Source organism: Ipomoea triloba, chromosome 5 (assembly GCF_003576645.1).
Source record: "Ipomoea triloba cultivar NCNSP0323 chromosome 5, ASM357664v1".
NCBI lineage: Eukaryota > Viridiplantae > Streptophyta > Magnoliopsida > Solanales > Convolvulaceae > Ipomoea > Ipomoea triloba.
Window position 1 is genome coordinate 3,263,226 of NC_044920.1, and position 66,425 is coordinate 3,329,650.

Sequence of the window (66,425 nt, forward strand, 5' to 3'; positions counted from 1 at the left end):
GGGTTGTGGGAAGAAGCTTCAAGACTAAATACAATCGATGATATATGTTTTTTTTTTCCAAAATGATAAAATTGTTATATATCGAGACAAAAAAAATATATCATGTATGCAAATGAAGTATGATAGCAATGATGAGTGAATATGAAAGGAATATATTATAACAAATCAATTATGTGCATTGTACGAGTGAAAATACTAGTTTACATTAAAAAAAAATAAAAGTAATAATTTACATTTTTTGTAGTAGGATAGAATTAGAATTATTATCAATATTGTTGTTGGATATATAACCTTATAATCGGAATAACGGTTTTAAAAAAATCAAGACAATTGATCATGATATGTTGACATCCAAAACACAGAAAAGTTCAAAGCACTCTGCTAAAAACACAAGGAGTGAGGGTGTGTTGATGAAGTGAGGAGAGGATAAGGTTGAATAATGAGAATGATACCTTAATTTAATTAGGAAATGAATATTTTTAGTTAACGGAGTATTCAAATTCTATACCTGTGTTTTTAAAAAATGTCAACCAAACACTTACTATGTATAACTTTAATTCTCATTTCTTGTGTCTAAACCTATGAACCAAACAAACCCTTAGATATTTTTATTCTTAGTTATTGTTTTACTAGAAACTTTAATCTTAGTAAGGATCCAATGGAAACAAATATAAATTTGAAGACTAACTCTTGTGAGACGTGTACTATTTTTAGTTAAAATGTAATACTTTATATAAGTATATGGAAAAGTCTTACATTTTAATTTAAAAGTATTACACATTCCATGTGAGACGATCTTACATAATACTTGTTCCAATTTGAAAAGCAACCAAAAAAAGAACAAAACAAAAAGGAAAAAACTTTGCCCAAATGTTGTACTAATTCCACTTATATTGTGCATGTGTTAAAATGTAAAGCAGGTTTAACTCGTCAAAAGTTGTATATTATTATTATTATCATTTTGAATACAACTGACCCTATTACATTGTAGTATCTGTCAGGGCCGTTCCAATAAAAATTGGGGTCCTATGCAATATTTTCATTTCGGCCCCCTTTTCAAGTAATTTCTATATATAAATAATAGTTGTTCAAAAAGTTGTGTCAAAAATTTAAAATATAAATATTGTATAGAAAATGCATCTAAAATTTCGTTTAAAACCTTCATTGACCAAAACACATTTTTCTTTACTTTAAAAAAAAAAATCTTGCAACAAAAATCTTATCATTTAAATTTCTTTCCCACGTTCGCTCCGGGAGGCACAAGAGCTGGCCGAGGGGGAATCGTCACTTATGGGAATCGAACCTGGGTTCTCCCAAAATTCTACCCACAAAGAAAGCTCACTTACCACTTGAGCTACCCCAATCCTGATCTAATTAACATCTAACAATTTTTTCATGGCATATCTTTTTGCTCATCTATTTGAATTTTTTTTTGTAATGAATTTTTAAGAGACCCCTTTTGAGATTGAGTTAGTTGCTCAATTCTTATTTTCTTTTTTTTTTTACGCTTCTCAAACTCAGATGAATATTTTCTATAAGACATAATTGACATAATTATAAAATCATAAGGAAAAAAATAAAAATTTATTTAAAACTCTATGAATAAATAATTAATCAAGAAACTAATTCTTGAATATATTATTTTGAAATCAAAATTATTAAGTCAAGAAAATAAAACAATAAACAAGAATTGTGAAATAATACGTAATTTTAATTACCTATAAAGAGAATCGAAGAACTTGAGAGTTTGTATGATAAAAAAAAGAATTGAAGAATCAGCTACGAGTTGAATTTGTCGTCTTTGCGTCAATTCACTAAATTGCTTTGCGTCAATTCATTAAATTGCGTGGTGCCTGCTAAATTGCATTTAAATTACTCTCCGCAAATTAATTGTTGTTGTCTTTGCAAAGAATACAATTGAGATTTTCCTCATGTAATTTGATTTACCTAATCTCAATTCTCACAAAGAGTAGTATGCCACTACAATCTACAATAGAAGACATCAAAGTAAATATTTAAATTAATTCAAATTACCTAGTAAATTTGTTGAATTACATATATAGAGTTAGGATCATATGAGATCACCTGTTTAGGTAAGATCGTGAGATCATATCTTGTACATTCATGTAATAATTTAATGGTCTAGATTGATTTAAGATTCTAAGTTGAAGTGTCTGCGAACGGTGATAAAATGTGTGCAAATGGTGATTAAATGTATGTAAACGGTGATTAAGTGTGTGCCAACGGTGATTAAATGTGTGCAAACGGAGTGGTGTGGCAGACAATCTAGACCATTAAAATTTTTTAGATTGATGTACAAGATTTGATCTCAAAATATTTTAATGGCCTAGATTGATTAAGATTCCAAGTTGAACTGTGTGCGAATGGTGATTAAATGTGTGCTAACGGAGTGTGTGTGTCAATCAATCTAATCCATTAAAAAAATATTACATGAATGCACAAAATCTGATCTCACGATCTTACCTAAACAAGTGATCTCACTGGAACCCTACCCTATATATATATGTGTGTGTGTGTGTGTGTATGTGTGTGTGTGTGTGTGTGTGTGTGTATATATATACACACACATATACACACACACACACACACACACATATATATATATGTATATGTATACATATATATGTATATGTACATATATACATATACATATATAGCATTGTATATATGTACATATACATATATGTTGTTAGAACTTATGAAATTATTAGCTATTTCAATGCTATTATTGCCTCAATTATGTCCTAGAATTGGGGTGTTACAAGACTGTTATGATTTCATCACTTCGACCCTCGACTCTCCAAAATGATCACCAAATCCACAATAAACTTACATTTTAGGTTAACATTTGCATAGTTGAGAACTAAATTGAGCAACTTTAGTAGTCGAGAACCAAAGTGATGAAATTTTAATAGTTGAGGGACCATTATAGCTAAAAATTGCATAGTTTGGGACTATTTTGAGCAATTTTGGTTGGGAAGACTAAAGTGGTGAAATCTTAATAGTCGAGGGACCATTTTAGGTAAAAATTACATAGTTAGGGATTATTTTGAACAATTTTGGTAGGCGAGACTAAAGTGTTGAAATCCTAATAGTCAAGGGACCATTTTAGATAAAAATTGCATATTTAAGGATTAAATTGAGCAACTTTGGTAATCAAGGATTAAAGTGGTGAAATCCTAACAGTCGAGAGACCAAATTGCGTATTAACTCGTAGATTATACATTAATTTAACTCATAAAATACATTATTTTAACACATAAAGACATTATTCTAACTCATAACATACATTATCTTACCCTAGAAATTTTATTATTTTAACACATAAAGTACATTATATATTATTCTAACTCATAAACTACATTATTTTAACACATAAGAACATTATTCTAACTTATAAAATACATTATCTTATCCCAAAAAATTCATTATATTATTTTAACAAATAAAGTATATTATTTAACTCATAAAATAAACTATCTTATCTCAAAATGATCATTATTCTAACACGCACGCGGTGCAAGATTCTTTTTTTAATATCAAAACGACGTCACTTTGGATCATGATCCAGACAATAATTTATAAATAAAACCCATAAATGTGAAAGAAAATGCAACATTGTATAGGCCCACTAAAATCCATTGTAAGCCCATTGCAGAAACCCTAAAACAGTCCATAATTAAACGCGCTTCCTTTCCTTTATACTATCAAGCTCTACTCAAAGAAACGCCTCTTCCGCACTGATTTGATTTCTTCCTCTTCTCCGAGTCAGTGTTCGGGTAAGTTGTCCCTGGGATTTGTCTTATAATTTTTCCGATTTTCGACGTGGTATGCGCCCAGCATTTTTGTGAATCTTTTGTTTGATTGTTTCTTCAATTGCTTTCGTGAATCATATCGGTGCCCTTTCTTTAGAGAGTTGATTTTTAGCTGCTATAACATATGCATTCTGTTTGTGCGGGTCATAGATCGTTAGTATATCACTTTGTCCCTTGTAGTTTTGAGAAATATGTTGCTATCTACTGTGTAATCCAACTTTTTTGTCTGAATTTCAGTTTGTTTACAGTTATTGAGAAAAAAAAATCTTTTTTTTTTTGGTTTTGATATAGAATTTTTGCTAAAAAATGGTGAGAGTTAGCGTGTTGAATGATGCTCTGAAGAGCATGTACAATGCTGAGAAGAGGGGAAAGAGACAGGTCATGATTAGGCCTTCCTCAAAAGTGATTGTCAAGTTTCTTCTGGTGATGCAGAAGCATGGTATGTTTGTTTCATTGTGTGAACAATTGCTGTTATGGGGTTGTTAGTCTTGGTTTGCTTACTCTTGGATGTGTTGCAGGATACATTGGGGAGTTTGAGTATGTGGATGATCACAGAGCAGGTAAAATTGTCGTTGAGTTGAACGGGAGGTTAAACAAGTGTGGTGTAATTAGTCCTCGTTTCGACATTGGTGTCAAGGACATCGAAGGATGGACTGCAAGGTTGCTTCCATCAAGACAGGTACCATACACTATTCAAATTAATATTTTCCACTTAGAGATGCTTACTATTGGTCTTTCTTTATTCATACTGTTAATCTTTTTTGGCTATGATGAGCATTGTGTTGTGGTAATGTACTTGTCAGAGGATTAATGTTGGTACACATTTTTTGGCACTCATCTGAAAGTAATAGATCTCAAAATTGTTTATCTCATAAAGGTTTATATTGTTGGTGTGGTTTTTATGTTCTGAAAAAAGAACATTCCAGTTTCCTTGATTTTGAGCTCATGTCTAAGTTTCTTGATTTGTATTTTACACAAGCTCATATCTCAAAATTTATTGTTTGTTTTTAAGTATATTTGATCTGATTGTCTAGACTGTATAAATCAATTTGTACCTCTATCATGTTTGATTAAACATTAAGAGTGACAATCCACGTTGAATTTGGGGCAAATCACTGAATATTTGCAAGACCCAAGTGGTAGCAATTGTCACAAAATAAAGATTTCTTTGTTGATGAGCAGTTGAGGCCCTCCTGCAAAGGAGGGAATCCTGTATATCTCCAAAGGGTCAATCTCATATCCTATCACCTTGGGGAGCAGAACTCTGCAATTACCGCTTGGGTTTGGCCATGAGAAGTACATTACTTTTGTGTGTAATTATAATGATATTAAAGCTATTTTCGATTTTGGCGTGTTAGTTTACACATTCTATTTGATGAATTTTCAGTTTGGATACATTGTGCTGACTACATCTGCCGGCATCATGGACCACGAGGAAGCCAGGAGAAAGAATGCAGGAGGAAAAGTTCTTGGTTTCTTTTACTAAGTTTCTTGTTCACGAGAATGAAAGGTGTCACTTTTTGTCATGTATTTCTGCTTTATACCTTCTGCTTGGAGATCTATATGTTTGATTTTAACTTTGTTTTCCCTAAGATTTGAGTAGAGCTTGTTGCCTTTATTTCATTTTGGAACAATGTTATTGACTAATACATTTAGCGGAATGTAGTGACCATTTCTATGTTACTGATGCAATTTCACACACCATTTACCATCTCTACACATACCCGCTTGAATGCAAGCTCCATTTACACGAGTATACCCGTTGTGTGCTTCTCTTTAATGATATTTGCATACAAGGCTTTTGTTTATAGCGTTGAATGAGTATTGTGTTTGCGTGATTGGCCAATAGCCCAAAATGAGGCATGACCGAGGCTAATCAGCGCGATTGAACTACATATGATTAGAATGAGACAGAACTATGAACTAGGCAAATGATCAAAGGACTCACTTTGTATGAAGAAGCCATGAACTTTCTTATTATTGTTAGGTAGAAGAAAAAAGCATCAACTTTGCATTTCTGCAAACTTGGGTAAGGTACAATGCCAAAGGTTCTTAGGTTGCCCTAGTGGTAAGATTACCACTATGACTTAAGCTCCATCGCGTTCTTCTTCAATCTTCATCCTCTTCGTTTTCTCCATCGCCATTACCCTCGGGTTCCATCAGATCGCCATCACCCTCGGGATCCATCGGGCTGAGAAGCGTGTGGACTTCTTCGATCATCACCCTCTCGTCGGGTCCATTGCCATCACCCTTGGCGTCCATTAGATCGAGAAGTGTGTGGACGGGAGCCCGAGCTAGCTGCTGGGCCTTACCAGTGGTTTAGCAGAGATAGAGATGGAGTGAAAGTTGTGGAAAGAGGGAGAGAGTTTGAGCTATGGAATGGGTTTTGTAGTCGTCATGGTGGGAATAAGGGTATCTTCTTGAGCATATACTTATGGAAGGAAGTGACTTTTTGGTTCCATTATATACTTCAATTTGGAATCCACTCAAAGATCTCTCTTTCTTTTGTGTATATTTAGTGCATTTTATCTTGTCCAATTGCCAACAGAAATGCCATAACCTCGTTGGCCATTTACATCTCATCATCAAAGATGTACGAGGAAGTTTTAAGACCTTTAAATCATCCCAGACATATATTTACGAGTTTAAAGTATGAATATGTTTATTATAAAACATAGAAAATTTTTATGAGATCAGCGATAACTATGAGATTTAAAAAGCACATACAAGTTTCTTAAACTAAATAAACTGACAGGTCAAAACTAGGGGTGGCCATATAAGTTTTTGGTTCGTTTTTTTGTTTTTGTTTTTGTTCGGTTTGATTTCGGTTTTTTTTTTTGGGTTTCAAATTTTAGTTTGGTTTCGGTTTGATTTTGGCTCACATTTGATTCTGATCAGTTTGAAGACTCAAACATTGTCTAGTTCTGATCTCTTGCACATATAACTATTTACTTATTTTCACTAATAATTTAAATTTGAAAAAGCTAAACAACAAGTCCACAATGCATATTTCAAATTTCTTAAACTAAATTAAGTCTAAACCGAACCGACATCTTCACCTGCGTCTGTCGTCTTTACAGCAACGTCATAGACTCGCAGAGAAAAATTGGGAACAAAGAATAATTGTGAAAATTTGAGTTAGAAAATTGAGAATTTAGTATATATATATTTAGGTAAATTTGTAAATAATTAAATATACAAAATTTGGGTATTAATTAATTTATTTTTTCTTTTGTTAGTTAGTTTGTTTGTTTGTTTGTCGGACTCTAATAGAAATCTCTTGAATTTCTCCATGCAGAGAAACCTAGGAGACTGCCAGCTCACATTCGGCAAATTATATTGTGGATCATGATCTGGATTTAATTAGTTATATACAAAGTGTCTAATAAAATATTATGTGTTTTGTTTTAGTATTACTGACTCTGTTACAATATAGTATATGTTCATATATACTTTTTCAACATATTGAAGTACAAAGAGTCACTATCGCCACAACTAAGACTCAAACCAAGTAACAAATGTAAATGCATGCCAAAAATCTTAAGAATATTGACATCATTAGTATAGTCCTGAGTGGTGTTGGAATAATATTTTATATTATTTTTAATAAATATTAATATATAGCACCGAAAAAAATATTAATATATAATATTTATTATAATAATAAAGTTATTACATTTAAAATTAATAACCAATATTAATATTAATACATATGGTGTGTACACATCTATCTCGTGATAATTATTAAAAATTCTATCTATTGTGTGTTGGCCGTTAAAAATCATAGGAAATTAAAAGATTTCACTTATATTCGTCCCAAACTTTTTAATACATTTAATCTTCTTCTTCTCCCAAACTTTATTACCCTAGGTGGCTCATATTGATCTTAAAATTTCACTTGTATGTTTACACATTTCCCTCAACTTTTTTTTTTTTCTAATATACTTTCATATAATAAAGTAAGATTTTGTAGGAGTATTCAAGATCGTTCATAATGATGAATTAGATGAACATTCTTGTTGACTGTTAACCTTTCTTATATGTCAAAATTTCATTACTTTACAACATTCTATTTACAGTGTGTTTGAAAATCCGAAAAATGATTTCTGGAAATCATTTTTCGAGTTTTCAGTATTTGGCAAAGAAGAAAAATTAAAGTCAAAAGAAAATCATGTGTTAGTCAATGAAAAATACATCAAATTTTCAGGAAAATTATTTCTCTTTTTTTGGGAAGTCATTTTTCAAGTTCTCTACCTCACGCCTAATCTGCTGACCATCTCTTCCTCACGTCTGGGCGAAAACTGCATTTTACACTAGTCCGACCGACTGGTTTCGCAAACCAGTCGGCCAACCAGTTTGGCCGACTGGTTCTGGCCAGATTGGTTCCGAAACCAATTGATCAATGTGATTTTGCAGTGAGATTTTGCTATAATTTTTTGATTTTGATGTGATTTTGCTGAAAATTGTTATTATAAATGTTGTTATATCTAAACAACATAATTAAAATGTTTAATTATACATTTTTGTTCATTTTTCAAAAAATGAATTAAAACACATCAAGACAGTTTTCTGGAATGCAACCAAACACTAGAAAGGAAAATGTTTTATGTAAAAGAATTAATATCACTTTTGGTCCCTCGACTTTTGAGTTTTATCAATTTTGGTGCACAACTTTAAATTTTTTCAAATTTGGTGCCTAACTTTGTTATTTTTATTAGTACAGTTTTGGTTCTTCCGACCAAATTGATGGTGAAATGTTGCCGGGTTTTATATTTCAAGGGCAAAATCATTATCCCAAAGAAAGATCTTCAATAGCTAGACAAAAGAAAAATCATATTAAGAGAAAAAGAAGGGTTTGTCAATTATCGATGATTTAATCTCATAGAACTCTGTATAGTTTCTGCTTGTCTTTCCCATTATTTGCATCGATCAAACACCTATAAATATGATTTTACAGTGGTTTTGTTTAGATATTGAAGATTTTTTTTTGGGATAATGATTGTGCCATTAAAATATAAAATTCGGCAACATTTCACCGTCAATTCGGTCGGAAGGACCAAAATTGATAAAAATAACAAAGTTAGGCACCAAAATTGAAAACATTTAAAGTTATGCACCAAATTAAAATTGATAAAACTCAAAAGTTGAGGGACCAAAAGTGATATTAATTCTATGTAAAATGACTCATTTTTCAAAAAAGTGTTTTCTAGAAGTCATTTTCCTGTTTTCCAAACGGACCCTTAATTCAAACCAAGAGAATTCAAAAAATATCTTCTATAAATGATCATCCTCCAATATTTTGTTTGATGGAATCATATCTCCCCAAAATCTAAGAATTTAAAAAATAAAAAATACATATGATAATTAAATAAAAAAAATGTTATTTAAAATATAATTTGAATTAAATACATAATGTCAAATATATTGGTAATAATAAACACTATTAAAATATAAATAAGGCTTGTGTTAGATTAGATGCAATTTTCTTAAAATTAGCACAAAAGAGAGATTTCTATCAACATACTTCACAATTCCGAAATTTAAAAAAAATATATATTTGTGAAGGACCTTGTGGTCTAGTGGCATCAAACCCTTTTCTTTATACGGGAGGTGGTGGGTTCGAACTTCAGTGGAGGCAATACTGAAGGTTTGTTGTGCTTCAATAGGTTGAGAAAATAGTTGTAGTTATAAACAGATACTGCATTGTAATAAAGTCAAATATATAGTTTTTTTAACGAGAGACAAAGGTTCTTTCATATTAAAGTCTTACTAAGCTTCATTTTCCTAACTTCATTCATATATACACTTTGACAATCAATTTTCCATTCATCCTAATTATCTATTTTGAGCATATATTGGAAAAATCATATTTTCACTTTAGGAGAATCTAAATAATATACATAAACTTGATCTAAATCAATAGTGACCATACTCAAAATAGTGTATCAAAAAAAGCCACTTATATGCCAAATTTTCAACAATCCCCAACATAAATGAAAATTTGATTTTCAAGATTAAAGGACACAATAATGTTCAATGGGTGATCCTTGCATAGTAAAAAGTAGTAGACGTGTATCAATCTTTGAACGCTCATACCTTTGATTGTAAAGATATTTTATTTACTTGTTGTCTAATAAACGTATGTGATGCTTTTGCACTATCATGTTATTGATGTGGCAATAATATATCTTACATAAGAAGTAAGGAACCTTCAAACTTTTGTGTATTTTTTATGAGTGTTGACATTTTAGCCATGGAATATACATGGTTCTACAAAAGTTTCTAAAGAATTGAGACTTTGTTAATTTACTTTTGAAGGGGCCCTTTCTCTCTCACATAGATGATTTTTTAACGAGCATTTTGCATATTTCACTTGTTAATTTACTTTTGAAATGGTCATTTTTCTCATACATAGATAATTTTTTAACGAGCATTTTGCATATTTCACTTAGAACAACTAATGCTTGAGAATAACTAAAGCACGTATGTGCCAACTTCTCACATGTAGGTGTCACTATTTCAACAAAGGACTTAAGAGTTCAAGACCCCACAGTGAACCACATTTAGTTTTATAATTTAGTTATCATTTTTTAACTTAATTAGTTGCCAACTAAATTAGGTATCCACTAAAGACTTATCCCTTTCAAGGGTTTTAGTCCCCTTTTTCATCACAACTAACTTTTCCATCAAGTTTAACCCTTTAGTTAGTGGATCTGAAATATTTTCTATGATTTCATGTTATCAAAAGAGATAATTAAGAAAAGTTGGTTAATGGTTTTATATGTACAATATATATGTCTAAACTTACCATATTATACATATTACGTTGGACCATACGAATTATCAATTGACTATCAAAATGTATACAAAGTGGACGTATAGATTTTTTGCACCTTGAAATATCCTCTAGAGAATTGCGTATCCATGTAGCCTTTTTTACTACACTTGTCCAAAACTATCATATCAATCAGGTTCCATTGTGAGTCTAGGTATCATGGTTTATTTCAAGGATTTCTATATTACAACTACACCGACTGACGTAAATATGTAGAAACTCGTAGACATACAATAAAATTGGGCGTCTTATATACTACAGTCCAATGTCAAAGCATGCCTTAAGTATCTTATATGATATCTTATTACTCTTAATATAACATTCTAGATAGTAGTAATTTAAAGACCGAGATTGTTTGCATATGTACTTAGTCTATTGACTGCATATGCAATATCTAGTCTAGTCCAATTCGATCATTAGATATATTAAACTTCAAATAATCATAATTTATTAATACACTAGTCTTCTCGATTATTTTAGATAAATGCATATTAGTACTTAATGGCATTCTAGCCAATTAATTAATTATCTGTTAAATTTTTCAATAATTTTATCAATATAATGAATTTTTTTTTTGAGTTCTACCGACTCGGTTACAGTGTAGTATCTATTCATAGAATCATTTATGCTCTATACCTTCAATGGGAAGATCTGCTCGTATATGTTTGATTTTTATTATTTTTATTTTCCTAGCATCGATTTGAGTAGAGCTTGTTGCCTTCATTCGTTTTGGAATGCTGCTATTGATGACGACTGATAAGTTTAGCATAATAATGTAGTGAACATTTCTCTGGTATTGATGCAATTTCAGACACCATATACCTGCTCAGCGTATACCACTTGCATGAGATGTTGACAAAATTAGCATAAATTGACGTTTAAGTAGTTATTTTCAAGTATTAATACGAGTTTGAATTAAAAAATTGATGTTTTCTGACTGCAGGGTGCAAATTAAATCCCAGAATAAGTTTGAACACGATTTAAGACTACTTAGAGCAATTCAACTACATATAGTTGGAATGAGGCAAAATTATAAACTAGTGAAAAGATCAAGGGCTCACTTTGTATGAAGAGACCATGAGCTTTCTTATTATTGTTAGGTAGGAGAAAAAAAAATCAACTTGGATCCTACTTTGTGACCCTAGTCGATAAAGATCACAATAAGATAAACCAGCCAAGGTCACTCCTATTACTCTATTAGGAATCAAATTTAAAATCTTGTGTAAAAAAAAAAAAAAAAAAAAAAAAAAACTTTGCATTTCTGCAAACTTGGGTAGGGTACAATATATTGCCAAAGGTTCTTGGGTTGCCCTGGTGGTAAGATTACCACCATGACTTAAGCTCCATCGCGTTCTACTTCAATCTTCATCCTCGTTGTTGTTGCTGCTCCCACTGCCTCCATCGCTATCGTCATCACTATCACCATCACCATCACCATCACCACCACCCTCGAGTTCCATTAGGCCGAGAAGCGCATGCATGGACGGAGCCCTAGCTAGATGCTGGACCTGGTTTGGCAGGGAAAGAGATAGCTAGAGTGAAAGTGTGAAAGTTAGGGGGAATGCTTTTGTAGTCGTCATGGTGGGAATAAGGGTATCTTATGAGCATATACTTGTGGAAGGCAATATATCACTTTTTGCTTCCATTATATTACATCTACTCCCCCATTTACTACAATTCAATTTGGAATCCACTTAAGATCTCTCTTTCCTTTTAGTGCATTTTATCTTCCTTGTCCTATCCCCACTACAAATGACATAACCTCATTAACGTTGTCCATTTCATGTTTCCTACTTTACATCATCGAAAATTTGCACACTTAATGAGTATGTTTTAAGACCATTATTAAATCATTCTTCCACACATGTAATCACTTAAATGAGGTTTTTCTGAAGTCATTTTTAATTCAATTTTGCATAATATTAAGTGCTGCCGGTCTCATTTACCTGTCTTACTTTTCCTTTTTTGTTTGTCCCAAAATAGTGTTCTCTTTATAAAAGTAAGCATAACTATCATTCTACATTTCTCAATTACCCTTTTGACATTTTTTTTCAAATTTGTAGACAATTAATGAAGTAAGTACAATGGTACTTTGTACAAATGACACCTCCTTTTTAGGGGCAAAAATTGAAATAATTAATACTAACATTTATTTTGTTGCATTAAAAACGGTACAAAAAGCAAATATGACAAGCAATTAAGGAGGGAGAGAGTATTATTATATAAATTCATATATTTAGTACTATTGAATTTAAAAAATAATTAAAAATTACGCATGAAAATCATCAAAGAAAAAAGAGTTTATTTGACAAATAAATAGTAAATATTACAAGTAAAATGTGACAAAGGGAGTAACATATTTTCGAATTAAGCAAACTTGTTCATAAAAAAATATGGGATAAGGGTCAAATAGACCGTCAAACTATACTCATTTGTTCAATTAGGTCTTTCAACTCCAAAAAGCTCCAATTAGGCACTCAAACTTGTTATTTTGGAACAAATAAGCCCTCTAACCTATTTGTGACTTGTTATTGCAGGTCAACTAGACTTCTGGCCAACTCCGACAAACCTTCGACCAATTTCCGGCGACTAAATAACATTGAAAACTTTGCATTTTGCCGGAGAAAGCTTCAGAGTGACCGACAACTATGAAGATGTCACCTTTTTTTATTTTTTAAAATTTTTTTGTCAATTTCTTTTCTTCCTTTTTTTTTTTTTTCTCCCTCCACTCTCTCTTATTTACTCCATCAAAAACAACAAAAAATTAAGATTATTAGAGATGTCCTTAGTGGACTTGGAGTCTTAGTTTGAATGAAACTAGGATAGAAAGGGTTCGAAATTAAATGCGATAAACTTGCCACAACCTAACTGTTATGCATAATTATATATCATGATTATCATCCTCGAACTATAGAAAGACTAGACAGAAATCTAAGATGCAAGTAGAAGAAAAGATGGGGCAATTCCCTCAATTCGACGTCGTATCAGACATCTCCGATCACAAATATTTCAATGCCTCGTCCTATATGCAACTGCCCGCAATCAGAGCCGTGATGAGAGAGTGGAAAATCCTGGAGAAAAATCTCCCCGGGGGCTCGATCTTCGTTCGGGCCTACGAGGGCCGGGTGGATCTCCTCCGGGCTGCAATCGTGGGCCCCCAGAAAACCCCATACCACGACGGCCTCTTCTTCTTCGACTTCCAATTCCCAAACAACTACCCCCACGCGCCTCCCAAAGCCCACTACTGGTCCTTCGGGCGCTGTTTGAACCCCAACTTATACGAAAACGGGTGGGTTTGTCTCAGCCTCCTGAACACGTGGCGCGGCCCGAAAGAGACCCGGTGGCAGCCCGGAGTGTCCACAATGCTCCAAGTCCTCGTCTCCCTTCAGGCTTTGGTCCTCAACCAATCCCCGCTCCACAACGAGCCCATGATCCTCACCAAACTAATGACAACCTCGTACACCTACAACGACACCGCCTTCGTGCTGACGTGTCGGACCATGTTGTCCCTTATCCGCACCCCGCCCAGGGGCTTCGAGACGCTCGTGAAGAATCACTTCGGGACCCGGGCCCACGCCATCCTGGCGGCGTGCCAGGTCTACCTTAACGGCTTCGCGCGTGTCGGGGATTACGCGTACGGCGGCGGCCTCTCTCCGCGTCGTCTCTTCGCCGCGTCGTCGGAGGAGCAACGGAGAGTTGTTTTTAGCGTAAATTCGGATTTCAAACGCTCGTTAAAAGTTGAGTACAAGGCGCTGGTTGTCGCCCTCTCCAAACACGACCCTTCCTTGAAAGGGTTCTCCCAGGAGCTTGAACGAATGGTGAATGATGCAGTGAAGAACTCTGTTCCTCCTCCGAGCTTTTGCAATTTGAATTTGCTTTTCCGAAGATTTTGGGAATGGATATGGATGGGTTCCATTGAGTAGCATTGTTTGAGGAAGAGATGTTTTTTTTATTTAATTTATTATTGATATTAAGACGGTAGACTATTAGAGATGTTTGGTTGGGAGGAAGGAATTAGGAAATAAATGAATTGCAATTTGATGGAAAAAAGAATAAGGTAGGAATTTAAATTACATTGTATGGTAGGAACTAGGAAGGATGGTTAGGAATGAGAAAGAAAAAAAAAATGATATAAAGACTAAAATGTCATTGTGTAGTAATAAAAATAACAATCATCACGAATACTTTTGTCATTTCTTTTATTTTTTTTCCATTCCACAAGTGTTGAATTGTAATTCAAGGGTACGTACTCCATACCCCAGATCCTTTATTGAATCACAACTCAATTAAATTCCAAGCGGTGCCTAGCGGTGCATGCATGAGTTGAGTTGGACAAATTTTACTGTGGATCATAGTTCATGTAGTGATGTTGTCCATGAAGTATCATTCTAATTACATTTCAATTTCATTTGACAATATTATTCTGTTTTTCAGTTGTATTTTTTCACACACACACACTAATTTGATAGTTTCATTGTAGTAATACCAGAGTATCATTTTAATTTTACTAGTTTCATTTGATTATATTATTTCATGAAATCTATTTTGTAGTTTCATTTTCCATACACTAATTTAAGTATGGTAATATTAAAGTATTATTTTAATTACACTTTAAGGGGGTGTTTGGTTGGATGGAAAATCTTTTCCATGGAAAATCTGGAAAAGATTTTCCATGAAGTGGAGGAAAATGTGTTTTCCCGTTGTTTGGTTGGATGGAAAATGTTTTCCATTGGAACTTGAGTTCCTAAAAGTTAAGGAAGACAAATTCTTAGTTGGAAGGTGGTATTTTGTTTTCCATGGAGTTTGGGAAGAAAGTTTGAGCAAGTAGACTATTTTACCCTCATCAATAATAATATAATATATTATCACTATTAATTGTTAAGGGCATATTGATCTTTATATTCATAATTCCTTACTATTCCAAATCCAACCAAACAATGGAATTCATATTCCCAGTAATTTCTTTTCCACCAACCAAACAATGGAATCTATTTTCCTGGTAATTTGTTTTCCATGAAATTTGAATTCCATTTCCTTCAAAGATTTTCCAGCGAACCAAACGGGCTGTAAGTTCATTTGACAATATATGTTATTGTATGACTATGATTTTAATTACTTTCATTTTTCACATACACTAGTTTTATTATAATAACATTAAAATATCATCATTTTAATTATACTACAATTTCATTTGACCAATTACGTTGTTGAATGAGCGAGCTCCATTTTTTTAATTTCATTTAAATATATAGCATATGGTTCACATAGCACTATACTGTATAACAATTAGCATGTAGGGTGGAGACTGGAGAGCATGAAGTGCGGGGCCAGTGTAAGAGTTTATTCCACTTTTGGTCCTATGACTTTAGTGTTTCCGTCAATTTAGGTACACGACTTTCATTTTGCCACTTTTAGTCCTTGACTTTAATTTTTTTGCCACTTTTAGTCCTTGACTTTGATTTTTTTTTCCACTTTTAGTCCTTTCGGCCATCCGAGCGACAACTTTTAATCGAAATCAACAAATTGTTGTGCCATTAAGGGTAAATAACGTTTAATGTATTTAGAGATTTATCAATAGACAATTTTACACTTAATGACACAACATTTTATTGATTCCGATTAAAAGTTGTTGCTTAAAAAGCGTAACAGAACAAACAAATAACGTTTCTTTTTCCTATTTTTTATCTGATTTTATTTATAAATATATTTAGAACTTTATCAAAATACACTTTTACCCTTAATGGCATAACAATTTGTTGATTTCGATTAAAAGTTGTCGCTCGGATGGCCGAAAGGACTAAAAGTGGAAAAAAAATCAAAGTCAAGGACTAAAAGTGGCAAAAAAATTAAAGTCAATGACTAAAAGTGACAAAATGAAAGTCGTGTACCTAAATTGACGGAAACACTAAAGTCATAGGACCAAAAGTGGAAAAAACTCCCAGTGTAATTGTGCATCTATTGGGTATTTATTGTACGTTAGCAAACACTGTTGTTGTTTTGTTTTGTTTTGTTTTTTTTTTCATGAAATCTATTTTGTAGTTAGAAGAAATCAACATCTGTCTTTTCGCACATCAACTTTTCTTTTATTGGTAAAAATCAAACCCCCGCCCCTATTAACCTTACTCTTATACGCAAGAGTTTCAAAGTTAATAGTTTCATATATTATATATATAGTGAAATTTAAAATTTTGGTTCAATTTTAATGAACTTTTAACTTACTTCCAAAAGAATAAATCCATTCAACTTGAATTAGTAGTTAACAAATAATGATTCATATTTTTATCATATTACAATGTTGAAATATTGCATATAATGATATAAATGATGTTAAAATGTCCATCCAACCTATGGAGGAGGCCCCTCCTCTTTAGAGTTTAAAAAACGTAAGAAAACATGGGGAAGGGCCATCCAAACCTAAGGTTTTTTTTTTTTCTTCAATTGATGGAGCTTAGAACCCTCGATGAGTGTTTGGAAATAGTCTACGTATATTCAATATTGCATTAACATACATAGAGAGAATACACGAAAGATAAATAAGTGTAGAGCTAGAGTCCTATACAAACACAACAGACCTAACTAGAGTCCACAAGTAAACACTATACTAATACACCCCCTCAAGCAGACGGTGGGCAAGGAACAACGCCAAGCTTGACACGCAGATCTGCAAAACGCGGGCCAGGAAGAGGCTTAGTGAAGATATCAGCCACCTGGTCCTTAGTAGAAAGAAAATTGACCTTGAGATCACCTGCAGCAACACGCTCACGGACAAAATGATAATCTATCTCAACATGCTTCGTCCGAGCATGAAAGACAGGATTGGCGCACAAGTATGTAGCACCAAGATTGTCACACCAGAGCACAGGGGTAGAGGTGAGAGAAAGCCCAAGCTCACGAAGCAAGGATTGAATCTAGACAACCTCAGCAGCAACATCCGCGAGAGCCTTGTATTCAGCTTCAGTGGAGGAACGAGCAATGGTACGCTGCTTCTTAGACACCCATGAAACCAAGCTAGAACCAAGAAAGATCGCAAAACCCGCAGTCGAACGCCTATCAACCTGACAGCCAGCCCAATCCGAGTCAGAGAAAGCATGAACAGTGGGAGCCAACGAGCCTGAAAGACGCAGACCAAGATCTAAAGATCCTTTAACATAACGAAGAACCCTTTTCAAAGCAGACCAGTGCTGCTGAGTCGGACTGTGCATGAACTGACACAGGCGAGTCACAGCAAAAGAAAGATCAGGGCGAGTAACAAGCATATACATTAAGGAGCCAACCAACCGCCTGTATGACGTAGGATCATCTAGGAAAGAATCATCAGCAGAACCACCTGACAAAGAGACAGACATAGGCGTAGCCAAAGGCTTGCAGGCCTCCATTCCGGCTTGACGCAAGACCTCAAGCATATACTGACGCTGAGAGAGGACAACATCCGCACCAGTATAAACAACCTCCACACCAAGAAAGAACCGCGGTTTGCCAAGATCACGAATTTTAAACTCAGAAGATAACTTAGCCAGCAGACTATCAACCAATACAGAGCAACTGCCCATCAACATAATGTCATCAACGTAGACAAGAACATAGGCACGTAACTCCCCAGAGATGTAAACAAACAATGAAACATCAGTTCTCCAGTCAGGCGATTTCACCGCCTGAGAATAACAGGTAGGAACCTCATCATCAACGGAGGCCACCAAAGCAGCAGGAGACTGTCGTTGAGCTGACGTTGAGGAACGCATTACCATCCGATGGGACCGTGGTAGAATAACACGGCGACGGGCACGCGACTGACGCGGACGCGCCACACGAGGACACTGAACATCAACAGCAGTGGGTGAGGCAATAGGCTGAACGCTGGAGGATGGAGCCACTGACTGAACAACACCCCCTGCACCAGTAGAGGAAGAACCACCCGCAACAGCAGAATCACCTGTAACGACAGAAACAGGCAGAACAGCGGGAGACACCACGGAGCTAGAAACAGTAGCCCAAGGCAACCCCGATCTACGAGATGATGATGATACAGAACGAGGAGAACCTGCAGAACTAAGAAAGGGAAAGACAGACTCATTAAAACGAACATGACGAGCAATATAAACACGCCCAGAGACCCGATCTAGGCACCTGTACCCACTGAAGGAGGAAGGATAACCCAGAAAAACACACGGAACAGACCTGAAATCCATCTTATGCTTATTATAAGGACGGAGACACGGAAAGCACTCACAACCAAAGACACGCAGCAGAGAATAATCCGGTGGCTTATGGAAAAGAAGACTGTATAGACTAACCTTTTGAGAAACAGACGAAGGTAAGCGATTAATCAAATAAACCGCAGACTCAAACGCATACGACCAGTAACACTGAGGGACTCGACTGTGAGCTAGTAACGTAAGACCCGTCTCAACAATATGACGATGTCGACGCTCAACCCTGCCATTCTGCTCATGGGTATGAGGACAGGATTGCCGGTGAACAATCCCAGCAGAAGTGAAAACCGCATGTAATTTGCGATACTCACCCCCGAGGTCCGACTGAATGGACTTAATAGAACACGAAAAGAATTTCTCAACATAAGCACGAAAAGAAGCAAAGATAGAGTATATATCTGATTTCAATTTCATTGGATAAAACCAAACAAACCTAGAATAATCGTCAACAAAAATCACGAAATAACGAAATCCATCAATAGAAAGCACAGGGGCCGGACCCCAAATGTCTGTATATACAAGGTCTAAAACCGACCGACTAGAATGACTAACACGAGAGAGCGGGAATCGTGCAAATTTCCCTAACTGACAGGCAGTACATAAATTATTGAGTGAACTAAAAGACCCACTAACTGGGCAACTAGAAAGTACTTGACGCAGAACGCGAAGGTGGGGATGACCAAGACGATTATGCCACGTCTGAGGAGATGCACGAGAAGACAAGAATGCAACAGGCGACGAAACTGGAAGCTGATACATTCCCCCAGAGCTAGGACCACTAAGCAGAACCCTGCCGGTGCGACGGTCCTTCACAACAAAGTAAGACGGGTGAAACTCAAAATAGACATCATTGTCAGAAGTAAATTTATGCACAGACAATAAAGAAGCTCGTAAGCCAGGAACATGTAAAATTTGATTAAGAGACAGTGACCGTAACGAAGACGGAATAGAAAAAGAACCAGTATTAGAAATTGACAAACCAGTACCATCACCAACTCGAAGAGACTCGTCACCATTATAGGGCTCAACATCATGGAGATTATTCAACTGAGGTGTAGCATGAGCATTAGCACCCGTGTCAGGGTACCACACATTCGAGAATGGCGCAGAATTAAAATCCTCAAGAGAAGTCTGATTCACCATGTTAGCACGTGGAGCATACTGCTGTTGTCCAGAATTAAAATCAAACTGCTGATTAGGAGATGGACTATTATTATAACCATACTGCCCATACCTCTGCTGTTGACCGAAACCAGAAGACTGCCGCCCAAACTGCACCGATCCAGGCGAGCCTCCAAACGCGACAGCCGACATCGCCGGATCAATAAATCGGCGATAACACGTCGGAGCCGAATGGCCGGGTGCGTCGCACAGCTGGCAGCGAACACCACCGCGACCTCCTCGCTGGCCACGACCTCTCTGCCCACGCTGACGACCTCGACCGCGACCACCGTCCGGGAATGAGCGACCGGAGACAGAGGATTGAGCAAGCATGGCTGCCGGCTGTGGAGCCACCATTGTTACCGGTGCACCATCCTCCTGAAAAACATACTAGTGAGCATTTAGCAAGTCAGCAACCTGCGGAATCGTAAGCGGCACATCTTTGGTGGTTAAGGAAGACACCAAAGCCCGATACTCCGGCCGCAGCCCCCGGTAAATATGAAGGTTTTGCTCGTCAAGATCAACTGGCCGGCCGGCCTGAGCCAACTGTTCGACCAAGACCTGGGCACGGCTGAGGTAGTCCACCGGCGACGACTCTCCTTGACGAAGACTTTGGAGTTGAGACAACAAGCTGAGAGTCCGAGAACGCGAACAGGAGCCAAGAGCTGTCTCAACCGCACACCAAACGACCCTGGAAGTTTCGTGACCGATTGCAAGGTAAAGAACCTCTTCTGCCATGGAAGAGATGAGCATGCTCAAAATGGATTGATCCTGTTGAATCCATTGAGCATATGCGGGATTGGAAACAGGAGGCAAGGAAGGAGCCGATGAAGTGGCTGGAAGTGCGGAAGTAGTCGACGCAAGAAACGGCTGCGGGCATGGGTGCGATCCATCAACAAACCCAAACAAACACTGCCTGCGCAAAAAAGGGACAAGCTGAGCCTTCCAAAACAAGAAATTAGTGGAGGTGAGCTTGATGGAGACGTAGTGGTGAGCTTGTTGCAACATATTAGGAGTATGCAATGGCTGAGCAGAAGAAACCTCAGTCACGGTGCGGCTGGATGAAACAGCCTGACCATCGGCGGCAACAGAAACAGTAGCGTCGGCCATAGGAACGAACCTAAACTGATACCAGATGAGTGTTTGGAAATAGTCTACGTATATTCAATATTGCATTAACATACATAGAGAGAATACACGAAAGATAAATAAGTGTAGAGCTAGAGTCCTATACAAACACAACAGACCTAACTAGAGTCCACAAGTAAACACTATACTAATACCCTCTGATTCGTTACAAACCAACTAATACGAGTTATTAAAAAGCAAATGATATAAGTCATTAGTCAAAACTATTAACTACTAATTGTTAACAAAGTCAAAGTCTGATTGTATTATTATTATTATTTTTATCAAAACGAGAGGGGTACACCCAAGAAACAAATTACACTAAATTAACAACCCCTAATAGGGACCTTCCGATGAAATCTAGCACCAATTTGATGCTAATAATGAATCGTTTCCCTCAGCCCAAGCATGGATTCATCTAGCATAATGAGCCCACTCTAACTTGTGAGAGCTTGCTTAGCCAACGCATCAGCAAGCCTATTTTGCTCTCTATAAACATGAGTGATTTCAATACTGCAAAAGTCGGTCATCTCAACGAGGCACCTGTTGATGATATTATTATATTGTCCCTTTATTTGAGTAATTCCCCGTAATTGGTTAGCCGTTGTTCTTGAGTCCCTTTCCACAACGATCTTGGTTATCCCCATCCGAGAAGCCATGCGCAGGCCATGGAGCACACCCTAAGCCTCCGCTTCCCTAATAGAGCATCGTCCCATATTATACGTAAAGCCTCCAATCCATCCACCAGCATTATCCCTCGCCGAGATAGGATGAGCTGCCAGAATGCCTTTCCATGCATTAGAAGCATTCACATAACCACCCCTGGTCATATATATATTATGATTCGAGTATATCTTCAAATTATTCCCAGTGTTTCAAAAATATATAATCATAATTACTAAAATGTGTCAAATTTTAATATTTTCTACAACTAACTAAAAGACTCTCATGTGTCTCAGCTCATTCTTTTCTATCCTAATTGCTATTCATTAATCAAGTCAATTATTTCTTCTTTACTTTTTTTTAATTTATTTTTTTTGTATTTAACATTACTTTTAGTATAGTTTTAAACTATATAAATTTTATATACTAATACTAATACTAAATTTAATATTATAAAAAACTTAATTATAAATTACTTTAATCAAAATTCACTAAGGGTGTGTTTGGAAAACAGGAAAATGACTTCTATAAAATGAGTCATTTTTCGAAAAATTGTTTCATTTCCAGTGTTTGATTGCATTCTGGAAAATTGTCTTTGTGTGTTTGGTCCATTTTTCGAAAAATGAGTGAAAAATAAGTAGAAATGTATAATTATATATTTTTATTATTTTATTTAATAAATAAAAATATAAAAAATAATAATATTTATTATAAATAAACTAAAAAAAAAACTAAACTCACTTCTCTGGTTTCCGTTGGACCGCACAAAGTCATTTTCCGAAAAAATGGTGTCATTTTCCGGATGTTGCCAAACACCAAAAGCTCGGAAATCAGATGTTGCCAAACACCAAAAGCCTAGAAAATGATTTCCGGAAATCATTTTCCGAGTTACCACACACACCCTAATTGAACTAGACACATATCATAAGACAACAAGAATAAAGTGGGCAAATTATTACGTGGACCATATACAATTTACATACTAAATGTTCATAATTTACCTTTTAAAAGTTCATAATTTGTATACTACAAACACACAATGTTTAGATATATGTAATTGATTACTTTGTTTTGTATTGTCAAGTTCCTTTCAAATACTGCAGTCAATTCCAATACTAAAAATGCATATAATGGGATATAAACCTAGACCGAGTGGAGTGCTAATGACTCCATTTCTAAATACCTTTTTGCCCCCTCTTTCATCTATTTTTGTAGTTAAGTGTTGATACTTGAGTGGGATTTATTACTTGGTTGTGTGTTTTTGTGATTATAGGTGAAATTCTTCACAACGAGTGGTAAAGAAAGCATTTTGGAATGCTTTGGATCAATTTTGGTAGCTTAGGATCCCATTCAACGAGGAAGAGAAGCAGCGGAGCGCAAAATGGAGCAGGAGAAAAAATATTGGAAGAAATGAAATGGGTACCGGAATGGGCGTGTTAGTACCCGTTTTGGTCCGCCCTAAAACTGATCACTGAAATGGGTATTGAAATGGGTGTGTCAGTACCCGTTTCGATCTGTACTGTTATGTTTTAAGCGATTTTTTGCTGCAATTTTGATAATTCCGAACCCTAGCTAGTTTAGACTCTCTCTCTATTATTTCCATAGCCACTTTTTAGCTTAGAATAGCCTAGATCTACATTGGAGAACACTTTGCAAGCATCTTTTGGTGGATTTGGAAGGGATTCCAACAACTCTTCTTCATCATTAATAGTAAAATTCTCATTTCCTTTTCTCCATCTCTTCTTTACATTTATTGCGTATTTATGATTTCCTTGCTCAATCTTGCTATGCTTACCCTAGATATGAGTGAGTAGTCTCATATATGGGTTAGATTAGGTGTTTATTACTTCTATTGATGTTTGTTATGTGATTATTGCATAAAAGGGGATGAACACCCATTTAGGGTTCTTAAGTTTGAATTGGGCTTATTTCTATCTTTCAATAGTTAGTGATCAATGATTATTGTTTGCCTTTGGAAAGTCTTTCATCTCAATGGAAGTTGGATGGAAGACTTGAGCCAACCCAATCTCAAACCCAGTTTCTCTTCAATGGAAATAGGGGTAGATTTGGGGCTAAATAACTTTTGTTCTTCAAGAATTTAGGTTGGTACACCATGGAAATGAGACAACCTTTGTTCTAATCCTTGTGGAAACTTGGATTCCTTTGTGCTAGCCTTAAGAACTTAGGGTCATTGTTCATCCCCTAATTTAAGTGTTAATGCATCAATAGAGTAATACACCTAGTTTAACCCATCTTCCCAAATAGAATTTATTCCTAATTTAATCTTATTTTCCCTTATATCCAAAATTCCAAAAATACCTTTTAGTTGTCATTCCTTGAACCTTAAATTGATTTGCTTGGATCCCTATGGATTTCAAAACCTTGGTGACTAGAGTCTAGGTGACTACTCTTTACGTGCCATAAATTCCAATCCTCGTGGTTTGACATTTACACCCATTTTCACACCCCCGCTATCACCACATCAAGTGCCATGACGAATGGGGGCAAAGTAATAAGATTTGACTAGCCAAGCTAATAAAGAAGAAGACTGAATCAAGGAGCCGTTATACCACCATGTGAATTAAAGTGACAACCAGATATAACTGACCGACTGAAGGAAGCGAGTCAATCGGCCGATAGTAAAAACCTTTGAAAGAAGCCCCGATCGAGTAAGAAAAGGAGGCGGACGAGATCTAGATTAAGATGCCGAGTGGGGAACCAATAGAGAGAAGTAGTCGGCAAGGATAAAAGAAGGGATACGTCCTGTCTAGACCTATAAAGCTGATCTTAAAGTCAACAACTTTGGAGTGGCCTTACCAGCAAACTCTGCGAGACGGTCGAGCATAAAAAGTGATTATATTGATTCGATTTCGTAAAACATGCCATAAATGTGTAATTAATGAAGGAATAACTACTCCGATATATGCAAGGAAAGAGGATACCGGTCAGACATGATTAGAAGATATATTTTTTAATTCATAATTAGCCTAATTAATGTATTTATGAGGGAGCTTGAATCCAACGGTCATCCTATATTACTATATAAGACCTTTTTGGGTCATTTTAAGGGGACACGCTTTTGAATATACGCGAGAGGTTTTAGAGAGGCAACTTGAGAGTATTTTCCTATAATTTCGATATCTTTTCTCAGCTTTTATACTTTTTCAGGTAGTGTTGGCCCGCCGGATGACCATTCCCTGATTAGAAAACCAACAACATAATTTAATCTTTTTAAAATTTAGTACAATTGTTATGTGTTTTGATTTAAAAATACAAATTGCATTTTGAAAATTCATAATTTCAATACTAAAAATACTAATGTTGTTTTACCAGAGTCTACCTTGTAAGGTGGACCTTGGTCCATGGTATAACAACCCAATGAAGTGTAATATGATAAGTATTAAAAATAATTCAATTGTTTTCAAAAAAAAAAAAAAAAATCAGTTAACCAATTGGGCTCTTACAAGAAATAACCAGTCCAGGCCCACAAACATCCTTAAATGTCAAAGGCTTCTGTCAGAAAACGGACCAATTCATTTACAGCTTTGCTTCCATACAGCATACAGGAATAAAAGAAGATAATTCCACTCGAGCCCCTAATTTTTTTATGATTACACTTTGGAGCCTGTTTACTTGTTTAGCCACAGAAAATGTTTTCCATTTTTTAATTTCAATTGTATTTTTTTTTTAAATTTCATTTTCTCATTGGAATATTAAAGAACGGTAGAAAATGTATTCACATTCAACTATTTTATATTTTATAATATATTTGATTTTTTAATCATTTAATGTTAAAATGAAATTATGTGTATTAAGTGACATAATATGATAGTGATACAAAATTACTGTGTCGGTGACAGAAGTAAGTTATAGTGTGTGCAGTTAGAGTATGGAGTGAATAAATAAATAAATAATTGTGGGTAATGGTAAAAAGTAAGAATGAAAATAGTTTGTTGTAGTGATAGGTCGGCGAATGGTAGTAAATTAAAGCATGGTTACCTAGAGGAAGAATGAAGTATATAGCTACATAGATAGGTGATGGTAGAAAAAAGTAAGTATATTATGTATATAGACGGAAGCTAGCAATGATCATTATTATATATATAATGAAAGGGTAAGGGTGGAAGAGGGGTGGGGGTGAAGTTAATGGTAATTAGATAAATAAGTGAGATAAATATTTTTTAAAAATATTTATGTAAGTTATTAGACTCTAGCTTTTGTAAATCAAACAATATATAGATTATTTCTTAAAAAAAATTCAACTATATATGATATCAAATTAACTTATCAAAATGTTAAATATCGTAAAAGTAATATTCTCGTCACATGTTTTTCATTGATTATATAGAAAAGATAAAAAAGGCAAAGAAGAAAAGTAAGTCACCACTATCACTAATCATAAAGGGTCACACTTGTGTGAGACCGTCTTACGGATCCTTATTCATGAGACGGGTCGGGTTTGGTCAAAACACCATGCAAATGTCATACTTATATGTGCAAATGTTATACTTATATGTTCAAATATAACGCTAATCAAGAATACAATTTTTGTTACTTATAAGAGAAAAAGTAACACATTTTTCATAATAAGCAATGTTGACAAGTGTCTCTTACTTATAAGGGCAAATATAATACTTTTGATGAAAATGTAATACTTTTAAATCAAAATGTAAAAGTATTACATTTTTCCTTAAAAGTATTACATTTAACCTTATAAGTAACAAAAATTTTATTCCCGATTAGTATTACATTTGAACATATAAGTATGACATTTGTGCGTATAAGTATTACATTTACATTTTGATCCAATCCGACCCGACCCGTCTCATGGTGAGACGGCCTCACACAAGTTTTTGCCAATCATAAATTATTGTGTTAGAGATTATAAAGTAAAAGAATAAAATTATGAACACATATAGTAAAAATTTTAATTAATAATAAATATATGCACATTCATTCAAGATCCAAAACTTCACCGTTTTCATCCATTACAACTTACAATACGTTAGGTTGAAAATTCTAAAATTTGGGGGTGAAAGTGATATTGTTGAAAACTTAGAGGAGTCCATGCAGAATTTTATAGACAATAAGTCACTGTTCGGTAGAGTTTTCCTTTTACACTTAAAGTTAATCTAATAATTAATTTTACCAAATATTTTAATTTCATTTAGTTATTTTTTTGTTAATTTATTAGTTACTAGCTTTTTAACTTTTAATTTGCAACTAACTTTTTAGTTAGGAGTGTCAAACATAACTAAAAAGGTCAAAACAATAATACTGACGGTTAATAAATAAAAAAAGATAAATCATCACTTTGGTCCTTCAATTGTTAATGTAGTCATTTTTTTAACTAATATAATATTTGAGTTGTTTAAAATTTTGTCAATTAAACCCTTTAAGATCAAAATGACAAAATTTTAAAATGAAGAAATCGCTATTTTATCTCTCAGAAGGATTTAATTGAAAAATTTTTAAATAATTCAAAACTAAATTAGTTTAAATTAAAAATTAAAGACTACATTAACCATTGAGAAACAATTAAGGGACGAGAATAGTAATTTTTTCTGAAAGGAAATAAAATAATGATATTAATAATATTAATAAAAGTCATCTCCCGCTTCCAGAATGTGGGAAACACTGGAACCTGATTCCACAGCAGCCGTTGAACGTGAATTCTCATCTCATTCTCTCTCATCACTTCTAATTTTCAGACACGCAGAGGTACTGCTTTTCATCTTTCTCTCTCTGTAATCTTCATTCATCGATGTGGTATGTGTATGCTGAATTCGAGTATCCTGGAGTAGAATTGTGATTTGGCTTCTTAATTTTGATTATTAACGATTTATCTCAAGTAGATCATACTCAGTTTTCATATATATTCTTCATTTTTTTCCCTGTCAGTGCGTTCATTACATTTCAACTTTGATTGACTGTTCAAAGTTTAGATCGACAGGTTACGTTACTGAATTTTGATATTTTGCGTTGATTGTAGGCTTTACTTTATGCGTTTTAGTTATTAAGTGTTTTATTTGGAAAATAATTCCAGATTCTGATTGAAGCCTGTAGATTTATTTGCTAGGTTGACTTGGAGATATAGTGAGTTTTTTTAGTTATAAGGTTTGGTTGAAAGAGTGTACTCTTGGTTTACAAGTTTAGATTCATATGTAAAGTTACTGAACTTCAATGCCTTTACTGTAAGCTTCAATTTCTGCAATTTGATTATCATGGGTTGAAATTTGGTTGAAGTAGTGTATTCTACAACTTCTGGTTTTATTAGCAAGTTAATTTAGATTGATTGATTAGGTTTATTCTTTTAGTTTATATCTATTGCTAACTTTGATTTCTGTGTTTTGATTATTAAGTTCTCTTTAGCAAAACTTTGATAAATAATTCTGGATTTTGATTGAATTCTGAATTTTTATTGTGATATATTTGGCTAGGTTGGTCTGGAGATATAATGGCTGTTTGTTAAGGCTGAAGTTTGGTTGAAAGAGAGTTAAACCTTCTAAGTATTCATTTTAATTTGAGAAAGTTGAGTGATAAGAATGACGTGGTTTAGAGCTGGGTCAAGAGTGGCAAAGCTTGCTGTTAGAAGGGCTTTGTCACAGCATGGTTCACCTCTTCCCAGAACTCGTATCCTTCCACAGTATAGTAGATATTTTCATGCAACTGCTCTCAGGCCAAAGGCACAGTCTGCTCCTGTCCCAAGGCCTGTACCATTATCCAAGTTGACTGATAGCTTCTTAGATGGGACGAGCAGCGTGTATCTTGAGGAGCTTCAGCGGGCTTGGGAGCAAGATCCGAATAGTGTTGATGAGTCATGGGATAACTTCTTCAGGAATTTTGTTGGCCAAGCCACCACATCCCCGGGGATTTCTGGCCAAACAATTCAAGAAAGTATGCGCCTCTTGTTGCTCGTGAGAGCTTATCAGGTCAATGGTCACATGAAAGCTAAATTAGACCCATTGGACTTAGAGGAGAGACAAATTCCAGACGACTTAGATCCTGCTTCTTATGGGTTCACTGAAGCTGATCTTGATAGGGAATTCTTTCTTGGTGTGTGGAGTATGTCTGGCTTCTTGTCTGAAAACCGTCCTGTGCAAACATTGAGAGCCATATTGACACGGCTTGAGCAGGCTTATTGTGGAAGGATTGGTTATGAGTACATGCACATTCCTGATCGTGATAAATGTAATTGGCTGAGGGAAAAGATTGAGACTCCAACACCAACAGAATACAATCGTGAGCGACGTGAGGTTATGCTTGATAGACTGATGTGGAGCACTCAGTTTGAGAACTTCTTGGCTACGAAGTGGACAGCTGCAAAGAGGTTTGGCCTTGAAGGTTGTGAGACCTTAATTCCTGGAATGAAGGAGATGTTTGATAGGGCAGCAGATCTAGGTGTAGAAAGTATAGTAATTGGGATGTCGCATAGAGGAAGACTAAATGTCTTAGGTAATGTTGTTCGGAAGCCACTTCGGCAGATCTTTAATGAGTTTAGTGGTGGTACAAAACCCGTTGATGAAGCTGGTTATGTGGGAACTGGTGATGTAAAGTATCACTTGGGAACTTCTTATGATCGTCCAACTAGAGGTGGGAAAAGAATTCATCTGTCATTGGTTGCAAATCCAAGCCACTTGGAAGCTGTGGACCCTGTTGTAGTTGGAAAAACTAGAGCAAAGCAGTATTATACTAATGATGTGGATAGGACCAGAAACATGGGTGTTTTGATTCACGGTGACGGTAGCTTTGCAGGGCAAGGTGTTGTCTACGAGACATTGCATCTTAGTGCTCTTCCAAACTACACAACTGGTGGAACAATACACATTGTTGTAAATAACCAAGTGGCCTTTACAACTGATCCTAGGTCTGGAAGATCTTCTCAATACTGTACTGATGTTGCCAAAGCCTTGAATGCCCCAATTTTTCATGTCAATGGTGATGATGTTGAGGCTGTAGTACATGCTTGTGAACTTGCTGCAGAGTGGCGTCAAACATTCCACTCAGATGTTGTTGTTGATATTGTCTGTTATCGGCGATATGGACATAATGAAATAGATGAACCATCTTTTACCCAACCAAAAATGTACAAGGTTAGTCCTTGATAATTTCCTTGGATGGACTAATTATTCTTTTAGATATTAGATTCATTTTAAACTTCTTGTTAAGTTGTCACTGTCTGCAATCTAGACCACTGGAAGCATTGCAGTCTTGCTTGTGGTTTAATTTTATGTATTGGTGTTACCATCAGTAGAGTATCTCCAATTGTATCTTTGAATGGTTTTATAGGTCATCCGAAATCATCCTTCAGCATTGGAGATCTATCAAAAGAAACTTCTAGAGTCTGGTAATGTGACAAAGGAGGGTATTGAAAAGATACAGAAAAAGATTAATTCAATCCTCAATGAGGAATTTGTTGCTAGCAAAGACTATGTTACGCAAAAGAGAGATTGGCTTTCAGCCTTTTGGTCTGGTTTTAAGTCTCCTGAACAGCTTTCACGTGTCCGAAATACAGGGTATATTTTCTACTTTGTCCATAATTATTGATCAATTATCATTATCCATTAGAGTCAGTAGGCCTCTGGACCAATGTCTAGGGTTTACATCCCATCATTGACTCTTTGAATGAGGTGGGGTTTTTCCTCTACTTAAAGTATGTTACTACTTTTCTTCTAAATTTGTGTATAATTATATTTTATATTCCACTGTTGCAAAAGAAGAATTATTTTTGATAAAGCAGATTTGAAAACTTTGCAATTTGAGGTTCTTTATATGTTTTTTTTGATAGTGTGAAACCGGAGATCCTGAAAAATGTTGGAAAATCAATCACTACCCTTCCAGAAAATTTTAAGCCTCATAGAGCTGTGAAAAGGATTTTTGATGACCGCAACAAGATGATTGAAACAGGGGAAGGTGTTGACTGGGCACTAGGTGAAGCACTTGCTTTTGCAACACTTCTTGTGGAAGGAAATCATGTAAGGTTGAGTGGCCAGGATGTTGAAAGAGGTACCTTTAGTCACAGGCATTCTGTTCTCCATGACCAAGAGACAGGTGAGCAGTACTGTCCTCTGGATCATATCATGTTGAACCAAAATGAAGAGATGTTCACCGTAAGCAACAGGTAAATCTGATTGCATCTTTTTTACTAAGATTACTTGTTAATATATGTTCTGATCTCTTTTGTTCTTTGAGGAGGAAGTCTACTGGTTTAGATCAATAAAGTCACAACTCCATGATTCAAAGTATAAGAACTTGGGAGGCATCACATGCAAAACTATATTTTCATTGAATAGAATGCTCTACTCATATTGATATTTCCATTCATCTTTCTTGTTTCAGGAAGTTTTATTTCTATTTAATTAGTCCTAGACTTTGTGTGTGATTTGTTTTTCTGTTTAGCTATGGTTGGTTACTTCATTGGCCAGAAGGTTTAACCGTACGTTTAACTGATTTAAACCAGTACTAAACAAATCAAAGATATGGCATCAGATGTTTGGCTGATCTAGTTTAGGTAATTCACATAACTAAGCCACTGCTCAACACTGTTTGCCATGTTGAACCATTTGAACTGATTTAAACCAGTCCTAAAAGGTCAAAATTATGGCATCTGATTTCAGCTTTTCTAAGTTTGGCAGTTAACATTACTATTTACTAAGCCAATGCTCGGCACCACTGTCTTGTTCAGCCTGTCTTTATTATTATTATTATTAATAATAAAGGGATAAAGTTTAGGCTTCTATGCTTCTTCATCAATCATCACCAAAAAGGATTGTGTCCGCATTGAAATTGTCAATTTTGCAGTCCTAATCTTGAATCACTACATATTCCTTGAGAATGTTTAGTTATGTAAAATTGTGGTCTTTTGGTTTTTGTCCTTATCAAATTCTATCAGTATCTGTTTATATAGATATATGTGACAGGTAGGTAGCTGATCCTCAATATCTCTTCTGTTTTTCATACAGCTCTCTTTCGGAATTTGGTGTTCTGGGATTTGAATTGGGTTATTCCATGGAAAATCCAAATGCATTGGTTCTCTGGGAAGCCCAATTTGGTGATTTTGCCAATGGAGCACAAGTGATTTTTGACCAATTTTTAAGCAGTGGGGAGGCAAAGTGGCTGCGCCAGACAGGGTTAGTTGTGCTTTTACCACATGGTTATGATGGGCAAGGCCCTGAGCATTCCAGTGCACGTCTGGAACGCTTTCTTCAGGTATTGTGTCTACAGGCCATTCAATAAAACACGATTGCCTGCTATTACTTCTTTCCTATGGCTTCCCTTCTATTAGCCTTTTTCTAATTCATTGTGCATATGATTATTTTAGCCTTCCATTTCGGGTTAGTTGTGTAATTGTATTGCTTTTGAATGAAGTATGACACTATTTCTTTTAAAAGATACTACTCTGTCAATGGTAAGTAACGAATGTCCATCCAGTGCTTCATTTAGTGTCATAGATCTTAAAAGTGAGGCTTGCATGTGCATCATGTTAAAATTGACTCCCTCCTACTCAACAAGGTTATTGGAATCATTAGTAAGAAAATAGGAGTTATGTTCTGACCATAGTACAGCTCTATACCATTTAGTTTGCACTTCCCTTTGGATGAGAGGAGAAGATGCAGGACCTAAATACAACCCCAGTGCTCTTTAGATAATGAATCACAGAGGTACTTTCATATCTGTGAATGTCACTGCATGCAAAATGCAGTATGCTTTTGCACTGATCTCGTAAGGGTTGCACCTTTTATTTGCAAACTGGCTCTTCTATATTTCTTACCATAATCTATTGGCATAAATTCATAATAAAGTCCGTTCCTTAAAATGCTTTGACAACAGTTACTTATATTCAATCTTTGGCATTTTAAATTTATTGGCAGATGAGCGATGATAATCCATATGTTATCCCTGAGATGGAACCAACCCTAAGAAAGCAAATCCAGGAATGCAATTGGCAGGTGGTGAATGTTACTACTCCTGCCAACTATTTCCATGTACTGAGACGACAAGTAAGTGGAGACTTGAGAGTTTATGAGAACGAACTTTAAGTATCCATATATTCTTTTCTGATGTCTATTGTCTTTCTCAGATTCATAGGGATTTCCGTAAACCTCTCATTGTGATGTCTCCAAAGAACTTGCTTCGTCACAAGGACTGCAAGTCAAATCTATCTGAGTTTGATGATGTTCAAGGGCACCCCGGTTTTGACAAACAAGGCACCAGATTTAAGCGTCTCATCAAGGATCAGAATGACCATTCAGATCTGGAGGAGGGTATTCGACGTCTGGTTCTTTGCTCAGGGAAGGTGTGTAACATTTTCCTTCCAGGCTGCTGATTCTATGCCCTTTTCTTTTAACTCTCCCTATGCAAGAATTCCTGCTAGGTTGTTTCTTTTAACTTTAGACGACATGATTAATGATTCCTGATTTTGAATCTTGCTCTGCTGAAAAAGTGCATGTTTTCATTAATTTGATGTATTCATGCAAACTTCTATCTGGTTTTTGTATATTTATTTGCAGTTATACTATGAGCTTGATGAGGAGAGAAAGAAAGTTAGTGGAAAAGACGTTGCAATTTGTAGGGTTGAGCAACTTTGTCCTTTCCCATATGACCTCATCCAACGTGAATTGAAGCGATATCCAAGTGTGTCCTCCTCCATCTTTGAAATCTTACAGTTTTACTTCCTGGATTGCAGCTTATCTCATCATATTTTAATATCTTTATTTCAGATGCGGAAATAGTTTGGTGCCAGGAAGAGCCCATGAACATGGGCGCTTATAATTACATTGCACCGCGCCTGTGTACTGCCATGAAAGCCCTTGGCAGAGGCACTATGGATGACATTAAGTATGTTGGCCGTGCTCCTTCAGCTGCCACAGCTACCGGTTTCTATCAGGTTCATGTTAAAGAGCAGACCGAGATCGTCCAGAAAGCCTTGCAACCAAATCCAATTAATTATCCATTCTGAGGCCCAACCATTCTTCATCTGACCAAGAAACTATTGCTATTGATATTCTAGCTTGCGAGTAATTCTTTCTTCAGTAATAATTTTTTGTCGCCCAAACCGCTCCCATTTGTCTGCTGTTGTTCTCATGCACGCTATAAGCCATGTTTTGGTATCTTGAGTGAAATAATGGTGGGATGAGCTTCACCATACTCGTGACAGGTCTCCGAGTCGAATATTCAGTACTCTGCTATGTCCAATCCTCTTTTGTATAGAGAAAAAGGTCCGCTTTCATGTGTAATTTTGATATGTTTCGGGTGAAATTACGCGGCGTTCTTCAATTTATTCACGACTATTTTCGACATGTTTTTTGGGTGTGATAATTTAATAATGAGTATTGAATAAAATAAGGGAATGACATGTTTAATATAGTGATATAAATTTAGGGTGTGTTTGGTTGGTGGGTTTAGGCATAAGGAATGAGTATGAAAGTGATTGCTTGTGTTTGGTTGATAGGTTTTGTGAATGCTACTATGGGTTTGGAATACCCCATTAATGACAAAACCCATACCCTTATTAAATAAGGGTTTCATCACCCTTCCTCCTTTCTTCTCCAACTATTAATAATTATTCCCATTCCACCCAACTTCCAAACATGCTAAATACTTTCACCAAAACTCATTATCATTACCAAATATTTGATACCCATTCCGATTTCGATTCGCATATCAGAACCAAACGCACCCAGTTAATTTATGGTGTGGATTTGGTTCCCTAATGTTAGAATCTTGTTAAAACTCTAGGGATCAAAAGCATCATTTTGCAAAATGTTTTGGAGGGTTACATGATTAAGCTCCATCAGCTTGTTATTGAAAGGTGATGATGTTAATACACATTTACTATTAGTATAAACCCAATGGGGTAGCTCAAGTGGCAAATGAGCTCTCTGTGTGGGGAAGAATTTCGGGAGAACCCGGGTTTGATTTCCACAAGTGACGACTCTGCTGGCCTGTGCCTCCCGGAGCGAACGTGGGTGGACACGGACGGAGAAAGACCCCGTGAATTTACCAAAAAAAATAAAAATTTACTATTAGTATAGTTATTGTATTCGATATAATTATGCATATCATACCTAAAGTATTGGATAATGGATTCGATACAATTTAAAAGTATACTACTTCTGTCATATTTTACTTATCTTGTTTATTATTTATTGGTCAAACTAATTCTTTTATCTTTGCTTAATTTCTTTAGTGTTTTTAGTTATTTTTAAATTTAAAATTTTGTATTTAATAGTCATTTTAATATAGTTTAAATTTAAAATTTTGTATTTAATAGTCATTTTAATATAGTTTCAAAATATTTAAATTTTATATATTAATTTTTTAATATAGTTTCAAAATATTTAAATTTTATATATTAATTTAAATTTAAAATTTTGTATTTAATAGTCATTTTAATATAGTTTCAAAATATTTAAACTTTATATATTAATACTAACTTAATATTATGAAAAAATTAAATTAAAAATAACTTATACTGAAAGAATGGTCTGTCATAGAGGTAAAGCTAGCGTTCAGCAAGGCCCTCCTCTCCGTATAGGTAGGTGTAAGAGGCTGCCCAGAGGAGAAGAATAGGTAGGGATGAAGGGATTGAAACTCGTGAAATTTTTTACCCAAAACAAAGGCGCTACCAAGCTGCGCTACATCCCTGTCAATTGGTCTACAACAGTGTCATTGCAGAGAATCTCTACCCTGTTTTCCTCTACATCGTTATTTCCTCCATCGATATAAAATTAGCCATTTATTCTTTTTTGGTCTTTATTGATTTATATACTTATAAAATGGGACAGATGGAATAAGAATTATATTTTGTAAAGATGTATGGTATACTTGATCTCAGTTGATTGTAAATTTAAAAAGTTAATATATAATAACTCATATTTATTTGGAATTATTACATGGTAAAATATTTTAGACGAGATCAATATTGGTAGTTAATAAAACATGACTAATCAATAATAAGAATCATTAATAAAGATTAAACTCTTGACTTCTTATCGATGCCAATTAATATGTAGTGCAATTGCATATCTATTACCATTCCAAAAGAGTGGTCGTTACAAAATCAAAAAGATTCAAAAAGTCTTAAAACAAATACTATCTTGATAAAGATTAAAGAATTATTTACATGTACATATTTTGAAAGTTATTTTGGATCAATGTTCACAATCCAAAATAGAACTTGGTCCATGGGAGTTGAGAATCTTTGTTCTTTCAATTTGGATAAATTTTGGTGGGTGTCATATTGGACTTTTGTTGGAGATTGTTGGTTGATGTTATTATGCTTTTGCTTTCGATATAATCATGCATATCATACGTAATAAGTATTGGATACAATTTAAAGAGAAAAATGATAGGTTAATTTTATAAATATTGAAAAATAAAGAGAAAAATGATAGGTTAATTTTATAAATGAAAAAGATTCGCGAGTCTTAAATGCAAGAATTACCTAAATGGTTCTTACTCAATTTTAATTGAATACTTATTTGCATTATGGCTTGTGTCAGAGAAATAGTTTAATACAAAAATAATAAAAGATAAGTAAAGAATAAAAGATAAATTAAAAAAAGATAAAGTTAATAAAAGATAAGTAAAGAATAAAAGATAATTAAAAAAAGATAAAGTAAAGAAGGTAACCAGGGAAGCCAATCTTGAATCACCATGATCACGTTTTACCAAGGATTTTGTTCATTCATGTGATAGCCTTGTAGAGCCTTTAGAATAAACGTAGATGAGAGATAATAATAAAGTAAATAGCTTTGGATAATAATCAGATTTAGTGCAGCTGAATTCTTGTATTTTTTATTTTTTTTTGGTGTGAAGCTGAATTCTTGTATTTTTTTTTTTTTTTTTTTGGTGTGAAGCTGAATTCTTGTATTGATCCCTCCTTCATGCCTCCTTTTATAGTGAAATGCTTGGACCAAATAGTTCTGAAATCATGCTGTAAAATGTCCTCAAACTAAGGAGAATCACACATATTAAAATGCTGCCAGAAAATGTGTTCTCTTAACAAAGTTTAGATAGAGAATTTCGCCCAGTTCTGTGTGACACATTGACTCAGACACAACATCTTCCGTAGCAGACCCAAACTGTAGTACAGAACGTAAAACAATCATCCTAATTAGTCTAACTATGTTTTGGCACATAATTAACCAATAAATATAGAGTAACATGTGTATCATTTGTACACTTCACAACAATTATAAACTGGGTCCGATCCCATATATATAACTAAAAGCATCAAGCATATAAATATGGTGGATTTGTAGCTAGGTTGAAAGTTGTGGAGGTAAAAGAGGAAAGAGATACGCTTTAATAAAAGTATAAAAATGAAACAATAAATTAAAATTAAAATCACAAGTTAAGAGCTTAATTTGAAATTTTATAAAGAGTAATGTTTTGAAATATGTTATTATTTTAAATTACTCTTCATTTACCAAACATCTTATAACTTATTGAATAAGTATTGAGTGAGACCGTCTTTCAAAGTGAGACATGTCATATATTTTAGTATAGAATATTATTACATTTTAATAAAAAAAAGTATTATACGTGAAACAATATTACACATCTTATTTGTACTTTAAATTACTAATTCAATTTTTTTTTTCTTTTTAAAGAAAAGAGTATTAGATACTACAGCAATTTTGATGCTAATACAAATGAAAATTTATAGGAATGAAAAAAGTCCAATAGACCAATGAAAGCTTTTAATTAACTTTATGACCCTTTTTTTTGTTTTTTTTTTGTTTTTATTTTTTTAAAGAAACTAATATAATACGGAGTATTTAGTTTTTTTTAGAAGAATATAATATTTAGTTTTTTAAAACTAAGACACGAGTATTTGTATAATATATATGTGCGCACGCATTTAAATATATATTATTGATAGATAGAAATTATAATTAATTAAACATATACATTTATATAATACATTATATTTATTAAATATAAATACTAAATAATGTGTAAAGTGTATTTTTGGTATTTGTAATATAAAAGCTATTCCCAAGAACATTGGAATAGCTAATACCAAACCCCCCTAGGAATGACTATTCTCTTTGCAAAGGTAATAGCTCAATCCTAGGAATGTTATTCCCATTACAAAATGACCGAACAAAACAATGGAATAGGTCTATTCCGATCCAAAGAATGTCATTCCATTTCTTATCTATCCCATGAACTAAACATGCCATAAGTGTAATGCACTTTCACATTTTTACAAGTACAATGTTTTAATACTAAATGTGCATTTTGTTAATATTAAATATGCATACCGTAACAACTAAATGTGCATTCCTGAAAAATTCTAAGAAGTGCAGATTTTAGTGTTCAAGTTTATACAGTAAAGTTGCTAATAATTACGAAAATATCACTGTATATTATTTTTTTATTATTATTATTTTTTTTTGTAAATCTAATCCATCTGATTTTTCTAAATGTAAGGCTGAGATTAGTTTTTAGTTTTCTCCTAAATTCTTGTTCTCATATGATCTAATACATATACATATCATGGTTGCAGTAGGCGCTAGTTGGGCGGTAGACTAGTGCCTAGGCGGCAAATCAATGATATGTCTTGTTAGAATTGAATTGATATTATGCCTTGGGTTGGATACTAGTTGGAGTAGTTGTTATTGATATTTATTTGATATTTGATATTATTTTCCATTTTATTGTTGGTATTTAAGTTTCAATTCTCATATCATTATTTATTAAATTTATTGCTAAAAATAAGTCTAACCAATCTCTGTGGGTACGACCTTACTCATCACTATTGCAATTAATTTTGTAGGTTTCGACACACGCACACACAAATATAATTGTTAAAAAAAAATTGTCTCCTCTCACCTCCACCTAAACATAAAAACCTACAAAAACCTTCAAATAAACACTTGATGGTGATGCTCTAAGCTTGGTGTGAATAATGCATAATAATTAAATAAAATGTTTATCTTTTTTTTTTTTAGTACTACTGACTTTGTTACAATGCAGTATCTGTTTATAACTAGTTTCTCAACTTACTGAAGCACAAAGAGTCAATATCGCCTCCACTGAGGCTCGAACCCCCTTCCGTATGGGTGCCACTAGACCACAAGGTCTTGGAAATGACATGTATTTAGTTACATGCGTTATACAAATTGTTATACCCATGGTTGAAACAATCGCAAGGTGCCAATTAATCTGCGCCTAGGCGCCCACATTTTTTTTCTTTAAATTTTGTTTAATTTGTTTTTTTTTTTAATTTTTTTAAGACTTGATTATTATAAAATATAAATTATTTAATACTTTAATAGTTTATACTAAAATATTAAATACTAACCTAAAAAATATTTAGGGTTTGAACGATTTAGGGTTATTTAGCTCAAAACAATATCGTTTTAAGTGACTAACCCATTAAAAAAGGGAACAATAACTGATCAACCCACTAGGCGGCCTAGTCGATGCTTAGGCGACCTAGGCGGTCGGCCGCCTAAACCACCAATTACAGTGATAATCTAGGCGGGCAGCTAACGCCTAAGCACGATTAACGATGGTTCATCTTGCATTGTGAAACCTTGGTCTTTTGGTCCCGGTCGGGTTGATAAAAAGTCTAGAAGAAGTCATGTGAGGGGGTGGGTGAATAGACTTTTTAAAACTTTATAAAATTTTCAAAATAGAGCTTATTGATCACCAGCTAAGTGTAAGTGATAGTCTGCGGAAGACTTAGAAAATTGTAGCGCTCGCTATTTTTCGTTTTAAAAAGCTTGAGGTGTGTTACATGTGTGAAGTAATGATTTGATCAGTTGGAAAAGTAAAGTGCAGAATATAAGAAGGATAGAGAGAGGGAATTTTTATAGTGGTTCGACACCTTCCTACTCCACTCTTCTCCTTAATGTTCAAAGAGGTTTTCACTAGTATTCTTTGTCACAAAATACAAGTAAAATCGGTTACAGTTTATCCACAAAGCACTATAATCGCAGCAGCGTTCCTTCAATTCGGTTGTCCCCTCCAATCTTCAACACTTGATTCTCTACTCCAAGGATCAACCACAGAGTTGCCTTGAGCAATAGATCTCCAACCACAACTTCAAAGTGCAATTGTTTTGTTTGTCTTCACAAACATGATGGATTGTGAATCTAGATAATTCACTTTTAAGCTCAAAAGTTGCTCTATTATGAATGTGGTTAGCTTTGATTCTCTCTTCTTGATTTCGTTTGCACAGCACTATGACACTAGCAATAATCTCAACAGGTATGGCAGCATGCAATCGACAATTTTTTATGAGCCTTGGAGTTTTCTATTTATAGGATAGAGTTGCGGATAGACTGGTAATCTTCTAGAAATTTCGAATCTGTCTGATACCCTTTGAGCAACATGTGTCCAATACTACCGCTAACTCCCACATGCTACAAATTTACGACTTGGTTTGCTTTGCTTCACCTACTTATGAAGTAAGTTAGGATTTTTCCAATCAAAATTAGCATAATTGTTAAACATATACTACGAATATGTTAGAATGTATTTAAAAAATACAATATAAAATTTAACATAAACTTTTGTCAAATAATTAGTCCGACTAAATACATAGTATTCAAAGTTGAGCATCAAAGATTATAAATAAGGAACCTTGAAAAGTATTTTCTTGCATTTTTTAAAAACCAAATTTAGGTTAATTTTTTTTTCTTTTTGTTTAATTAATTTTTTGATCTTTTGATAATTTAGAACAAGACTCCATATTTCAATTATGCTTTTGCATTAATAGAAATGATTTAGGTCATTATGGTATTAATATTTTTTTTCTGTATTTCTATAATGGTACAATTGTACATTACTTTACAAATATTATACTATTATTTTTTTATCAGACAAAATTGTTCTTACATCATTCTCAGACATGTGTGACCTAACTACAAAGTTGTTGATCAGAAATACAACTACACCTGAACTTTAAACGGTAGGACCATTGTCCAAAGAATTGACAATGTTGACATCCAATTGGCTCCAATTGAACAAGTTAAACATCATTAATTCTCAGAATTTTATTAATGTACATTGGGGGTGTGTTGGCATGGAGTAGATTTTTATTTATTATCATCCTCTATTAACAGCAAAATTAAATAATTTAGTAGCTAGCTCCCCCACACCTCGGTCTGACAAATTTAGAATTTGATGTCTACAATGCCTCTATTCAAAAAAAATTTATTCATTATCAAAAAATTTTAAAAGAAAAGAGATATAATTTCTTTAGTTATATTATCTTTATTTTCTACAATAGAATGTAAAGATTCCTTACCTTTAAATTTATTAATTAATTATATTTACTGCATTACCGATTGTCTTCTTTTTTACACTATTTTGTAATTAAATATCAAAGTTATAACACAAAATATGTTATATATTTATTTACCAAGTATTTTATTAATACCATGAAAAAAATAAAAAACAAATTGAAATCAATCATATTAATTACTTGGGGAGAATTTGTTGACAAAGAGAGTATTCAAATAATCCAAGAAATTGAACAATTTTAATGAATTGAAGAAGGTCATCAATTATATATTTTGCAAATGAAATACCAAAATTAAAAAAAAATCATAAATGATAAACATAATAAAATTATAAAATATCCATGCACTAAGTAAAATTTTAATAGAGTTTAATAGTTTTGTTTCTCCAGGAAATTAAAATTGTACCTTTTTTTTTTGAAAAGACAAATTAGTATAATGTAAAGATAAAAGTTAGGAACTAAAACAATTAGCAAGGAACAATTGAGGGACTAAAAATTTATTTTTTCAATTATATATTTGATGGTATAATTAACTTGTTGAATGTTGACTATGATTGATGAGGATATCAATATATTACTTAGTATATTATACGAATATTTTGTTAGAATAATATAAATTAAATAGAAATAAATTAAGAATTTAATTATCAAATTTATGTGAAATTATAGTAGTTCTTATTTATTTATTTTGATAATATAATTATACAATTTTTTTTTTAACATTGGACATTTATTCAAATGTGCAACGGGCTTTATTCAACTAGTATATACATGTTCATGTACAAAGACAACAAAAACTCAAAGGAGAAAAGCTGGAGCTAATAACACATCCTAAGTCTATGAGATTGATTTTGATACATCGGAAGAGGAGAGACCATTTTTCCCTACCCTTTCTTACCGACTAAAAGTAAACCTAAGAGGCATAAAAGCAGAGATTTAATTTCTTGCTTCGGTTGCTTGCAAAAATCCCCGCCTAGGCGCTAGGCGCTCCTAGACCGAGGCAGATTGCTCCCTAGGCGTCCGCCTAGGTGGCCGACTGCTTAGAAGGCCGCCTAGCGCCTAACTCGGCCGATTGGACCGAATTTGGCCGAGTTAACTCGCCCAACTCGGTAGAGTTAGCCGAGTTAACTCGAGCGAGTCGACCTTGTTAATTTTATTATTATATTTATATATTTTTAAATTTATTTATTTATATAAGTAAGAGAAGTAAGATATATATATATATAATATATATAATATAATATATGACATACACCCACACACATGAATTAATTTTTTGTTTTTCTAAGTCGCCGCTTAGGTACCGCCTAGACCGCTTAGGTGCTAGGCATTAGAATACCGCCCGACTAGCGCCTAGCGCCCACTGCAACATGTTTATGCTTCATTTTGATCTCTTGGTATTTCAATTCAGACTAAACTGCATCATCTCCGGCAACATCTGCTGTAGTAGTATCAAAGGGTTCTTGATTAGTTGGAGGCTTGACTAATGTCGACGGTAGTTCATCCACCGGAACTACCCGACCGTCGATGGTTGATTCCGGCGGAACATTGTCATGTTTCTTGCCCCATATTACCATGTATAGTCCAACCATAATCCCGACGGCTCCCAAAGCCCTATGATATTATTAATTAATACAATCGAGAAAGGGAACACATCAATTCAAGTGCTATGATGAGTTGAAAACATGAAATAAACTTTTTGAATAAGATGAATCAAATCATATTGTTAACCTCCATTACGAGAAAAAATATAACCATATGTGTAATTTAGTATTTACCAAAACATTTTAATCAGAAATATAGATTAAGAATCAAATTGATCATAATGAAGGTTCACAGTTTCATTGTTTGATCAGGATGTATTTTGTAACAATAAAAATATATGGACTAAATTTGCATAATTGTATGACTAAAAATACATTTTTTTGGGTATAAGTTTGAACCCTAAACCTAAGAGTAATCACCCCGGCCTCCTACTCTGAGAACGGGTATATGAGATAAATTACGGGATATGCCTCAACTAATTGACAGGTCCGAATGCATTTCTCCTTTTTTTTTTTTTTTTAAGTTTTAGACGATGATGAGGGACAATCCTAAACTACCATTATAATAATCAATAATAACTTAAATTCTCCTCCCAATTTAACATAAATAATCAATAATAACATAAATTCTAGTTAATCACATATTCACATAGAAGGGAAGGGCGAAAGACATACATTCCAAGGTCCAACTGTTCAGCTAAGATAAATGACCCCATAATTGCAGAGATAATCGTGCTTAAAGGATTAAATGCAGTGACGAAAACAGGTCCCTTTTTCTTCATGATTATCCCTGACAAGTAATATGTAACTCCCGAGCAAATTACTCCCTGCAAATAATTAAATCCTTAAAATTAAATCTATTGTATTTCTCTTCATTAAAAAAACAGAAAAGAAAAGAGAGAATTCCATACACTGTAAACCATGGATAAGAGTTTAGTGTCCCAGTGTAAGGCCCAGGCTGCAAGATTTTTCCTCTCAGCCACTAAGGCTACCACAGAGCCTTGCAATGCTCCCATAGTGCATATCAAAGTAGTAAGAGATAGTCCAGTTGGATATGATTTCAGTGTAATTCCCTGTTAAACAAAACACTTAATTAATTGGTGCATTTCGATCAAGAAACATATGCATTCATGAAAATCACTATAATCGAGGTACTATTTCAACAATTTACTCTTGAATAATATTATAAACTGCGAACAGTGTGATAATGTCATAATTTAAAAACAGAAAAGGAAGATTAATGGACGACGGGGAGCGAAAAATAATTGAATTTTTAAAATTATAGTGGAAGACATTTAATTAGAATATTACTCGTAAAATATATTATAATAACCTGAAGAATTATGAAGCTGGCCAAGAAGAAGCAAGCAGCTATGATCATGACAGCCCCTTTAAGAATGTCTTGCTGAGAATGTAGAGCATTTGCGGCAGTTTGGATAAGGTTTGTGTGTTTGGTCCAAGGCAATCCAATGTTTGGTCCTTTAACAAGACTCATAATCATGGCTCCCCCAATGGTCACTACTGTTCCCAAAACCTTTGCCTGGCTATGCACTTTCCTCATATTCACTTTCTCAATCCTGCATATATATCATCTCACCATAATCACTTTGTGTGCTTCATTATTCATTAGCGTTTTGATTCGCGAAAAATATATAGTTGAGAATGAAATATCATTTTGCAGAAAAAATCTTAGATCGTTTAGTTATTTTTATACTAGGAAATGGGTACGTTTTGAGAATAACTATTCTCAATGTCCTATAATATTAGTTATTCTTAACACTACATGCCATAAGGAATAACTAACAATTTCTTTTATTAATCCAAAAATACGCTTTTAAAACCTCTTTAGATAATCACACCTCCTCCAACTTCATCATTCCCTGTCTCTCCACATTGCAATCTGGACAGCTCTACTGAAAACAATGTACCATAATCATAACAACGTACAACTCTATTTATTTGTTTATATTTCATCTGTGTAATTGATCTTCTAGTTTTTAATGTCATAAACTCCATGTCTGAATTACTTGCATAATCTCATTGGAATGATATAATTTTATTAATTATGTTTTGAATTTTGTTAATTATTGTATTGAATATTATTATTATTATTATTTTGAGTACAACTGACTCTATTACAATGCAATATCTGTTCATAACTACTTTCTCAATCTATTATTATTATTACTGTTCATAACTACTTTCCCAACCTATTATTATTATTACTATTTACGTAGTATTATTTTACGGAAAGAGTGTGTATTACCGTTATAACATTACACTGCAACAATATGAACAATAAACCGTACCTACCGTTGACTTTTTGACTTACCGACTAGAGAAATTCAGTATTTTTTAAGTATAGTAAATTTATTGTTTGTTCTTGAGAGTTTTTATCTAGTCCATTTTAATATATAAGTTTGGTGTATGAATTAAAAGGTACCTGAGGATCCAAGCCAATAAAAATGTAATGGCGGGAAGAACATTGTACAATGATGCAGTAAAAGTTGCCGTTGTGTATTGCATCCCTAAGTAAAACAGCTGCATACCTGGCCTGCATATAAATATAATAATAATAATAATAATAATAATAATAATAATAATCTTGTATACTAATAATAATCAATACTATCAAGTATAATATACATGATTGTACTCGATACATACTATATCAACAACAAAGTTAATTTGCTTGGTAGAAAAATCATATATACATACCCTACTAAACCAAGGACCGTTATCTTCAACAAAGTGGAAATTGTCATCTTAGGCCTAACTTTCCTGCATAGAAAAATAATACAAACAAACTTAGTGTGTATATATTATTAATGTACCAATCTTTATCCTTTGATTTATGAGAAAATTCACTTAGGTTGAATATTGTATGGTGGCTCTAGCTGGCAAAGGACCACAGGAAAGTAAACCAATCTAAGTTGCTCATAGCTGACTGACTCAAGTCAAGGTGGTCAATAGATAACTCCCAGAATCGAAATTAATTAGAACCTTGTACCAACCTTGGGTGCCCCCCACGCCTTGACCCGAGCATCTGGAAGGAACATCATGGTAACTTAGCTGAACATACAAGCTAAACCACTGACCCGAGCATTTGGGAGGATCATGGTAACTCAGCTGAACATAGAGGCTAAACCCCTGGCCGAGCATCTTGGATGATGTAAATCATAGTAACTCAACTGAACATAGAAGCTAGATCTTTGCTTACTGTGCATAAGGAGCCCCTCACTTTAAGGAGACTTGATCGTTAGTCTTTCTTCTCAAACTTCACCCATATGACCAACTGAGCTGTCCAACCAAGCTTGACTTATTTCTTATATATAAGAAAAGAGGTCGATCGATTTCAAGTTCAATTTTTATTAATTTTAAATATATGAAAATGATGGCATACCTTTCGAAAAAGATGGCAAAAGGAGCGACGGCGAGAGCTGCAAAGACATTCCTATAGACTAAGTAAGTATAGGGGCTCATGCCTTCATTGAGAGCAAACTTGACAACAATAGTCAAGCCTGCATACCCAAACTGCAAGAAGATGACAGCCAAATATGGCTTTGCCATCTTTGAGAATTTAACTAAACTCTCTCTTGTCATGTTGGTTGTTGCAGCTAGCTTTCTTGTGTAAGTAGCTAGCTACTACAAATACAATGTATGGTTGATGAGGCTTCCTCTCTGGCTGCTTCACATATATATATATATATATATATATATATATATATATATATATATATATATATATGAATGTAAATAGTGGATCACTTGACATCACTACATCATGGGCAGTTGTGTGTGTAAATAGCGGGTCCACTTGACATCACTGCATCATGGGCAGTTGTGTGTGTGTATATATATATATATGGAAGGGTTCAAGAGCGAGTATAGCATTTCGTGTCCATTAAAATAATGCATTTTAAGTATACAAACCACGCACCTTAAGCACACAAACAATGCATCTTAAAAACAAAAATCATGCACCTAAAATTTTAAAATGACGCACTTTAAGTACACAAACCACGCACCTTAAGAACACAAACCACAACCTAAAGTTTTAAAATGGAGTACATTAAGTTTCAAAAACTGACGCATCTTAAGCATACAAATCAGGTACCTTAGAAAAGAAAACAACGCACTTTAAAAAGAAAATTACGCACCTAAAACTTTAATTAATGCACATTAAGTTTTAACACTGACGCACCTTAAGCACACAAACCACGCACCTTAAGAAAGAAACCTACCGCACTTAAGCAACCACACAACCGCACCGGAGAAAGCCAACCACACGGGAACCCATTTATATATATATATATATATATATATATATATATATATAACACTAGCGATGGCACATGCCTCGCGCATAGTGATGGTATGCCCAATGCAGATTTAGGCTATGTTTGGCAAACCTAGCTGAAAAGGTAGCTGAAAGTTGAAAAGTAGCTGAAAACTGAAAAGCTATAAGCTCGAAGCTGAAATCTGAAGAGCTGTTATGCTTAAAAGTGTTTGGTAAAATTAGCTTTTGATAAGCTGATAAATGTAAAAAGACTAAAAAGGACATCTTCATACAATTTAAATAATTTTAAATTTAAATATGTTTGTTTATATATTAAAATATAAAATAATGAAATCAATATATTTAAATAAAATATAAAGTAAGAACATATATTTGAAAATATATAAAGTAAAAAAAATATTTATAATTCATAAGATTAGTTCATATAAAAATTAATGTTCAAACATAAATATCAAACTGAAATTACAACCAAACAAATAAAATGTCAAAAGGGTTTTAATCGATAGGGGTAAAGGATGTCATTTATTTAAAATAATAAGGATAAAGATGGAAAAAATTTAAAAAGCTACTAGCTTATTTTGAAAAGCTACCCCAGTTAGCGTTTCAAAATAAGCTCTTATTTTAAGCTACTAGCTTATTTTGAAAACATTACCAAACAGAACTTATAGCTTATTAGTAGCTTAAAATAAGCTATAAGCACCTAAATAAGCTCTGCCAAACAGAGTCTTATATGTCCAATTTTGAATGTAAGAATATAACAAAAAAAATATGTGACATTTTGTAATTATCACCAACTTAACTATACAAACTTCACTATTTTAATACTCCTAATATAGATTAACTTATCGAGTGTTTTATTTAGATTATCTCACATAACCTTAAGAATGCGAATATCGTAATATCATATTCTCTTGTTTGGTTTAAGGGAATATGAGATTTCGACTTTGTTTTAGTTCATTTTTGGTAACTTTCATGGGAAACACATTCCTAGCTACCACATTCTTAGGTTATGTGAGAAGCAAGATTTTCAAAATGTTACACCACCGGTAAATTTTACTGTGGACCATGGTCCAAAACGGTATTGTTTCTTTTAATTAAAAGAAATGCCACCCGTTTCATCTAATTACTTATGTTTGTATAACGTCTTCAATTTCATTTTATATATACATTGTATAGTAGTTTTATTTCATCACAACTAAAGTATCATTTTATTTCAACTATAGTTTCATTTGACATTATACACTAAATATGTGAGACAATTTATTGAATTTCATTTTATACAGACTCCAATCTTATTACAACACCACTAAAGTATAATTTTAATTCAACTACGGTTTCATTGGACAATATACACTCAAATATGTGAAATTGTTATTCAGTTTCATTTTATAATATACACTATAGTTTCATTACAACACAATTCTCAAGTATCATTTTGATATAGCTACAGTTTTATTTAACAATATATACTCAATATGTAAGACATGTTATTCAGTTTCATTTTATATATACCGTACTTTCATTTAGGCACAACTTAAAGTATCATTTCAATTCAACTACACTTTCATTTGAGAATATATACTTAATATGTGAGACATGTTATTCAGTTTTGTTTTATACATAATATATTTTCATTTCAGCACAACTAAAATATTATTTAAATTCAACTATAGCTTAATTTGATAATATACTCAATATGTGAGACATATTATTCAGTTTCAATTTAAATATACTATAGTTTCATTTTATTTTGATCACATCATAAATACAAGATTTTTATTAAATATAACTATTGCCGTTTCTTTACTCAAAAAAAACGGAACCGTTTTTGAACCATGATCGACTGTATAACAATTGTACATTACCTCAAAATATCCATTGAACCAAACAACCCCTAATTGTTAAGTGTAATATTAAACACCCCTCCTAATATCCACTTGCATATGTTACACTATTTGATTGAATTTTTTTTTCATTTGGTAGTTAAACTCGTGATGACTTCATCTAATTTAGAAATACATAAAAAAAATATATAAAAGATTAATTTACTGTCAAGTCAAAATGTGAAGTTAAGAGGGAAAATAGTATTGTACAATTGTTAAATATGAAAATTAATATATCAACTTTCAAGGAGTAAAACTCTTGCCATATGTTATTAATTTATCGATATATATGTGTGTGTATATATATAAAAGATAGTAATAAAAGTTATGATCCGCTATTCTTTTTGGATGATTCAAAATATATTATGTAAGCAAGGAATAAAAATTAAAGTAAAAATTAAGAATATGTGTCATATTATTTATTAAATATTATGCACCAAACAAAACACTTTGCCACTTCATCATTATTATTATCCTTTCTTGTTGAGTTTAATTAAATGCACATAACACATAATGTCAGACAACAAATCAGTCGAGTATCAGATCCCATCAGCCATCAATAAACAATACCACAACTAACATTAGTACTAAACGGAGAAGTAAACGGCATCAGGCAAATTATATAATGAATCAGAATTCATCAGCTTATGTACCTAAAAAAATATTATAGGTGTATAAAATATATTTAGATGCGTAAGAATAATATTGCAGGCCTATTAATAAAAATAGAACCAGTTGATCAATTATCAAATTAATATACTCTTTTGAATTCTTTTTTTTTAATAAATAAATTAAAATCAATATATTAAAAGTAGTTCATTGAAATATTTTAAATGAAACCTATGTTGATATATTTTTCTCAATATATTATTTTAATAATTTGTTATAAATTGATAGTAGTGATTTTTGAAAAATTATATTATAATTTATGTCCTCCATAAGAATGTCACTCCTGAATTATTATGAGTGTAAATATTACTCATCAATTTTTAAAACGGTACATATATTGTTCCTCTCCTAATGGACATGTGGTTGATCGCTTTGCTTCATTTTCAAAACGGTACATATTAGAGATCAGATATGGGTGGCAAATTATGCTGTGGACCCAGGTCCACCTTGCAAGGTGGACCTGAGTCCAAAACTACGTCGTTTTTGTCTTTTTTTTTTTAGTAAACATATTGCTGAATATAGAGTTGTCCAAAAATGTGTGAATGTAGAGTTTTCAAAGTGTGAATGTAGAGTATAGAAATCGTGAATGTAGATTTATGATTGTGTGAATGTAGAGTTGCCCAGAAATGTGTGAATGTGGAGGTTTCAAATTGTGAATATGGAGTATAGAAATCGTGAATGTAGAGTTATGCATGTGTGAATCTGTAATAGAGTTAAGAAATTCTAGCAACTTGTAGCGCTGTAATATGTGAATGTGGAGTTCTCAAGTTGTGAATGTGGAGTATAGGACCTGTGAATATAAAGTTTTGAATGTGTGAATGTGGAGTTTACAAATTGTGAATGTAGAGTATACTGTATGTGAATGTAGAGTATAGTTACTAAACATATAATCCTGTAATGTGTGAATGCGGAGTTTACAAATTGTGAATATAGAGTATAGTGTATGTGAATGTAGACCTAGGTCCACTTTGCAAGGTGGACCTGGGTCCACGGCATAACAACCCGAGTATAACCCACAAGAAATGAAATGAATCCATGAGAATAAAGCAAAGGAATTAGAAAAATTAAATAAGATGCACAAACAAGAGGAAGTTCACTTTCTTGCCACGATATCACATTCGTCACTTGTAATCATATCCCTTTCCTCAGTTCTCTTGTCTTCCTTTTATTTGTTTCCTGGTAACAACGAGAAGAATGAATTGAAATTAGAAAAAATTAAAGAGTGATGTGTTCTACACGGTCACACACTCCTTTATAATTTATAGTAGTAGAACAAAGAATGCATTGCCTTGTGTTTTTCTCATGTTAGGTAGGTGTGGGGTGGAGGTTTGATTTGGAAAGAATAAAAAGTTGCAGTCAATTAATACTACTTTACCGAGTTTATTATCGAAATGGTCATTCGACTATTGTGAAATTACAAATTTGGTCATTCGTAATTTTTTTTGTCCAATTAAGTCCTCAGACTTTGAAAAATTAACCATTTTGGTCATCCGTTTATTTTACCGTTTGATATCTGTTAAATTGCGACTAAATTGGTAATTTCATTATAGTCAAGGGACTATTTCAGTAAAAAATTAATTACCGAAATGGTCCATTGACTATAGAAAAATTACCAATTTGGTTCAGATTTAACGGTTGTTTAACACCAAAATAAACGAAGGACCAAAATGGTTAAATTTTTTAAAGTCTGAAGATTTAATTGGGTAAGAAAAATTATTAAGGACCAAATTGATAATTTTGCAATAGTCGAGGACCATTTCGATAAACTCTACTTTACCCATACAATAATTTACAAGTAACATGGCAATATAGGCTATGTTTGGCAAACCTAGCTGAAACCGTAGCTGAAAGCTGAAAAGCTATAAGCTCGAAGCTGAAATCTGAAGAGCTGTTAAGCTAGCTGTTATGCTTAAAATTGTTTGGTAAAATTAGCTTTTTGATATGTTGATAAATGTAAAAAGACTAAAAAAGACATCTTCATAAAAGTTAAATACTTTTAAATTTAAATAGGTTTGTTTACGATTAAAATATAAAATAATGAAATCAATATAATTTAATAAAATATAAAGTAAGAACATATATTTGAAAATGTATAAAGTAAATCAAGAGGTTTATAATTCATAAAATAAGTTCATACAAAAATTATTGTTCAAATACAAATATCAAATTAAAATTACAACGAAACATATTGAAGAAAAAAGGCCAACAAAAGAGTTTTAATTGGGAGAGATAAATGATGTCATTTATATAAAATAATAAGGATAAAGATGGAAAAAAGTTAAAAAGCTACTAGCTTATTTTTGAAAAGTTACCTAAAGTAGCGTCTCAAAATAAGCTCTTATTTTAAGCTACTAGCTTATATTGAGAACATTACCAAACAAAGCTTATAGCTTATTAATAAGCTATAAGCTCCTAAATAAACTCTGCCAAACACAACCATAATAGCGCAGCCTAACTGATTATTATGTGACCACCTTTGCCAAAGAAGCCCATCCATCATGGCAAATTATGATATGGGCAAGGTGGACCCGGATCCATGTTAACAATTTAAAAACACTATGTTTATAATTTTAAAATTCAATGTTCACAATTTCAAAATTTTATATTTAGAATTTTAAATCTCAATATACAAAATTACATTACTCAATATTCATAAATTTGTAACTCTATATTCACAATTTTGTTATATATATTCAAAAATTTAATTGTGTTATACTATTGATATAGAATTCTGAAATTGTGAACATAGACCTCTGTAATTGTGAATATAGAGTTAAAAAATTATGAACATAGAAATCTAAAATTGTGAACATGAATTTGGGTCCACCTCGCAAGGTGGACCCGAGGGGAGGTGGACTTGCGAGGTGGACCTTTGTCCATGGCATAACAATTGTCCGATCATGCTCAATTATATTACAGCTTATAATCTTCCATTCATTTCACCATATAGTACAGAGCTAGATAGCTTGGACGCTAACCACATCAATACTCGAACTAAGATGGGGCATTTTATTCCAGCCTACGATCACTCCAAACTCATTCCTCATCCCTAATGGCATATAATTTCAAAAAGATGGATTAAATAGGTTCTTAATATACGGGTTATTCATGCGTTTTTGTAAACGGGTTAACACAATAATATTAACTGCTTAAACTAATTTTTAATATTTTTAATGGATTGACTGACTTATTAGAGACAAAATATAATGGCTCAACCCATTAACAACAGGGACATGCTAATGGTAAATATTAACCTATTATTTTCGATGTTGTGTTTACATACAGGTCGTGTCCTCTGGGTCTATCCAAATCCTATAACTGTATAGATAGGTAGATAATGATGTTAAATTACATTATTACCCCTCTAATTTATATTACTCCCGTATACCGTAATAGCTAAATATGGATATTGTAGTCTTTTTATCTATAAATAGTCTCAATTGTTTCTTAACCCTTATAGGATAATAGAGGTAGGGAGGAAATACTATGGCCCTGTCTGGTAAATAATCAGCCTATCTGTCAATTTTGACTTATTTGACCACTATTAATTATTTGGTTAATAAGCTTTTTGTAACTCAAAATGCTAAAATTCAAAAGGCTACTCAAAGCAGCCTTTTCAATTAGCTTTTTGAGAAAAGAAATTATACCAAAAAAACTATCGGCTAACAGCTAATTTATGAAACAACTTTCTACAATCAGCTAATATTATCAACAAATCATACCTTCTAACCTAATCAGCCAACCGCCATTTATCAAACAGGCCTATAAATAATCCTCTACAGCCCTATTTGTTCTAATAGTTCCCGCCACACTAATAACCCTACGAATCTACACCTGGAAGTTAGTTATGGAGATTCCATTGGGTTTGCGCTTCCAACCTTTTGATTACGACGTGCTCAGATTTCTGTTCGATTTCGTTACGGGGAGAAGTAGTGTGGATGATGAAGCGCTTATTCATGAGGAAGATATCTTTGGTGAGAAAGAGCCATGGGAGTTAATTCCGTCGGGGAAAAAAATGGCATATTTTCTCACTAGGTTGAAGAAGAAGGGATCTAGGGTTCAGCGCACGGTGGGAAAGAAGATGAAGGGGAAAAAGTCGGGCACTTGGCACGGCCAAGACACTGGTAAAGCGGTTGCGGATCAGGACGGGAAGTTTGTGATGGGGTATAAACGGAGCTTCGTCTACAAGAACAAGAGTGAACCGGAACAAGACGGACAGTGGCTTTTGAAAGAGTTTTACCTGCCGGAGACGATTATGAGGAGAGCTAGGGCCCAATTTCGTATTGTGAAAGAGAGAGAAGATTTCGTGTTGTGTCGCATACATCCAAAGAAATATGATGATGATGAAGAAGAAGAAGAAGATGATGAAAACACGTTGGAACAAGGCGGCACGAACAGCAATGATTCCGATGCCGTTTCCTTTCCCGTTCCCGTTGAAACAACGACAATACAGATCACAGAGGGAAGCCATTGCGATGCTATCAATTCATATTTGGTTGGTGTTCCGATGGAGACAGCGATTCCAGTTGAGACATTATTGGATAATATGAATTCATACATTGTTGGTGCTCCGGCGGTGACAGTGGAGACATTATTGGCAGCACAGGCGGTGGATGGTGTTCCGGTAGAGACTTTGCCGGAAATGGATTCGTTTATGAATTTATTATTGAATATGGAAGATGTAACTACGTTGATAGATTTTGATGCCTAATTAAGACATTTGATTGAAGGCTGTAGATTTATTTGGTAGGTTGAGTTAGAGATATAGTGAGTTACGTTTTTAGTGGTAAAGTTTGGTTGAAAGTATGTATAAGAACTTGAATTGGGAGGCATCACAAAACTATATATATTTTCATTGAATAGAATGCTGTACGTACTCGATCATATATATTGATATATTATTTCCATTCATATATCTTCTTGTTTCAGGAATTGAAGTTTCATTTCTATTTAATTAGTCCTACTCCTAGACTTTGTGTGTGATTTTTTTTTTTCTGTTTAGCTATGCTTGCTTACTTCATTGGCCGGCCACAAGTTTAACTGATTTAAACCAGCACTAAACCAATCAAAGATATGGCATGCATCAGATCTAGTTTAGGTAATTCACATAACTAAGCCACTGCTCAACACTGTTTGAACTGATTTAAACCAGTCCTCAAAATTATGGTATCTGATTTCAGATTTTCTAAGTTAGGTAGTTAAAATTACTATTTACTAAGCCAATATAATGCTCGGCACCACTGTTTTGACAGACAAGCTAAGGCATGCACCAGATTTAAGCGTCGAATTGAATGAGCATTCAGATCTGATCTGGAGGAGGGAATTCAATTCCACGTCTGCTTCTTTGCTCAGGGAAGCTGTGTAACATTTTCCTTCCAGCCTGCACCTGATTCTAATATATGCCCTTTTCTTTAAACTCCATCTCCCTATGCAAGATCATTTAATTTGCTCTCTCAATTTCTGCTCATTCTGGTATTCTATTTTAATTTTCCTTTTAATTGGTTATTGCTATGTAGTTTAATTGATGATGGGCAGAATCCGGATGAGTTTATTAGGGATAGGATGTTTTCAATAGTTGCATTGCCAAAAAACCCACGGTTAAACAAGCCTAATAGGACATGTCAACCCACATTGACACCCCTAATTGTGTTGTTAATCACGAAAGTAGGAGCGCTCAGGATATAGTGTACCCACCAACTTGATCATGAGAGTGGCTGTGAATTCACTTGTCAATAGACAATTTCACAGAGAATTGAATTGAAACATTATAATAGCAATAATAATTTTTCATCATTTGTACATATGTAAGAAACTTCTCAAGTTTCTAGATAAAAAGTCGGAGGTAATAACACACATAGGAAGATCAGAGGAGAGACCATAACTATAGCCATCGCTAAGAAACCATTTTTCCCTACCCTTTCTTGCAGATTAAAACTAAAGCTAAGAGACATAAAAGCATGGATTTCTTGCATGGAAATCCAATCTCCCAGACAACCTATTTATTTATTTAATAATTTATGCTCCAATTTTCTTGGCATTTCATAAACTACACTGCTTCATCTCCGGCCACTCCTTTAAGGGTATTTGAGGATTTGACTAATGTCGATGACGGCAGAGCTACCTGATCGTCGGTTGATTCCCGGCCGGGAACTTCATCTTGTTTCTTGCCCCATATTACCATGTATAGTCCAACAACAATCACGCCGGCTCCCAAAACCCTATATATGATTAAATCAGATATATAAGACAATGGTGGAAAAAATAAAATTTTTTTTTTAATTTATAAATTATAGTTAATCATAAGTAGAAAGGAATTAAGGTTAAAACTTAAAAGACATACTTTCCCAAGTCCACCTGTTCACCTAATATAAATGATCCCATAATTGCGACCACAATCATGCTTAATGGACTAAAGGAAGTGACGAAAACTGGTCCCTTTTCCTTCATGATTACACCCGACAAGTAATAAGCGATTCCGGAACAAATTACCCCCTGCAAATAAATCCTTAAAATCAATTAAATCTCTCTGAGATCAGAAACCATGAACATTACAGGACATATTTCCCTTATCAGCCAATTTTAGCTTATTTGACCACTATTAGCTACTTGATTTGGTTAAAGAGCCAATATAAGTGTTTGATCAATTGTTTTTTGTAACATCTTATTGTTCTAAAACGCTAAAATTCAAAAAGTTGCTCAAAGTAACATTTTTTACAAGCTTTTCGAGAAAGCCATTTTGAATGCAATTAATTAGCTAGCTATAGGCTAATTTACGAAATATCTTTCTACAATCAGTTAATGCTATTTAAACACCCCCAATATTAATTTTGTGTCCAAAAAAAAAAACCAAGATTTTTTCTTACACAATAAATGTAAGCTAAGAGTTTAGTGTCCCAATGTAATGCCCAGACCGCAGGATTTTTCCTCTCAGCCACTAAGGTTACCACAGAGGCCTGCAATGATCCCACAGTGCATATCAAAGTAGTAAGAGATAGTCCAGCAGGGTATGATTTCAATGTAATTGCCTGTTAAGGAAAACAGATTAATAAGTTAGGTGCATTCAAAAACATATGCAATTTTTTTTTTTGTAATTATATTTAGAACAATATAAAATAATGTATGTATAACCTGAAGAATGTAGAAGATGGCCCAGCAGGAGCAACCAGCCATGATCATGGCAGCACCTTTGACAAGATCTTGCTGGGAATGTAAAGCAGTTGCAGTTTGAAGATGTTGTGTGTGTTTAGTCCAAGGTAATCCAATGTTTGGTCCTCTAACAAGAGTCATAATCATGGCACCCCCAAGAGTCACTGCTGTTCCCAAAATCTTTGCCTGGCTATGCAATTTCCTCACCTCCACTTTCTCAAGCCTGCATGTTAAAAACCCTTCAACAACTTCTCAAATTTGAAAATTTATATATGCAGTAATGTTCGTATATATGAGAACCACCGTCCTCATAAGTACATGAGAATCAATATGGTGCATTAAAAAAAATAGATCTATAGATGAGATCAATTAATTGGGAAATTCAAAATTTGTGTGTGCATATTAAGCATGTGTTGTGTGCAAACATAGAATATGCACACAACAGGTGTCTCATATGCACACGTGATTTTTGAATTCCCGAACTAATCTCATCCATAGATCTGTTTTTTTTTTTTTTTTTAATGCACCATATTAGTTATCATATACTCATAGTGAGGGTGGTTCTCATGATCACTACTATATTATGTGTGTACCTTATAACATTTTCACTAAAATGAAAAATTTTAAATGATACTTGTCATTAATTAACTTCTTGACTAAATGACTTGAGAAATTCGAATCTCATCAAAATCATTTTTCAAGTATAGTAGATAATTAATTATCGTCATTTCTTGAGAGTTACGTTTCTAGTCAATTTCATATAAAAGTTTTGAGGTTATTGTAATAGCAAGCTAGGTTGAAAGTAATAAAAAAAATGTACCTAAGGATCCATGCCAAAATAAAAGCAATGGCTGGAAGAACATTGCACAAGGCTGTGGTAAAAGTTGCCGTTGTGTAATTCATCCCTGCGAAATACAAGTTCTGGTCGATAACAGGCCTGCATGCATATGATAATAATTTCATTTCTCATAATAAGGTATATAGTGTAGGGATAAACTAGTTTTAAACTAATTGATAATAAAAACGCATACTCTAGCAAAGCAAGGACCATTATCTTCAAGAAAATGGAAATTGTCATCTTAGGCCTAACTTTCCTGCATAAAAATCAATGACACATATGTACTTAGCATGCATATTATATTAATTAAATCACCAAACTTTATGCTTATATATAAATATAAATATAAGAGTGGGATTATGTGTGAACAAGGTTTCAAGTGTGACCGTGCAGATGCAGAGTCAAGCAATTATCAATGCACTATAAGCATTTCTAAATGTACCGTGCACTACCTGTTTTTCATTGATTGTCAACTCTACTGCATGCATTTGAAAATGTTTGACAATGCATTTGTAAATGCTTGACGATGATATTTTGATTTAGAAATGCTTGGTCTGATTCTCATTATCAACTCTAGTGCATCTGGAATTGTTTGACAGTGCATATCAAAGGTTGACAATTAGGCAGTGCAATGCATTTTAAAATGCTTGACGATGATATTTTGATTTAGAAATGCTTGGTCTGATTCCCATCGATTATCAACTCTAGTGCATTTGGAATTGTTTGACAGTGCATATCAAAGGTTGACAACTAGGCAGTGCAGTGCGTTTTAAAATGCTTTACGGTGCATTGATAATTGCTTGACTGTACATCAGCATCATGTTAGTATCTGAAGCCTTGTCCACACCAGAATCCATATATATATATGTATGTGTGTATGTATGTATGTATGTAGTCTTCTTGTAAGTATAGATTTGAAGAAGATGATGACGTACCTTTCGAAGAAAATGGCGAAAGGAGCAATGACGACAGCGGCAATGAGGTTGCGATAGGCAGCGAAAGTGTAGTGGCTCATGCCTTTATTGAGAGCAGATTTGGCGATAATAGCCATGCCTGCAAATCCAAACTGCAAGAAGATGACAGCCAAATATGGCTTTGCCATTGTTGAGAACTTAGCTAAACTCTCTCTTGCCATGTTGTGGACTTTGAACCTTCTTGTGTCAGTGCAAATGGAATGGTTGACGAGTCCTCCTCCCTAGCTCATATATATAGGTTTTTCAATTTGCTTTTTTTTTTTTTTTTTTTTTTTCAAAGTTAAATTGTCTAATGACATATGCATGTCTTCAACTAAACAATTAAGATAATTTTATTAGTGCCCATAAGATTTTAAGAATGACAAACTAAAACACTTTCTCATGAGTTTTATATTAATACTCCCTCCATCCTATTTTATGTGTCTGGTTCAGTTAACGCGACTTGACTGAAATTATTTTCAATTCAATTTTTCATAATATTAAGATACAAAATTTATATATTTAGAACTACACTAAAAGTACTATTAAACACAAAAAATCAAATTTAAAAACAAGTAAAATAAATAAAGAAGAAATAGTTGGTTTGGCCAATGAATAGTAAGTAGGACAGATAAAATGAGACAGAGAATAATTAAATTCACAATGACTCTAGGACCCATTAAGTGGAATATAATGATCAGTGCATGGTGTCTACAAGGAGCTACATCCATGAGAGGGTAAAACTCTCACACCGCGACTGTCAGAGTTTAATCATGTATCTTTGCCCAAATTCTATCACTTAGAAACCAACTACTTAAACTACCCGTGCTGGATAATAAAAAAAAAATAAAAAATCTAAACTAAAGTCAAAGGTCATTCAATCTGCACACCTATATGTTTTTCTGTAGATATATTTTATCAAGCAATATCGACTTTTTATTTAACCCATATATCATGAATAATAATAACCTGGTGAGGGAGCAAAGCCCACATATGGTTTTAATTAATTTTTAAATTTTTTTTATTCTTTATCATGAATTGTGAATTGTGACAACATACAAACGTCAAAGCCGTTGCCAAAGTTCTCAATGTGAATATTGCATGTGAGCCCACTTGACATCAATATATTGTGGGCAGTTGCAATATTACGCTATTGCCTAATAAACTTTGGGTAACTTTTGGGTGAGACTATCTCAAGGGTCTCAATCTGTGAGACGGATAAGATCTTTGAATAATGAATTCTATTTTTTTTTATTAATGAATCGGATCTTTGACTTCATTAATCAATGATGCGACCTGTCCCACGAATTTAGATATGTGAAACAGTCTCACACAAATTTTTGTCATTAACTTTTGAATAATGCTACTCACTCCTTCATAACTTTTCTTCCAATACTCTTCTTCATAATTTTTCTTCCAATACTCTTCTTTTAAATGATATTTTTTAATTGAACAATTGACCTTATTAATCAATGATCCGATCCGTCTCACGGATTGAGATCTGTGAGACGATCTCACACAAGTTGGCAAATTATGTCGTGGACCCAGGTCCACCTTGCAAGGTGGACCTGGGTCCAATACGACGTCGTTTCACTATTTAAAAAAAAAATTACTAAACATATAACCCTGAAATGTGTGAATGTGGAGGTTTCAAATTGTGAATATGGAGTATAGAATTTGTGAATGTAGAGTTATGAATGTGTGAATCTGTAGTAGAGTTAACAGAGTTCTAGCAACTTATAGCCCTGTAATGTGTGAATGTGGAGTTCCAAGTTGTGAACATGGAGTATAGGGCCTGTGAATATAGAGTTTTGAATGTGTGAATGCATAACAGTGGTAATATAGTTACTAAACAAATAGTCCTGTAATGTGTGAATGTGGAGTTTTTAAATTGTGAATATGGAGTATAAGGTCTGTGAATGTAGAGTTTGTGTTCTATTGCGATGAGGAGCCGTTAACGTCGTTAATTTTTTTATTTTCTTTTTAAAAAAAATTGTGAAACAGCATCGTATTTGACCCAGGTCCACCTTGCAAGGTGGACCTGAGTCCACGGCATAACAACTGACACAAATTTTTGCCATTAACTTTTGAATAATGCTACTTGGTTGTAACTTTTAGGTACACGCAAATACCCGGAGTATTCCGGGGTTATCGATCCACAGGGAATGGTTGGTCAAGCACTAACTCGGATTGATTCTTGTGAAGCTAGTTCGACAATAACATGGTTATAACAACAAAACTAAATAACAAAAATAAAAACAACAAATGAAGAGAGATATATTAGATGCAACATATGTAAGGATATGGATCGGGTCAATATCTATCATGTGTCAAACAAATGTAGAAAAGAAGTTTTATCCCTTGTGAATGGAGGAAATGCACTAAAGTCCCCGGTGCCACTCTCGTGATCTACCCGAGTGTGCCAAACCGCAAGTTATCTACTCTCGTAGTCTACAAGCGAGGCTCGTTTTAAAGATCCTAAGCAAATCAACATTCCCAAACCCAAGTTAATCCTACAAGTTGTGAGGGGGTAGCCTAAACTAACCTCTAGATTCCAACACGCTGTCACCAGTGAAGGAACCGTTTTGGCTAACTTCTAAATTCCAACCCGCTATCGCCAGTGAAGGAACCGAAGATTAGCCGAGAAATCCCCCTACAATTTATCAAGCTCTCGCATTGTATAAATCATAGGTGTGGCAAGAGTGTTCTAGTCATGCCCGATTCTCACCGTGACACAACAACAAACAAGCATGTAATTGGATCCAATAATCACACACTTTTAATAACAAGTCTTGCACACAACAACTCATAGAAGCTAAACTAACAATTCATAATAAATAAGAACAAACAACAATCTAGACATAAACACAATCTATAATCCAAATAAATTAAGAACAAGCATCTAGATACAAGATTAATTCAAGATAAGTAAAGGAAAAGAGGGAAAGAAATTCTCATCGCTTTCTCCTCGGTCCAACGGTTGAAGCTCCTAATCTTGCATCATCTCTCTTCTTATTACAAAATAAATCCTAATCTACTCCTACACTACTAAACAATCCTCACTTGGAGGTCTACATTTTGAAAGGAGTAGAAAAGGATTAAAGAGAGAAAAGGGACTAATCTAATATGAAAATTGGATGTTGAAGAATGAAGAAATGAGGGGTATTTATAGTTGGGTAAAGGCAGGGGCAAAACTGGAAATTTGCACTGCTGAAATTTTTGGCCTGGGCAGGATTCTCGACGCGTCGAGAGACATTCTCGACGCGTCGAGAGACATTCTCGACGCGTCGAGAATGAATTCCTCGCACAAAAATGATGATGGCCGAAAGCATGCTGCAGTCCACCATCCTGATTTTATGCCATGTTTTCTTCTTGCTTTTGCTTTATGCTTTTTGACTCCACTTTTCACCCCATGATTCCCTCTTCTTTTTGTCTTCATCACAAACCATCCACCAACACCACTTCATATGCCACTTTTGGCCTAACAAACAATTAAGTGGCAATTAATTATACATATACACAACAAGATTAATAATGTCACATCCCTAATATTAATAAAATGCTCAATTTATCAATTCTTCATCAACTTATGTTAAATTGCAATTATTTATCTCAATGAAAGATAATCAATATTATTATGAACATAATACTAATATTTAGTGATAGAAATGAATTTAAATATGGAGTAAAAATATGATCAAATATGCACTTATCAACTCCCCCACACTTAAACCTTTGCTTGTCCTCAAGCAAACACTAAGAATAAATTGCAAATCAAAGCATTGAAATTGTTTAAATTCCCTCCTTGCACCACCTATCAAACCACAAGTCTAACTTGTTACAACTCAACATGTTTCAAGAATCACCTTTGATTGGCATACAAGTTCCATTCTCAAGCCAATAACCGAGCACCTTTGACATTTAAGTGTTTGTGAAACTAGTGTGCACATGCTAAGTTGAGTTTATGCAAAAGTGGTGGTGTCCTTCATACTCTTACTAAATCAATACTAAGATTGCATGCAAAGATCATGTAGGACTTTAGGTTTAAACAAAGAAGGGTAAGGAAATCAAAAGAAAGAAAATTCACATTTATTCACAAATATGATTTAGAAGAGATAAAATTTTTAGGAGCATTTTACAAATGAGAACAAAGCAACATTTCTACAGAAGGGGCTAAAATAAAAATACAATATTTTTTTTTTTTTTTTTTTTTTTTTTTTTTTTCGTATTTTTTTTTTCTTTTTTTTTTTTCATTTTCTATTTTTTTTCTTCTTTTTCGAAATTTTTGACAAGAATAGCTCACGGGAGTAATAAGCATTCTAGTTTATTGAATAGCTCAAGGGAGTAATAAGCTATTCCAATTGTCATTGAAGGCAACCCCAAACATAAATATTTACAAAATAAATGTTGCAAATAAAATTCAATGCTCCATATTAAATCTCTTCAACAAAGAATTATGAATAAATGATAAATTCTCTCAAGGGTGAAGGGAAAACATTTTTGGTTATGGCTAAGGGTTAAATGACAAGGTTAGGACTCAATTACCTTAATCTTCCTATTAATGCATATGAGGAATATTAGGATAATTAAGAACAAAAGAAAATAAATACAACGGGGTTTAACAAAAATTCAAAAGGCTCAACGGGGGTAACAATGGTAACATATATAACGGGTAGGTTTGAAGGCTCGGGCTAACAAAAATGGCCTAAATCATTTCTAAGCATGCAATCATTAGACTTCACATAGAGAGTATTATGACAAGGTATAGCAATTAAACCAACACCGGTATCTCACATAAACTTTCACTAGCAATGCACAACACACTAGATCAATAATTTATCCAATTGATTAGTGGTTAACAAGGATATTGGCAAGAGAATAGCTCAATCATATGTTTAACCTTGATTCATCTATCACAAGTAAAATTGTAACAAGTCCAAAACAAACCACCAACCAACAAGGAGGAAATAATCACAACTTCAAGCCTAGATAGCAATTTATTCACACAATAAGCATATGAGTCATCCAAGCAAAACTTTACCTCAATACTTGTCCTCTCCCCCACACTTAAAAATTTACATCGTCCTCGATGTAAAAGAAAATGAAGCACCATAGATAAAACATTAAGCACAAGAGGGGTAGGGTGAGGTTGGATCGACTTGAGAAAGATAATGCAATAAAGCACAAGGAGCAAGAGAAAGATAAAGAGACTCCCTAAGTGAGTATTGTGTGCACATCAAGAAGCCTCCTCAAATCAAGATCTACTCCTCAAAATCGATCCTACGAGCCAAGGGAAATAGACATCTAAACAAAAACGTAAGCATGGCATGACAAAATAAGGAGAGAAAATTATTAACCAAAATAAACTAAAGGTAAACAAAAACATAAAGGAAAAAAAAAAATTGCAATAAAAGAAAATGCATGAAAATGTAAGATAACATGGGGTGCCTCCCATGAAGCGCTAAGTTTAACGTCGCTAGCTCGACTCAACCTTTCAAGGAACAATCCATGCATGTTTGGACAAAGATGAGTCCATTTTCTCCATCAACTTTTTCTTCAAAATATGTCCTTAAATGCCGGGCATTAAGGAACTCCTTTAAGCTCAAAAGTAGCATATTCTCCTCAAAGAAATTGCAACAATCCAATTCCAAGAATATGCTATCTTCTTCAACCTTCATCTCTTTTTCCTCTTCTTTCTCTCGAACAAGTAACGAGAGTCTTGGATCCTTCTTATGCACCAATAAGAGATGAGAGTCTTTGGATATGAATATTGGCCAATGGGGGCCTATACTTACAAGAACATTGACACCTCCCGGTTCCCAAATTGTTCTAAAATTTTCATCAAAGAGGGTGTCATCCAACGAAGAGTGTTCTTTGTTTGTGCCACATGTTTCATCTTCTTTGAACACTTTTTCCATTGAGCCATTTTCAAGTAGTTCATTGTCACCATTTTCTTGCATCTTCATCTCTCCTTCTTTTCCCAAGATTTCCATCTCAATGCATTTATCACATATTTCTTCATCTTCCTCTCCAAGGTTCTCACACTCCCTTTTATTTTTATCAACCTCATGACCTTCCTTTGGCAAGCACAATTGTTGGTACGGAGACACTAGAGGGTCTAGAGTTCGCCCATCATATCGGTACTTGGGATCAAAGATGAAACAATTTGCACCCTCATGAGGTCCTCCACATAATATACAACATAAGGATTGTGGAGTACTTTCTTGATCAACTATTTCTTCATCCTCATCTTCAAGCTCCTCAAACTTCTTTTGAATTTTCCAATTAGCAATATGGTTATCCACTTGAGCTTGTAGCTTTTTTAGTTGAGACATCAAGTGCAAAAGCTTGTTACTCTTTGTGGATTCCACCTCAAATGTTGGGTCAAGTGGTTGGCATTCTTGTTGAAACTCTTGGTATGGAAGCACTTGAGATCGCCCACCATATTGGTAATTAGGATCAAATGTGAAGCAATTTTCCGCCTCATGAGGTCCTCCACAATATGTACACCACAAGGCTTGTGAACTTGGTGGTGTGTCTCCTTGATAAGTAGCTTGACTCATGTTGGCACAAAATCCTTGAGTATGTTGTTGAGAAACATGATTGGAGGGGTAGAATGTATAGCAATATTCTTCAAAGTGATCCCCTCCACAAAAAGAACACCATTGTTGTTGTGATGTGAATGCTTGAGAGGAGCCTTCATAGAAATGGTCTTGGCTTGAGTTGGCATAATTTGAGAAATGTTGTTGTTGTTCCATTCCTCCATAGTCTTGGTACCTATTCCAACTCATCTCATAATCATGGGAAGAAGAGTAAAATGGTGGCAAAGCTCCTTGAAATTCATATCCATCCATAAAACAAAATTGTTAACAAAAACAAAAATAAATAAAAACAAATAAAAGAATAATGGAATAGACTCCTAGAAAAAATTTTCACTAATGTCAATACAAAACACCGCTTCCCCGGCAACGGCGCCAATTTGGTTGTAACTTTTAGGTACACGCAAATACCCGGAGTATTCCGGGGTTATCGATCCACAGGGAATGGTTGGTCAAGCACTAACTCGGATTGATTCTTGTGAAGCTAGTTCGACAATAACATGGTTATAACAACAAAACTAAATAACAAAAATAAAAACAACAAATGAAGAGAGATATATTAGATGCAACATATGTAAGGATATGGATCGGGTCAATATCTATCATGTGTCAAACAAATGTAGAAAAGAAGTTTTATCCCTTGTGAATGGAGGAAATGCACTAAAGTCCCCGGTGCCACTCTCGTGATCTACCCGAGTGTGCCAAACCGCAAGTTATCTACTCTCGTAGTCTACAAGCGAGGCTCGTTTTAAAGATCCTAAGCAAATCAACATTCCCAAACCCAAGTTAATCCTACAAGTTGTGAGGGGGTAGCCTAAACTAACCTCTAGATTCCAACACGCTGTCACCAGTGAAGGAACCGTTTTGGCTAACTTCTAAATTCCAACCCGCTCTCGCCAGTGAAGGAACCGAAGATTAGCCGAGAAATCCCCCTACAATTTATCAAGCTCTCGCATTGTATAAATCATAGGTGTGGCAAGAGTGTTCTAGTCATGCCCGATTCTCACCGTGACACAACAACAAACAAGCATGTAATTGGATCCAATAATCACACACTTTTAATAACAAGTCTTGCACACCACAACTCATAGAAGCTAAACTAACAATTCATAATAAATAAGAACAAACAACAATCTAGACATAAACACAATCTATAATCCAAATAAATTAAGAACAAGCATCTAGATACAAGATTAATTCAAGATAAGTAAAGGAAAAGAGGGAAAGAAATTCTCATCGCTTTCTCCTCGGTCCAACGGTTGAAGCTCCTAATCTTGCATCATCTCTCTTCTTATTACAAAATAAATCCTAATCTACTCCTACACTACTAAACAATCCTCACTTGGAGGTCTACATTTTGAAAGGAGTAGAAAAGGATTAAAGAGAGAAAAGGGAC

At 34.0% G+C, this 66,425-nt stretch overlaps 5 protein-coding genes across 5 annotated transcripts; 3 read left to right on the forward strand and 2 right to left on the reverse strand.

The window, feature by feature from the left end:
* The first annotated feature begins 3,687 nt into the window (after positions 1-3,687).
* On the forward strand, positions 3,688-5,547 carry LOC116018993 (40S ribosomal protein S15a-1). Its single transcript, XM_031259054.1, has 4 exons — positions 3,688-3,800; positions 4,128-4,275; positions 4,355-4,515; positions 5,224-5,547. Exons 2-4 carry the CDS (start codon positions 4,143-4,145, stop codon positions 5,320-5,322), a joined length of 393 nt encoding a protein of 130 aa, XP_031114914.1. The 5' UTR covers positions 3,688-3,800; positions 4,128-4,142; the 3' UTR covers positions 5,323-5,547.
* A 7,947-nt stretch (positions 5,548-13,494) lies between these two features.
* LOC116021219 (putative ubiquitin-conjugating enzyme E2 39) lies at positions 13,495-14,853 on the forward strand. The gene has a single exon (XM_031261831.1). It carries the CDS (start codon positions 13,608-13,610, stop codon positions 14,592-14,594), a length of 987 nt encoding a protein of 328 aa, XP_031117691.1. The 5' UTR covers positions 13,495-13,607; the 3' UTR covers positions 14,595-14,853.
* A 12,595-nt stretch (positions 14,854-27,448) lies between these two features.
* Positions 27,449-34,132, forward strand: LOC116019355 (2-oxoglutarate dehydrogenase, mitochondrial-like). The gene is made up of 9 exons (XM_031259530.1): positions 27,449-27,554; positions 28,274-29,926; positions 30,123-30,349; positions 30,622-30,954; positions 31,796-32,042; positions 32,705-32,833; positions 32,914-33,129; positions 33,344-33,467; positions 33,554-34,132. The coding sequence occupies exons 2-9, from the start codon at positions 28,379-28,381 to the stop codon at positions 33,790-33,792; spliced, it is 3,063 nt and encodes a 1,020-aa protein (XP_031115390.1). The 5' UTR covers positions 27,449-27,554; positions 28,274-28,378; the 3' UTR covers positions 33,793-34,132.
* An 8,377-nt stretch (positions 34,133-42,509) lies between these two features.
* Positions 42,510-46,244, reverse strand: LOC116019670 (WAT1-related protein At2g39510-like). Its single transcript, XM_031259961.1, has 7 exons — positions 46,045-46,244; positions 45,360-45,422; positions 45,085-45,195; positions 43,975-44,218; positions 43,553-43,714; positions 43,317-43,468; positions 42,510-42,711 (listed from the first exon to the last, which is right to left on the reverse strand). The coding sequence occupies exons 1-7, from the start codon at positions 46,242-46,244 to the stop codon at positions 42,510-42,512; spliced, it is 1,134 nt and encodes a 377-aa protein (XP_031115821.1).
* A 9,295-nt stretch (positions 46,245-55,539) lies between these two features.
* LOC116019671 (WAT1-related protein At2g39510-like) lies at positions 55,540-58,663 on the reverse strand. Its single transcript, XM_031259962.1, has 7 exons — positions 58,413-58,663; positions 57,671-57,733; positions 57,460-57,576; positions 56,622-56,862; positions 56,357-56,518; positions 55,834-55,985; positions 55,540-55,711 (listed from the first exon to the last, which is right to left on the reverse strand). The coding sequence occupies exons 1-7, from the start codon at positions 58,610-58,612 to the stop codon at positions 55,540-55,542; spliced, it is 1,107 nt and encodes a 368-aa protein (XP_031115822.1). The 5' UTR covers positions 58,613-58,663.
* Positions 58,664-66,425: the final 7,762 nt, after the last annotated feature.

Bases quoted from the DNA above. Each gene is read 5' to 3' on its own strand.
- LOC116018993 (XM_031259054.1), top strand. From the start codon at position 4,143: ATGGTGAGAGTTAGCGTGTTGAATGATGCTCTGAAGAGCATGTACAAT. The intron at 4,276-4,354 runs GTATGTTTGTTT...GATGTGTTGCAG, and splicing joins TCTGGTGATGCAGAAGCATG to GATACATTGGGGAGTTTGAG. The intron at 4,516-5,223 runs GTACCATACACT...ATGAATTTTCAG, and splicing joins GGTTGCTTCCATCAAGACAG to TTTGGATACATTGTGCTGAC.
- LOC116021219 (XM_031261831.1), top strand. From the start codon at position 13,608: ATGCAAGTAGAAGAAAAGATGGGGCAATTCCCTCAATTCGACGTCGTA.
- LOC116019355 (XM_031259530.1), top strand. From the start codon at position 28,379: ATGACGTGGTTTAGAGCTGGGTCAAGAGTGGCAAAGCTTGCTGTTAGA. The intron at 29,927-30,122 runs GTTAGTCCTTGA...ATGGTTTTATAG, and splicing joins CCCAACCAAAAATGTACAAG to GTCATCCGAAATCATCCTTC. The intron at 33,468-33,553 runs GTGTGTCCTCCT...TCTTTATTTCAG, and splicing joins TGAATTGAAGCGATATCCAA to ATGCGGAAATAGTTTGGTGC.
- LOC116019670 (XM_031259961.1), bottom strand. From the start codon at position 46,244: ATGACAAGAGAGAGTTTAGTTAAATTCTCAAAGATGGCAAAGCCATAT. The intron at 43,469-43,552 runs GTATGGAATTCT...AATTATTTGCAG, and splicing joins TCTTATCCATGGTTTACAGT to GGAGTAATTTGCTCGGGAGT. The intron at 42,712-43,316 runs GTATGTCTTTCG...ATAATATCATAG, and splicing joins GAACAGTTGGACCTTGGAAT to GGCTTTGGGAGCCGTCGGGA.
- LOC116019671 (XM_031259962.1), bottom strand. From the start codon at position 58,612: ATGGCAAGAGAGAGTTTAGCTAAGTTCTCAACAATGGCAAAGCCATAT. The intron at 55,986-56,356 runs GTAAGAAAAAAT...ATTTATTTGCAG, and splicing joins TCTTAGCTTACATTTATTGT to GGGGTAATTTGTTCCGGAAT. The intron at 55,712-55,833 runs GTATGTCTTTTA...AATCATATATAG, and splicing joins GAACAGGTGGACTTGGGAAA to GGTTTTGGGAGCCGGCGTGA.